The sequence below is a fragment of the Haliotis rubra genome, unplaced genomic scaffold, assembly GCF_003918875.1.
Source record: "Haliotis rubra isolate DU_JTF1 unplaced genomic scaffold, ASM391887v1 Scf395, whole genome shotgun sequence".
NCBI classification, from domain to species: Eukaryota; Metazoa; Mollusca; class Gastropoda; order Lepetellida; family Haliotidae; genus Haliotis; species Haliotis rubra.
The window spans coordinates 765,749-837,837 of NW_025767074.1; the positions used below are offsets into that span (position 1 = coordinate 765,749).

At 40.7% G+C, this 72,089-nt stretch overlaps 1 protein-coding gene across 1 annotated transcript; it reads right to left on the minus strand.

Moving 5' to 3' along the window:
- Positions 1 to 21,719: 21,719 nt before the first annotated feature.
- Positions 21,720 to 37,690, minus strand: LOC124286896 (insulin-like growth factor-binding protein 5). The gene is made up of 2 exons (XM_046723337.1): positions 37,193 to 37,690; positions 21,720 to 22,150 (listed from the first exon to the last, which is right to left on the minus strand). Exons 1-2 carry the CDS (start codon positions 37,575 to 37,577, stop codon positions 22,125 to 22,127), a joined length of 411 nt encoding a protein of 136 aa, XP_046579293.1. The 5' UTR covers positions 37,578 to 37,690; the 3' UTR covers positions 21,720 to 22,124.
- Between the last annotated feature and the right edge of the window lie 34,399 nt (positions 37,691 to 72,089).

Genomic DNA, 72,089 nt, shown 5'->3' on the forward strand with positions numbered 1-72,089 from the left:
AGGAACAAATCCACGTCAACAAAAGATGCTGGGTGAATGAAGACCAGCATGTCTGGGGTAATCGGGGAGCACTAGATCTACATGATGCAGTAACTGGGGTGTAATGAGGATCTGGATTAGAGCATCGTATCCCCGGATGCTTGGGAACAAATTACCCGTCACGTGATGTTCTTGTCATAGAGGATGTATGCTTTGCGGTAGCCTATAATCTGACTAGAAGACCCAAGGCTTACTTGTAGGGTCTGGACGCAGGTGATGTTGGGATTTATCAAGTATATGCATGTTGATATATAAGTCTGCTATGTAGGTGCTGTAGCCGTAATGACGTTCGCGTTGACGACGTTCCTCTTTACCGCAGTGGCCACGACATTCTGTCTTGTTTCTGTCGGTGTGGAGAGAAAGGTATTGGTATCTCTAAATCACGTGTTTATACCTAGTCGTGTACATTAGCTTAAATCTACAATTGCGAGTTAGCTTCTGCGTATGTGCACACGTGAAAGGTGACGGCAGGGTAACCTTGCGGTCAAAGAGCTCGCTCGTCAGGTCGATGACCCATTTTCGATTCCAGACATGGATGCAATGTGTAAAGCCCGTTCTCTCGTTCCATGTTGTGATACTAATTGCTGGAATATCGCTTGGCGGCGTAAAACCATACTCACTCATTTATTCGAACGTGAAAGTGGGGAGGGGGTTGACAACCATTATTGGCATGAGTATATGTGGACTTCTCAATGTTGGGAAACGAACCCAAACCTTCTCCTTGACTAAAAGACGCTTCACCAGTTTGTGTCATATTTCTTTTTAAAGTATGAATAATGACAAGAAAAGGTACGCATATATCCTACATATACATCCAAATAGCTGAAATAATACAAACGATATCATTTGGAAAACCACGGTCTCAAATTTATCATTTGAACGATATGACACAGGGGAGACTGGTAACCTAATATCGTTGAGCCATGAACACTATTCACATAACATGAACCTTAAGTGATTATAGATGCTAAATAAATCTATGCATAACAATGAGAAGTCGCCACTGCATCATGGACATTTGGTCCCCTGGGCAAATATATAATTACATACTGGGCCAAACAGAGCAAATTTATCAATCAAGTATATGTATGTATAATGGCAAATATAATAACCCCTGGCAAGAGGTTTTACAATTGGCTGGGTTAGGGTTAGGTTAATTAAAGGGGGTTTCGGAAGGAAATCTTTCCATTTTGAAGTGAACTAACCTGGGGTACAAAAGAAAGTACACACTTGATGTTTGTGGACTTTTTTCCATAAACACAACGCAAATATTATTTCAAAAAGTGTTTGGATTGTGACTTACAAAATGAATGTTGTTTTTCTTTTGTTTGTAGTTTTTCAGTGATGACCGAAACCAAGGTGTGTACTTTCTTTTGTTTTAGCTAGGCGTGTGAAAAACGATATGTGTAATTTAATACGTACAGATGTACATACATAGTTGCTTTCATGTATAACCAAGGCGACAAACATTACCTGCTCCTATCTGCCATACTACAAAATATATTTACAGCGTTCTCTCGCTAAAGTGCTGCGTTCTCTCGCTAAAGTGCTGTGTTCCCTCGCAATAGCGCTGCATTCTCTCGCTATAGTACTGCCTTCGTAATTCGTTCTCTCGCTATAGTGCTGCGTTCCCTCGCAATAGTGTGGCGTTCTCTCGCTAAAAGTTCTGCGTTCCCTCACAGTAGTACTGCGTTTTCTCGCTATAGTGCTGCGTTCCCTCGTAATAGTGCTGCGTTCCTTCGTAATTGTGTTGTGATTTCTCGCTATAGTGCTGCGTTCCCTCGCAATAGTGTTGTGATTTCTCGCTATAGTGCTGCGTTCCCTCGCAATAGTGTTGTGATTTCTCGCTAAAGTGCTGCGTTCCCTCGCAATAGTGCTGCATTCTCTCGCTATAGTGCTGCGTTCCCTCGCAATAGTGTGGCGTTCTCTCGCTATAGTGCTGCGTTCCCTCGCAATAGTGTGGCGTTCTCTCGCTAAAAGTTCTGCGTTCCCTCACAGTAGTACTGCGTTTTCTCGCTATAGTGCTGCGTTCCCTCGCAATAGTGTTGTGATTTCTCGCTATAGTGCTGCGTTCCCTCGCAATAGTGTTGTGATTTCTCGCTATAGTGCTGCGTTCCCTCGCAATAGTGGTGTGATTTCTCGCTATAGTGCTGCGTTCCCTCGCAATAGTGCTGCATTCTCTCGCTAAAATTTCTGCGTTCCCTCACAATAGTACTGCGTTCTCTCGCAATAGTGCTGCGTTCCCTCGCAATAGTGCTGCGTTTTCTCGCTATAGTGCTGCGTTTTCTCGCTATAGTGCTGCGTTCCCTCGCAATAGTGGTGTGATTTCTCGCAATAGTACTGCGTTCCCTCGCAATAGTGGTGTGATTTCTCGCAATAGTACTGCGTTCCCTCGCAATAGTGCTATGTTTTCTCGCTATAGTGCTGCGTTCCCTCGCAATAGTGTTGTGATTTCTCGCTATAACGCAGCGTTCCCTCGCTATAGCTTCAGCGTCCCCCCCTATATTTTCTCGTCCCCTTGTTACAGCACTCGTTATTTGACGTCGGGCTGCAGTGCAAATCATGCACAGGGGCTGCACCAAATACGAGAATATTACTTGCACCGTACCAGAACAATGACGGACGTGTAATATTAGTGACATCATTTAAAGCACTTTTTTATCTGCTGACGCGATCGAATTACTTATGATTAAAGTTTGAGACATATCTATATTCCGTGTCACGTGGGGCACTCTGATTACAAATGGACGATGTTAGCTATAATAATTGGTACACGACTCAGAAAATCGACGATCTTGTTGGAGCTGTCTAACATAACATGTCACAGACGTTTTGGATATCAATTTCCTCATTTGTTGAACATGTCGTTTCGGAGTTAATTCTTGTTCCTTCTTCAATGAAGGTGTCACGCAAGCAGTGTCAGGTTCGAGTTGATAGATTTTACTGAGTGGAATTTGAATGTCTTGAAGCAATTAAGTATGTTACATCGAACTGAAATATGTTACTGACTATGTCGTACACATGCACACACACAGTGCGAGAGAGTTTGTTTTATTTATTGTTTAACGTCACACTCAACAATATCGCTGCTATATGACGTCGGCCTGTAAATAATCGATTCTGGACCAGACAATCCAGTGATTGACATCATGTGCATCTATACGTAAGTGGGACCATTACATCAACCAAGTCAGCGAGCCTGACCACCCGATCCCATCAGTCGCCACTTACGACAGGCATGGGCTACTGAAGACCAATTCTAACCCGGATTTTCACGGGTACAGAGAAGAGTATGAATTACAAAGAAGAAAACTATTCATAATATAGCAGTAGGCTTATCTATTGTCACACGTATTCGTGATTGTACTATTTTAAACCAAAGTATATAATAGACTACACAACGTTTGAGACATCCAGATGAAGACTGAATGAGATGGATTGTCTGGAGTTGGCAATATACGAATAATATAACCTTCAAAATGACACATTCAGCTTCCATCCAAGTTACTATAATCATCAGTACACGCCTGGCAATCCCGTGCCCTGTCTTTCCCAATACCTCTGTCAAGGGCTGAGAGTCGCATTGCATTGCAACCAGCTGAAAAGAAACCTTGACGAGAGAGTCTGGTTTAACGCCTTTAGGAACAGTGTTTGTTTATAACGCGGCGAGTCAGCGTAATGAGGAAGGACGCCAGGTGCAGGTACCAGACATTTAGCACTTTGCTGAAACCCAGGAGAATGGCCGTTGTGATGACAATCCGTGGAACCATCTGTGATTCGATAGTTCTCTGGCTGGACAAAGATCGTAACTCAGCTCACCGATTTGCGGCACCTTAGATGGTTTAACCACCCACAAGAACAGGAAGTGTATGGTGTATGGTTCTCAATGTACAATACAGCAATTCTTTCCTGCCATTTACCCTAGCAGCTGAGGACAAGACGCCATTGTGCTGTCATTGTCTTCATATATTGTGTGTCCTATACTGAGCCTCTTTCACAGCGTAATATACAATGTGAAAATGTAGTTGCTCTATGACAAATAGTTTACCAGAGAATTTATACATGCCCATTGCATTGTCCGCGGATTTTGTTACATAAAACATGGAATTCCGTCATGAAACATTTTAATGAACAGTTTTTGTGGTGTTAATAAATTGTTTTGTTACAATATTCGTGAATGTCTCTTCCTGTATCAAGTACAGAAGCAAACCTGAATGAAAAAGAAATTTAAGTGGATGTCCACAAACACGTTTCCAAAACGTGTTCAATCACAATTGTTCATAAAACGTTTTATTTTCATGAAACAAATAAATGACGTTGTAGATGCCAATCCAGATTACAAATAGACCACAAAGCTGACATCAATGTAACCACACATCTATTCACAATCTAAATGATTGATAATACTGCCATAAATACTACAGTATTTCACATCATAAAATGTTCTTATAAACGTGTTATCTATATTTGCTGAATCTCATATACAGATCTAGTCACATTGACGTGTGCACAAGACGACGTTAAAGTGATGGGTTTAACGTCGTGCTTGAGAATATTTCGCTCATACGACGACGTGCATGCGTGTTTACGTGTATGTTCGGCTGCTTGTACTAGCCCAGACTGAAGCTGGGTTTTATAGTGCTAGCCCACTGAGATACCATGCCGCAGTGAAGCATGAATACCCCACTTAGACACATTATACTGACTCCGAGCCGACCAGTCCTTGTTGTACCCATTAATGCCGAGCGCCAGTTAGGGACCAACAAGTACCATATTTTAACGTCTTTTGATATGAGGCGGTTGGGGATCGAACCCGCGACCTTCCGCTGTGCGGGCAGACGCTCTAACCACTACACCACGGAGGCGGTCGATGACTCAATGGTAACGTACACACAGTCAGCAAGTGTAGGGACATCATGTACGTCTTGAGCTGGCACCAATGGCTTCGACAAACTGTATTTCAGATTACTTGTACTTTATGCTTTTTTATTGAATGTAATAGTATTTACGAAAATAGAACAAAACAACAGCATAGCATTCACCATACCGCCCTGACCTTGCGTGTAACCCTGCTGAACTTACAGACTGCTGCAATGTTGTAAGCAATGAGTGAGGGAGTTTAGGTTTACGTCGCGTTCAGCAATATTCCAGCAATATCGGGGCGGGGGACACCAGAAACGGGCTTCACACATTGTACCCATCTGGGGAATCGACGAGCGATTCGAGCGAACGCTTTAAGCCCTAGGCTACACCACCGCCCCGGGTTTTTTTTCCATGAAATGAGGAAATCCGAAGGAAGGAGCTAGACGTAGCTCTGACACGACTGAACACGGGTGGACGATAATACCGGTTAACCGCTACAGTACAGCCAGAAATTATTGAGAATTTAAAGATTGTAAAAAAAATTCACTCATTACTCACGTATTAAATGTGAAAATTAGCAGAACATAACTCCAGATTCAAAGACAGGTAAACAGTTAGTATTTTGTCAAGTCACCATGGGCAGCAATGCAAGCTTCAATGCGGCGGGGCATACTACTGATCAAAGAAGTTAGAAAGTCGTGGTCCATACTGTCTCAATATCGGACCACCTCTTCTTTCATTTCAGCAATATTTGACAGATTTTTCTTATTGACACTTTCCTTCATAGGTCCCCAAACATTTTCTATTGGATTTATGTCAGGGCTATAGCCTTGGCCAATCTAATAATGTCATATTTTGGGTCCGAAACCAGGCCTGTGAATGCTTTGAACGATGTTTTGGGTCATTGTCCTGATGGAAAATCCAAAAATTTCCATACAACACGTGAGCAGATGGAAGTAAATGTCCCTCGAGAATATCTGTGTACCGCTCACTGTTCATATTCCCTTCAAATACACAGAGGGGCGTTGCCCCTAACACAGATATGCCACCCCAAACGTTAAATTTCGGACTGTACTTTGGGCGCTGATACAAAGGTTTTTCAGTTTGTTTGGTCCAGAATTTCAATGTATTAGGAAACAGCCACACAGAACTTTCATCTGAGAAAATCACATTGTCCCAGTTAAAATTTCTTTGCTGTAAGCACCAGTTCAACCTTCGCTCCTTTTGTTCAGGTTTCATGATCGGTGATGGGATTCCTCGACTTTTCTGCCAACCCATTGCATGCAGCTCAGTTCTAATTGTCTCCTTACAGACAGCCACAGTTCCTCTATCAATCATATCCAGCCTTAAGTTTTCTAAACTCCTTCGTTTGTTGTTAGAAACAAGAATACCAAGCCGCCTCTTGTCACCGACAGTCAATTTTCTGGGCCTACCTGCGCCTCCCCGGTGCTCAATGCCATATCCATTTGCAATATGTTTCAAAACACGATAAACAGTGGACAAAGGGATGCCTGCTCTACTTGAAATCACTTTAGCTGATCTGATGTCCTTGTAATAATACTCTAAAATCAACTTCCTATTCTCTAAATCATCCATCCTGAGGATCACTGAAAATGTCGTCTGCTAGCAAGTAAACAAAGGGGGATAACTCTTCACAAACTAATGAAAAAGGATTAACGGAGTTGTCTCTCTTGAATGAAACCAAGCACTTGATAGCTGGTCAAGGTTGTTTATACTAGAAATCCAATTAAACATATTCCTAAAATTCTCAATAATTTCTGGTCATACTACATATTGCAATTTGAACTTCACAAAACGATATATTGCGGTACACTTTTCGGGAACCGGTTCACCCGATACGATCGGCAATTACCGTGACCATGATCGGTAATTTTCGCGATGTCGTCAAACATACTAATAACATTTGCATTTCCTTTATATTATTTTTACCTTAATAGTTTTCAGAATGTTTACTGGTCATATATTTGCATTTGTGCGACTTCTAAACCATATAAATAAAACAAAATAAAATTGGTACCGGCACTCGTTGTAGGGATAAACAAACCAAAATGGCTGTCGCCGCCACAGACGCTTTTTGTCGAGTTCCAAACTTTAAAGCAAAGTCTTTAATTTGGAAACATTTTCAATTGATCTGTTGTCAAATCACATTTGAGTCCTAATAGTGGCCAGTGGCATTGTTTCAAAAGAAAGGAAACAGTAATTTCATTACCTTAAACACTTTCACAATACATATTTCAATAGATTGCAATGCATTTTGCAATACGCCAACACATATCACAATATATCGCAATACGACAATTTTGGCAATACCCAACCCTACTGAACACTATTATTACTAATTATACTTAACTATGATTTGTCTGTTTCTTGTTTGAAATCACTTCAAGAACTTTATAGCTGTAACCAGATGGTCTGTAATACCAGCCAGTCCAGTGACTGACATCATGAGCATCGATGTGCGCAATTTTTACCACGGTAGATTTTAGATGTTCTGGTTTTCGAGGCACGGAAATAACAGTTTAACCGATGGTATACATGTTGGTCGTAGGTGTCCATCACGTTTGTTGACATTGGAAACAAAGCTATGGTATTCACTATGATGAGCTGGCTCTGACTCCACGTAGGGAAGCAACGCTGCCAGCAAATTGCAGCTCGCCAAGCACATACGCCATTTAAAAAAAAGTTTACAGATTTAACAGCTGAAAACCAGCAAATCGCGTGTGAAAGTATGAAAAAAAACCTTGACCACGTTGTCTTTTAATGAAGTTGACACATCTGGCTAAGTTAGCCTTTGCCCTCTTGAGCACAAGCCTTAAAACAAAATTAATAAAACACGAAACATTGTGAAATGAAAGTTATCTGACACGCCCATGGCTTCCGCATTGGTGCTTGGGGAAGGATAGAATTAAACATTGAAAATTGAATAATTGTAAAAGTTGTAATTTGTTTGGTAATGGAATATCGCACTAAATATCCCCCAGCACTGGCGGGTCTACAAGTAAAATATACTATTTGAATAGCCAGTCAATAACAGTATCATGATTGTATAACCGGTACACACCCACCTCAGATATAAAATGTATTCCTTCAGGAAACGCACTTTTACAAGGAAATATGTATACCATAATTAACAGGTTCTTGAGAGGTATATAGAAGTTTGTATTCAAGTATAACACAAAATTTTATTGATGTCAACATCTTCTTTATTGTATACAAAACGTTCCTCGGCTTTTCCTTGCCCCGTAGTCATTCATCTGACGAAGGGACAAGGAAAAGCCCAGAAACATCGTGTATACAATAAAGAAGTTGACATCCATAATATTTTGTCTTATACATACACTAACATTTGCTGTACGAAGCTGCCCGAAGGTGGTGGATATCCAGTTGTTTAAATGTTCGCTCGGCATGCCAAGTTCGGATTAGGATTTGATATCTACCTAAACACGATGGTGAAAATTCTTTGTGACACCAACCCTTTGTGCTGCTAAAAGCGTTGCAAAACCAAACTCGCTGAAAACGTCTGAATTCTGAATATATTCCAACTTCGAGAGAAAGACCACCTCACAAAAGCGATATACCTGTCCCTAATAATTATTACATTATTACTTATCTGTTAAAAAACATTCACAAGGCTACCATATACGGAAACTAGCAGTTAACCGATAGATATGAAAGGTTATAGCACAAAACATTATAACATAACTATTAAACAGCCATTCACACTGATCTCATATGCAGAACTAGCAGTCAGATATGCAGATATGAAAAGCTATGTCACAAAAACAAATTCCATTCATATTAATGCTTCACTCTACAGTAGAAGAAACCATTAGCTTAATAATATGTTCTGTCTTCGCTCAATAGGATCGAAGATATATAATCAAAGATCATCTGTCAAAAAAGGTATTCTTCTGACGCACGCTGTAGATTAAAACGTGAAGTCTTCCAGGTCGCGCATATGAAATCGATACTGAAAGAATGCAGGTGCTGTTCCGGCTCCTTGGCTGACTCTGTGCAGCTCATTTTGTCCACACAGACGCAACCCTCATCAGTCAGTCCATAAATCATGGCTCCAGATATGATGGTCGTGTAATTGAATAAGTGTAAGTAGAGGTTTTAGACGGTTTATGGATCTAATTGTATTAGGCTCATTCAATACTACTGACGCTCCTTCGATGAACCACCGTCTTGGTCCAGGTACATGGATTTGTTACTGGCTTATATGTGGCTAAGAGAGGTCTATTACTGTCCGACGGGTTGTGGGGTAGCCTAGTGGTTAAAGCGTTCGCTCGTCAGGCCGAAGACCCGGGTTCGATTTCCTACATGGGTACAATGTGTGAAGCCCATTTCTGGTGTCCCGCGCCATGATATTGTTGTAATATTTCTAAAAGCGGCGTAAAACTAAACTCACTCACTCACTATTACTGTACGATCGTGGGTTATATTAAACTGTCTGAAACTTGACACACTGTTCATATAAGTTAAAATTAACTTTACATTCTTTCGATCGATCTTACTGATCGTATTGTTATATATTTGTATCGTTTGCGAGCAGTTTATATTTTGGATCGTTTTGTTCATTTCCCCCTCTCACGAGAAACATGGGTTGCCGTAGACCAATTCTAACCAGGATCTTCACGGTTTGGTAGTAGTCAAGTCAAGGCAAAGAGGTTTATTTACGTTATAGTATGTAGGGTGAAACGCCAAGTAATACATTGATTTCCTGAACAGATTTCCAACAAATTGTATTGATGTTCAGTCAACTAGGCACACATGACTCACCTACACAGATTGGAACCTGGCGACCTTTGAACATTCTATGATTTAGGGGTTTGCTCTTGTTCGAATGAAACTTACAGTGACAATTGTAATACGTCACTCGAGACCTGGATCGAATCCAACAAATATTAGATGCCATTAAGAAGGCATTGCAGCGATTGTGCTAATTTAGTAGATTAAATATTTATATTTTCCTTTTGACAGGAATACGAGTGCCATTTCCCTTATAAGATAAGTGAGGTTGGTAGAGATCAGGACTATGGACACAAGTGCAATCGATATGCCAGAGTCGGTATATGTGACCCTTTATGAAATCAATATCCGTCAATCAAAGGAGTGAAATAGACATCGTTACGACGTCGAGTACACGGCACAATGACGTGATATTCGAACTACTCGAGCAGTGTTTGGACATTACAGCCGGTAAACGTCAACCTTCTATCATGGGGCAGTGTAACGGACGTTGCCACGTGGTTATTCTATCAGATTAATTTACTTTCATCATGTCGAGAGAGGTCGATAATTTTAGCATTGCAACGTTTTCACGGTAATGCTGGCTCATTGTGTACAACAGATGACTTGGCATGTTCAAATATCCGCCGGCTTACGGCTTTTGTCGGGACACGTAAACGTTGAGCAGTAAACGTTCACAAGCACGCTATTTAATTGTTTCCACACCCAATTCGTGACGTTGTAGGCGCGACATGCTATAACATTGAGCGGTTTTAGAAACTAGTCTTAATTCCATTCCGAACACGCGGAAACGCTTGAGGTTGACACTAGCGTCGATAATTAACTGATAGTGTGACGCTGCATTATCTGTAGTGTGATTATTAGTGGTGTAGCTATAATCATTGTATTGTGTGTGTTTATATAGTCATTATCATTATCGTATACACATATTTACTGGACCCGTGAAGATCCGGGGTAGAATAGGTCTTCACTCACTCACTCACTCACATATTTACTGCATTTATCCACATGCCACAATCTAAATGTCCTATTTGTTTCCCGACCAGTGGATTCGTATGCTTTCCTATTAACCTCCTCAGCTCCCCGGGGATCATACAACCCAGTTGGGGCGGTGGGGTAGCCTAGTGGTTAAAGCGTTCGCTCATCACGGTAAAGGCCTGGGTTCGATTCCCCACATGGTACAATGTGAGAAACCTATTTCTGGTGTCCCCCGCCATTATATTGCTGAAATATTGCTAAAAGCGGCGTAAAACCAAACTCACTCACTCACTACAACCCAGTTGCCGAGAGACGTCATAGGGCTTTAAAATGTACCTCGGGTACACATTCTCTGCTTCGTGAACGTTTGTACTCCCTTACCCAGGCTGCCACCACGAAGTTTGGCGCTCGTGTTTCTGGATATTGTTTCGGGAAGGTGTTATTGTTGTAGTAAACACTGTATTTTACCTCAGATTTAGTAGGTTAGATCGCCATATCTTATGCCTTGTTTTGTAAGTACGTTATTAGCTCAGATTATTCTATACAAATCTCGAAATAAGTCTCGTTTCCTGCTGACTGGGTTCCGTCCTATTGCGCAACGTAGTACAATAACCAGTCCAGAATTTTGAGACGAACTCATTTACCTGGATATGTAAATATTAATCAGTATTATTCGATACATCTAATCACTTGTATATTGCAACACTACGCTCCTTCTAATCCTTGCAAACACGTCGTGCAGCGTGCTCTGGAAATCTGGAAATCGTGGAAACCTCAAAACGAGGCTCGGCCGCTAGAAAAGTTTGGCGGTCTTGTACGGACTTGATATTATATCAGTTATACTGTACGTTACAAAAATACAAGTCATAAGCGCAAAGAACACACAACAGGTGTAACTAGTGAGCCAGATGAATTGTGGAGCCAGATGAATTGTGAATCATTTTACGACCTCATCATGTCTGCGATGTCTTTGTCAACGTCATGCTGCCTAAACCTCGCCATAAAATATAGACATACGATTTTTCTCAAGTTTAAAATTAAAATTCATTTGTAAAGACCATTTTCTTTTGAAACAAGTAATTGGAATTTAGTGTAACCATAGTTGTTTGTAGTGTCTCTTTTCACTTTCTCACACGAAATAATTCGGATCGGCTGAAAAGTAGGCATTGTCTGAATAGGTTCATGAGACTCATGTTTTGGTTTGAATGTCTTTATATTTTTACTTGAAATATATGCTATAAAATATCAGCATATTGTACCTCTTTTACCGACAGTATATTTGAGGGTTAGCAACATGTGTGATCTCATAAACATTATGTTTAATCGTTTGATTTTTCAACTTTGTACACCACTATCCCACACGACAAACGTGTTACATGCGGTGTCTCCTCAGACAGTTGCCTTTTCGAAAAATGCTTCTGTTCGCCCAGCAGTGACGGCAGCCCAGGGTGTATGATTCCAAGGAAGCTGACAGGGAAAACAATATAGTGCTTTGAGAGAATGTTTTTGCGCTTCATGAAATACGTGTACTTTAAACTTTACTGTGAAGACTATGGTTGGTTGGTTGGTTGGTTGGTTGGTTGGTTGGTTGGTTGGTTGGTTGGTTGGTTGTTTAACGCCGCACTCAACAATATTCGAGGTATATGACGGCGGTCCGTAAATAATCGAGTCTGGACCAGACAATCCAGTGATCAACAGCATGAGCATCGACTTAAGAAATTGGGATGTGATAACATGTGTCAGTCAAGTCAGCGAATCTGATACCTGATGCACGTATAGAAACAAGTAAATTTGGCCAAGGCGTTTAACCAGAGCATCAATGATCTGATATCATATTCCACCAGCAATTTGGAAATTACTTGATTATGATTACTCAGTGAGAGGTATCAAATCTCAATAACTACTTCTGATTAAAAAAGCGATTTGACGGTCGCATCACTGCTGAAGCTACTGCAATATAAGTTACTTCGCGTTTGGTTCCAAAATTCAAAATAGCGCGGTAAGATCTACAGGTAACCTAGGTTTTTATTAATAGTTGACTATAGTGGAGAGTGATTGTAACGTATACCCTGGAGATTATCGAGGATGGACCCCACGGGGTACAATACTTAAATGTTGGTATTTAGGCACATTTTATGTACGCTTCAATCTGAGAGCGAACGCTGCACCTGTCAGAGAGCCTGAGTGTATGATTAAGTTTAGTTTTACGCCGCTTTTAGCAATATTCCAGCAATATCACGGCAGGGGAAACCAGAAATGGGTTTCACACATTGTACCCATGTCGGGAATCGAACTCGGGTCTTCGGCGTGACGAGCGAAGGCTTTAACCACAAGGCTATCCAAAGCGTGCTCGATAGGGTACAGGTCCGGAGCAACAACTTGTCAGGGGAGTACCGGAATGTTCTGCTGTCTCAGGAAATCTGCCACGGCTACGAGCGACATGTGGACGGTCATTTTTATCTTGCTGAAGCGTGAAGTTACGTCTCTGCCCTTTAATGAAAGCCGTCCACATGAGGCCCCATGATCTCATCCCTGTATCGCAGACCTGTCAGACTGCCTTTGAAAATGACAAGCTGACACCGACCATTAGATGTGATGACTCCCATTACCCCAACCCCGCCGCCACCAAACTGTCGACGTTTATCAACGTCAGCCTCACCTTCTGTACACCCTTGCCCTGCCATCTCAGCTGTCCAGATGAAATCTCGACTCGTCAGAGAAGAATACCAATTTTGTGCTGTCTGCACCAAGCAAGCGTGCTTGTCAGGTGTCAAAAAGCATGCAAAAAGTGAGTTAGTTCATTGTACACGTGCTTTGCTACATGTATTTTTAGGGTTATTTTTAAATAACGTTTATTTTATGCAATTCTATGTTCTGCACAGTTACTTTTGTCCGTTAGTATGTACTGTTTATATGAGGTTTTAAGATTAGGTCAGTTTGGTAATAGTCTTTAAATGTATTCATGATGAAGATTGTTGAACGAGGCAACAAAGGTGCCCTGACGGAGTGGGACGTTGCTCATGACATTAATCACTCGTTTGTCTGGTCCAGCCTTGGTTGTTTTCAGGCCGGCGTCATATTGGCGGAATATTGCCTTGAGCGGCGTAAAATAATAACCATCTAGTCGGGGCGGCAGGGTGGCCTAGTGGTTAAAACGTTCGCTCGTCACGCCGAAGGCCCGGGTTCGATTACCCACTTGGGTACAATGTGTGAGCCCATTTTTGGCGTCCCCCGCCGTGATATAGTTGGAATATATTGCTAAAAGCGGCGTAAAACTTAAATCACTCATAAATTAGTACACATTTATTCAACGCGTACATCTCATCATGTGAACGCATCAAAGCAGTATTTCTGAAACGGACATAAAATCTTCACGAAAATGTTTCTTAATTCCAAACATTCCCCCATTTTAGAATGAGTGATTTTTATTTCACAATTTCGCAGCGAACATCGACTAACCATTTAAACCAATGCACTGACACAAAATTATCGAAGACGGTACACATTTCTGACTTTGGCCAAAACCAGACAAGGAGTAGAAGGAAAACAATGGTTAGGATATCATTACATTACATTAATAATAACGATATTTATATAGCCCTTGTTCAACATAACTGAGGGGCATGCTCAAAGCGCATCATAACATATATACATGTATACAGGGTCATTAAAGACAGTTACTGGTAGCGTCGGAAGAGGTATGTTTTAGTCCAGATTAAAACACAGACAAAAGATTATAGTGCGTGTGAGATGGATTCAGCTACTGTAAACAATTATCTGTGGCATTGTCGTACAAGTAAATAAAGGAAAGATAACCTTTGAACTCGTTATTAGTCAATTGGCCGTTCTCCAATAGGCCTTTAATCATAATATTAATAAATAGTACATTATATTGCGATATCCGTACAGACAGCATGCTCTTTCATTATTACTCCGGTAAATCCGAGCTGCCAAAGCTCAAAGAAGGTCATAGTCACATGTCTCAAAGGAGAATACGAACGAAAACAAACTTTTGATATATTGTAAAGGATATTCTAAAAGTCACATTCCGTGATTGATATTGAACAAAAAGTTTGTAAAATAGCAATAAAAACACAAAAACGTACTCGTATTTCCGCCTAATACGGAAACACCCGACAGTTAATGAGCAGAGGGGGTATCACGTGACATGACGTCAAATGTGCCTGTTGCTGATGGCTTCCTCTTTGATTTTACCTCACAACTTAACAGTGTCCGTGGATTCTGAAGCAGTAAAAGATGTTCCTGATGTCATTTCTGAAATGGATGTTAGACCGTATCAATACGATCCGATTTTACATCTTGCAAGACAATCTTCCAGTGAAGATGAAGAAGAAGAATCAAGCGAAACGGAGGCACCGCTTGAGGTCAAAATAAATTTTAAAATAGACCATATCATTAACAAGATTACTATTTGTCAGCAAACTGTCATTCAGTTCCAGCCAGCAAACTCACCCCTATAAATAAATTATATGACCAGTCACTAAGAATTATTTTTTTATAAATGTGATCACAGTACATTTTGTGTCAAATGGGTGATTGTAGGGTGTCTGGGATTTAAAAACAAAATAATTATGCTTCAGACGAGGGAAAATAAAAATTACGTGCTTCAAAAATTACACTGGAATTTTGTTGAAAAAATTAGGATCCTAGTTCTCATTAATAAAGTATCAAGTCAGAGATAATATTCGCGACGCAGATAAGTTATTCCCCGATAAAACTGGTTAATTATAAAATACAAGTCAGGACAACGTATGTTTGGTTATGGAAATAGCTATTGTACTCGGTCATAGCCTTAGAATGACATCTTGTCAGCCAATGAGAATACAGAACAACTTTCACGGCACACACTACAGATAAATAGCGAGTCTGATGCCGACGTGCGTAATTGGACAAAATGGAAAACAATGAAAGCAACAAGTACTTCATGATTTGACGTTGTATTCGGCAATGTTTCGAGTAGACTGCATCATTTAGGGCTCCAAACCGAAAAGAACGTTATAGCGAAACATTTTCAAGCTCATGTGAAATCTCTTACTGATTTTAATAATATATATCTCATGTGTACCAGTCGAACTGCCCCAGCTACAAAATGCTCCAGCAAATTTGGTCATTCATTCTTATTTGTTCAAATTTATTTATAATGATTGAATATATGCCGTAAATGCATGGTTTTTGTCAACTTATTATGATATTATGTTCTTCATATAAAAGTTATTAGGAAGTAATATTTCTGATAAATGTTTCATTAGTAAACTCATTACTATGTATATACTTATATATGAAGAACATAATATCAAAGTTGACAAAACTATGCATTTATGGCCTATATCTATTCATTTTAAATAAATTGGGGCATTTTGACTACCCCACCGGGGCAATTTGACCAAATTTGCTGGGTCATTTTGTAGCGGGGGCAATTCGACTGGCAATCGTACTTGATTTAATTTATGTTAAAAATACCACTGACAGTCAGCTGTAACAGGGAATGATGGAGTATAAATGAATCTCGTGGGTACTTTTTCCTTCTTCAGCCTAGCTTGGGGATTTCCATACCCCATGCGTGCATGTCTCTTTCATATGCGTCCGACTCGGAATGATCGGCGCATTTCTTCTGCCGAAATCTGTCATTTCACTTGGAAAACGGAAGAAATGGTGGTTCTTTCCCATGTTCGATGATGCCGTGCATCCCCAGGCAACGCAATACACCATCGTACCATTTAAAAAACCCGATAGAAACAACACGATTTGTACTACTGTAGCGCTTGGTCTTTGGCAATATTGCGGACTCCAGGCACATTTGACGTCACAAGCGGAAAGGTCACGTGGGTTTCAGCGAAATATGCATAATGGCCGAAGCTGAGATTTACAGAAACTGTTTTCGCGATTAAAACATAATTATACATAATTTTTAATTGAAAATTTGGGAATACGTTTCTGATGACTTTATCTTTCACCCAGCAAATTATTGCAATTCACTCGTATTCTCCTTTAACCCACCGGGTACCCACTTTTTGCTGGGTGAACAGAGGTAAATTTGCCTAAGGTTACCAATGTATCACATGTGCTTCGTTGGGGAGCAGGAATGAAGTCCTAGAAACTCTCAGCTGCCAAGCTGCCAAACACGGTCACCCATCCAAGGACTCTCCGTGCCCAACGTTGCTAAATGCGCAGGATCACATACCACCTTTAAAATAGGTGTAACCCCAAACTGAGGTATAACAAGCAACAACCTATATCTTGTTGTAGATGTGTGTCTATTCTTCAAGAAAAGTGTGGTTGTGGTGAAATAGGTATGTAATACATATAATGCTCTGTTTCCATGGTTTTTCTGACGGGGGTTCACTTAACCATCCACAACGAAAGTGCTTGATGGGGTACAAATCTCAAATTCTTTTTAAAATGGTGTCTAATGTTCATAATTTCCATTAGTTCTAATCATTTACGCTTTTGAAGATCTAGATGTACATAATGAGTTACTTAATGCATCAGTTAATGCAGAAAACATAAATTATCAGTTTTCCATTTGCAAAAAAAACCAGAAATTATTACACTTTTCGTGAAAATGTGTGTTTGGGTGAATTTTCACGTATTGCTAATGCAAAATAGAGATTACCATGAGCCATTTATACATATTTCATGCGATCACTTTTCCTAAAGGGTAGATAATCCAAATATAGGTTGTTAAAAGGTATACCTCCGGCTTAGTCTATATGTAACATCACTCAGATGAATTTCTGAGGAAAGTTGACGCGTCATAACAACCGACATGTAAATGACTGTATCTAGTTTGATGTGCGCACATTGTATTACATTTCGCAGCGGTTTTATGTTCGCAGAGACCCGTGAAGATCCGGATTAGACTTGGTCTTCAGCTACCCAAGAGGTGTTCAGGCTCGCTGACTTTGTTGACACATGTCATCGTATTCCAATTGCGTAGAACGATACTCAAGCTGATGATCACTGGATTGTCTGGTCCAGATTCGATTAGTAACAGACCGCTGGCATATAGTGGAATATTGCTGAGTGCAGCGTTAAACAACAACCAGTCAGACTTAGTTATTTACAGACTGCATTAACCTGGAAAATTATCGCGTGCAGCGTTAAACACAAAACAAACAAACTATTTTTCAAGCAAAACGTCATGTAAGATGAATACGCCATCAAGCAAGAAAGGAAGCAAAGGCTCGCAGAGTCAAGTAATGCCATGCTGTGACATGTTATCTTCTAAAAGAAACTAGGGGCTGTGGGGTAGTCTAGAGGTTAAAGCGTTCGCACGTCACGCCGAAGGTCTGGGTTCGATTCCCCACATGGGTCAAAAGAGTGAGACCCCGCTGTGATATTGCTGGAACATTGCGGCGTAAAACCACTCACTCACTCACCTTAAAAGAAACTAGCATATTCGTATATATTTTTTTAATAAGAATGTTTCATCCATATGTTTTAAATGTCATTGAACAATAGATAGAAGTATTAGGGACCCTGGATTGTCCTTTTGTCAGTACACTAAATCGTACATTTACCTGACACAGTGACTTACAAATATTTGCTAATGCTTCAATACGGTGCTAGGTCCAGTATCAGCCTCCGACAATCGTTAAATACCTTAAATTCATCCCAGCGGATATACTAAAACAGATTTACCGTTGAGATTGTTTTAAGATGCTGGTATTACTAAGATAGATGGTATTTGAATTTAATACCAGCCCGTAATTATCTCATTATCTCATGTTCTCTTCTGACTGGCGTCTTCTATTACTAGCTCCAGCTGACGTGGTACAATTGATGGTGTTTGTTGAAGCAGTGTCAGATCCAATTTCCCTCATTGTTTCTAAATACCATCATACATCCTGGCATCAGATGGCTGGTTTACTGTAATCACTGATAACGATTGGCCCTCCTTGATGTGATTAGTTTTACACCCCCATTGGGAGTTCGAGACAGAACAGTACTTTCAAATGCAATGCTTACAGAACTGTAATGCTGGTTGGTGGTGTTGTCAAGATGGTTGCTCATGGTAACATCCTCTGGTTTGCGACAGAAGAGTACTTACAAGTGCAATGCTTAAAGAACTGTGATGATGGTTGGTGGTGACAATGTTGGACATGTTTGACTGAGACGGTCAACATTGTTGCTCATGGTATCAACCTCTGGTTTGCTAATTCAGATTGAATTATTTCATAGGTCACCGTCATGTATTGGTATATGACTGACTGTGGAGTCCATGGATCGTTGTTTACTTGTCATACATGGTGTGGCAGGAACTTGTATCCTGTTAAAGGCTACGATCTCTGTCCAACGGTGGTTTGGATTGTTGTTCATGATCTTAACCACTGGTTTACAGAATTCCGGGGGGATTATTTAAGCAAGCATAGCATATATAAATACTGCTGCTAGTGGCGTAAAATAACAGCTGTACCTATTGTTGTGTGAGAGGTTGTACAGGAGAGAACGCTGTACCTATTGCTGTGTGAGAGGTTGTATAGGAGGGAACGATGTACCTAGTTTTATGTGAGAGGTTGTACAGGACTAACGCTGTACCTATTGCTGTGTGTGAGGTTCTAAAGTAAAGAACGATGTACCTATGGTTGTGTTGTGAGATTGTACAGGAGAGAACGATGTTCTGTGAAAGTTTGTATAGGAGGGAACGATGTAGTTACCGTTGTGTCAGAGGTTGAAGATGAGGGAACGGTGCACCTATTTTTGTGTGAGACGTTGTACAGGAGGGGACGCGCTACCCATTGTTGTGTCTGAGGTTGTAGAGGAAGGAACGATGTAGTTACTGTTGTGTGAGAGATTATACAGGAGCAAACGCTGTAACTATTATTGTGAGAGGATGCATTCAAGGGTGTGTGAGGTTGTACTGGAGTGAACGCTTTACTTATTGGTGTGTGTGAGGTTGTACTGGAGTGAACGCTTTACCTATTGGTGTGTGGGAGGTTGTACAGGAGTGAACGATGTACTTATTGTTGTTTAAGTGTTGTACAGGAGGGAACGGTGTACCTATTGTTGTGTGAGAGGCTGTATAAGAGGGAACGCTATACCAATTGTGTGAGGTTGTATAGGAGGGAACGATGGAGATATATGGTGTAAGATGTTGGACAGAAGGGAACTATGTACATTTTGTTGTTTGAGAGGTTGGACAGGAGGGAACGATGTCCCTATTGGGTGTAAGAGGTTGAAGAAGAGGGAACAATGTACAGATTGTTGTGTGAGAGATTGTACAATAGGGAACGATGTACCTAATGTTATGTGAGAGGTTGTAGAGGAGGGAACGATGTACCTAATGTTATGTGAGAGGTTGTAGAGGAGGGAACGATGTACCTATTCTTGTGTCAAAGGTTGTACAGGAGAGAAGGCGCTACGTATTGTTGTGTGAGAGGTTGTTTAGGAAAGAACGATGTATCGATTGTTGTGTGATAGGTTGTACATGAGGGAGCGATGCAGTTAGTGTTGTGTGAGAGGTTGTAGAGGAGGGAACGATGTACCTTTTGTTGTGTGGGAGGTTGTGTAGAAGGGACCGATGTATCTATTGTTGTGTGAGGGTTTGTATAGGAGGGAACGATGTACCTATTGTTGTGTGAGGGGTTGTATAAGAGGGAGGGCTATACCAATTGTGTGAGGTTGTATAGGAGGGAACGATGGAGATATATGGTGTAAGATGTTGGACAGGAGGGAACGATGTCCCTATTGTGTGTAAGAGGTTGTAGAAGAGACAACAATGTACCTATTCTTATGTGAGAGATTATACAATAGGGAACGATGTATCTATTTTTCTTTGTGAGGTTGAAGAAGAGGGAACAATGTACAGATTGTTGTGTTAGAGATTGTACAATAGGGAACGATGTACCTATTTTTCTGTGTGAGGTTGTAGAGGAGGGAACGGTGTACCTATTCTTGTATGGGAGGTTGTGTAGAAGGGACCTATGTACCTAATGTTATGTGAGAGGTTGTAGAGGAGAGAACGATGTACCTATTCTTGTGTGAGAGGTTGTACAGGAGAGAAGGCGTTACCTACTGTTGTGTGAGAGGTTGTATAGGAAGGAACGATGTATCGATTGTTGTGTGATAGGTTGTACAGGAGGGAGCGATGCAGTTGTTAGTGTTGTGTGAGAGGTTGTAGAGGAGGGAACGATGTACCTTTTGTTGTGTGGGAGGTTGTGTAGAAGGGACCGATGTACCTATTGTTGTTTGAGGGTTTGTATAGGAGGGAACGATGTACCTATTGTTGCGTTAGGGGTTGTATAGGAGGGAACGGTGTACCTATTGCTGTGTGAGAGGTTGTATAGGAAGTAACGATGTACCTATTGTTGTGTGAGAGGTTGTATAGGAAGTAACGGTGTACCTATTGCTGTGTGAGAGGTTGTATAGGAGGGAACGGTGTACCTATTGTTGTGTGAGGGGTTGTATAGGAAGTAACGATGTACCTATTGTTGTGTGAGAGGTTGTATAGGAAGTAACGGTGTACCTATTGCTGTGTGAGAGGTTGTATAAGAGGGAACGGTGTACCTATTGTTGTGTGAGGGGTTGTATAGGAAGTAACGATGTACCTATTGTTGTGTGAGAGGTTGTATAGGAAGTAACGGTGTACCTATTGCTGTGTGAGAGGTTGTATAGGAGGGAACGGTGTACCTATTGTTGTGTGAGGGGTTGTATAGGAAGTAACGATGTACCTATTGTTGTGTGAGAGGTTGTATAGGAAGTAACGGTGTACCTATTGCTGTGTGAGAGGTTGTATAGGAGGGAACGGTGTACCTATTGTTGTGTGAGGGGTTGTAGAGGAGGGAACGGTATACCTAGTGTTGTGTAAGAGGTTGTACAGGGGGGAACGATGAACCTATTGTCGTGTGAGAAGTTGTATAGGATTGAAAGATGTACCTGTTGTCGTGTGAGAAGTTGTATAGGTCTGAACGATGTAACTATTGTTGACTGTATCGTACTGGTTCCGTCATCTCCATCACACATGTCTCCCTAGCCTGACCTATAACTACCTGATTAACAGCACGATGAGGACCACGAGAACACGAATAAATGCATATATCGCAGTATTAAATGAATAAGTTTAATACTTTTAAGAACATTTACAACAGAAAGGAGATTTATCTTGGGAACAAACATGACGAACAATTGATAATCAGTGGATATCACATGTTAGGACACTTGATGTTTTTGTAAGACGATATCCTTTGTATGATGCACTGCTGTTCAAGCCAGGTAAGTATCTCAACATCGCACATGGTCAGGCGTCCGACTGCCCCCTGTTTCACACGAAGCCCTTGTTCTGATCCTTTGAGATGTCCGAGCCGACTGGTCTTCTGTTAGGACAATAAGGGTCCTCATCCCATTCGTAATTCCTACTAGCTTAGCGGCTTACTTCGAAAAGTCACTTTTCCACATGTCTGTTCCCCTGGGTGTTGAAGATGATGGGAAATCGATGATACGTGGGTGAGGCTTCAGTATTTTTCGTTCAGTTTCTTTTCTGCAAATGAGAGCAAAATGATTATTGAAAAATATTGTTTAAAGGTCACATGCAACCAAAAAATCAAACATAATTAAAACACAATTATCATTTATTCATGACATATAATATACATTGCTGGTTATGAGAAAACATATAAACAAAATTATAAGCGTACAATCGCAAATCAAAAGTGCAATATTTTGTCCTTGGGTTTACTTCCCTAGAAACGAAGCAGCCGGCATACCGAACCCAGTCAGAGCGGGTGGGTGTGCACTCAAGTGTAACGGCTGGTTCATTTGCAGATGCCCTCACGGCTCATTGTGTGTGTATATATAGAGATGTTGGGTTTCGTAAATACATGCTCATTTTTTGTGTATAACATTTTGCAATCAACAGACATCATAACATGTCATGTGTACAAGTATCACACCTGCCTGTCTGTGTAATTACATAATGTGTCAGAGACCGAACTCGGGCCATAAATCAATGCGTTTTGATTATGTTGTATAGGACTGTTAAGTTCAAATTGCATGTGGTCAGTGATTGTATTTGTGTATTGAATATTGTCATTAGCAGACGGGCAGGCAGACACATAGGTGCCAATAAAACAGACTTTGAGTTTTGTCTGTGACAACGACATATCTATGTCACAGTTAGAAATTCTGTCGACTCTAAATAATGACATTGCTTTTAAGTATCGAACTGAGAAAGTGACTCGGTAAGAAGAACGCGTGGTGAAATAGACAAATGAACATATATAAACAGTTAAATCGGTAATCTACTGTAATAACATATAAAAAGCTCGGGCCTGTGAAATATCAACAAAACATTAGAAAAATAGCTCACACCAAAGCCTTCACCGAATATTCACCGGACAACCGGCTTGTTTTATAGTGCTAGCCCACTGAGATACCATGCCGCAGTGAGGCATGAATACCCCACTTAGACACATTATACTGACTCCGAGCCGACCAGTCCTTGTTGTACCCATTAATGCCGAGCGTCAGGCAGCAACCAACAAGTACCATATTTTAACGTCTTTCGGTATGACGCGGTCGGGGATCGAACCCGCGACCTTCCGCTCTCGGGGCGGACGCTCTAACCACTACACCACGGAGGCGGTCTGCATATAAGGACACACAATAATTGTGCATGCAAGTGTGTAAATATATATACTGTAATATACTGTGATTTATATATATATACTTAGAGAAACAAATAAAGGACCACAGGAAAATTCAAGCGTTCCTGTATTATTTTCCAGTTTTCATCACCACAGCGCTATTAAAAGCTTGTGATGAAAACTAGAAAATATTAAAGGAACACTTGAATTTACCTGTGTTCTTTTATTTGTTTCTCTACGTATGCATACAAGATATATGCATACGCTACATACACGTTTAATATACTTCCATATATAACAATTAGATATGGTTGTCATGTTATTTATTTATCTTTCTAACTATCTATCTATCTGTTTATTTATCTTGTCTGCTAATTGCGTGCATTAAGCACAATCTAAGAGCTTACATCACCAACAACTTTCACCCTTTTGATTCAGGATATTCTGGAGAATTTGCAAAGGAGAATGTGTGAGTGAAAGTGGGCGTGCGTGTGTCTCTGGGTGTGAAGCGAAGGGATGTCCACGCGATTTGCCCGGTCACGCGCACATACTTTAGACATGTCGACGTGGAGCAAAGGTGCGATGATGTTTCCTAACTGGGCATGCAATATGATTTACCTTCACAGTCGGTGCTAATTAACACCTTCGGATAGTCGTGTGTCGCTCTCCTGGTACATATGTTTGATCAATGCGTTAATCAACATGTTGATCAATGAGTTATTCAACGTTGATAGAAATAGCACTGGACAAATTAATGTGTGAACAATATTTGTCACCACTCATGGCTTCATGCCACTGAATTGTATGAGCAGTTCTCTGCAAGATCACGTGACCACTGCCTGAACACGTGCACGTTGCGAATGCAGCGTTAACTACAAAGAAACAAAATAATTTCATGATTTGTTGTTGTTTGGTTTGGTTGTTGTTTAACGCCGCACTCAGCAATATCCCAGCTATATGGCGGTGGCAATAATTTCATGAAGAGTGAGTGAGTTGGTTTTAATGCTGCTTGTTTTAACCCTATTTTATTCAGAAGAAAAGGATTGGGTACAAGTCATACTGAGAACACCCTCTCCGTAGAATTTGCATAAATATTATTTACTTTCTTTATACAAGATGGACAGACAAGAACAGAAAAATAGGGAACAGTGGAACAATTGCATTAATTAAGAAAATAATTTTCATTGACATATATATGTTTGAACAATTTTATATATGTTTTGATTTATGCGAACAGTCAAATCTGCATTGCCATGTAATAGTAACTCATAATTCATATTAATATTGGTAACACTGCGTAAATTAGACATCATGGCAGCTCTCTGCAGAGTATATAATTGACAATCAAATAGGTAATGATAAGAATTTTCACAAACATTTGCACAAGAACAACTTGTGTTATCTCTTATACCAGCACGGAATAGATCATAATTCAATTGACTACCCACGTAACGTCATTTCTAATATCATCGTTACAAAACTACGTTACATGTGTAACCTTTTAACGCTGCTTTTGACAGTATCCCCGTTACAACCATACACGTGAGTGAGTTAGTCTAGTTTTACGCCGCTTTTAGCAATATTCAAGCAATATCACGGCGGGGGACACCAGAAATGGGCTTCACACATTGTACCCATGTGGAGAATCAAACCCGGATCTTTGGCGTGACGGGCGAACGCTTTAGCCACTAGGCTACCCTACTGCCACCACCCACCCACAAGTAAATGAAGTGGTTAGAGACAATTCAGAGCAAACACAACAGAAGTGAGTGTTTATCTCAGCACGACCCACGCATCAGCTTTCCAATTGTAAAGAAGACGATATTTTTTTGACGGAGACAAATAAATATATTGGTGCTTGAGGGGAATTGAAAATGGAGTGCAAAGGCAGGTGTAGATATTCATTTGTAGTCGGTAGTGAACACAAAGGTCGTGTTTGCGCGTCTCTGGGTTGACACGGACACAGAAGCTCGTGTGTCCCGACAGTAAGCCATATATTGCACCACAGAATATTGCTGTGCCAGGGGCGATACAACTCAAAAGCCATCTGGGGGTTTTTTGGTTGTTGTTTTTTTTAGTTCTTTTTTCTATTTTTTGTACCAGAAATCTTAGATTTCAGATAGAAACTGAACGATGGCTGAACCTCCCACGCAGAATGTGAGTGAGTGAGTGAGTTTAAGTTTACGCCACACTCAGCAATATTCAAGCAATATGTCGGCGGTCTGTAACTAATAGAGTCTGGGCCAGACAATCCAGTGATCAACAGAATGAGCATCGTTCTACGCAGTTGGGATACGATGACAAGTGGCAATCAAGTCAGCGAGCCTGACCACCCGATCCCGTTAGTCGCTTCTTACGACAAGCAACAGTGAAAAAGCATCCATGCATGTGTATTGTCCTCCACTTTCCATGGATAGAGCGACTTGCACGTGCAAATCATTGACATAAAGTGGCAGGTAGATTTCCGTATTGCCAATTTGAGTAAGAATGTGTCATTTGTAACAGAATGTATCTGACGTTAAAAACGTAATAGTGACATTTCTACAGTCTGATGTCTTTTTCCATACTGTTAAGAAAGTTTGTAAAACATTCAGTTGTATATATTTCAAACCAAAACGAAGATTTTACAACTTGTGAGATATAGTGTTACCAATAGTTTGACCCTTCATTAATGACGCCGAGTATATGTAAAACATTTGTTCAGTACTTCTGATTTTACATCAGGGAAAATAGGGCATTTCTTTAAATGTGTATAATAGTTTCGAATCGGAAATGGATTTATATTCCTACCCTGCTTTTCTAAAAACATATTAAAAACAGTCGGTTTGTAGAGTAGACGTTTTGACTTATGTTTGACTATCAGTAGGATCTCGCACAAGAAAAGCGGACGAGTCTATTGTTATTTGAGAATGTACTCCCCGCTCAATCACATCCAGATGATAAAATCACAGAAGTGGTGATTATCACAGATTTGCCCGGCTGTATCTCGGGGACTACAGGAATCGTTACAGATTTGCCCGGTTGTATATCGGGGACTACAGGAATCGTTACAGATTTCCCTAGCTGTATATCGGGGACTACAGGAATCGTTACAGATTTGCCCGGTTGTATATCGGGGACTACAGGAATCGTTACGGATTTCCCCAGCTGTATATCGGGGACTACAGGAATCGTTACAGATTTGCCCGGCTGTATATCGGTGACTACAGGAATCGTTACAGATTCGCCTGTTCTAGCGCATGTGAGTACGGGGATCATTACATATTTACCCGTCCGTATATCGAGGACTACGGGGATCATTGTAGAGGATGAAATATACGGTAATCCTGCACTTACATATGCACGTGTCTAGGATAGCTCAAGACTTACCAAAGGGACGAGTAAACGCATATAGAAGGGAGCTACTGAAGTTAAACTTCTTGGCCAAATTACTTTGTTTTGATGTTGCCATCCCAGACAGACATTCTGATTCATATACATACAGAACACATCCACAATTGATGCCCATGTCGACATGTTTTACCCAAATATTTTACAAAGATATTTTCAATGAGAAAGTCACGCATTTCACATATTGTTGACTCTCTGAATCTTTAGACATAGATCTAGATATGAAACAGTTGGGGCGGTCTCACTTCTCCCCTTAATTTCAAGTTCAGGTGAGTAAATCAGTGGAAGGGAATTGGCTATTTGATGGCTATTGAGCGATATTATATTATCATATACCTGGAAGCTTAAGTTAAACCTCTCGGCAGAATTACTTTGTTTTGATTTTGCCAACCCAGACAGACATCCTGATTCATATGCATATAGAAACACATCCGCAAGGAGGGTAGCACAAATGGTGCCCTTGGGGATGCCCTACTTCTTGACGAAATGTTTTTCCTCCACAGTTTACACAGATGTTATCAATGCGAGAGTCAAGCATTCCACATATTGTTTTCAAATGACATTTGCTTTCCTTTTTGACACATTTCCTGTGCCTCTAGAGATATATATGTAGGTATATCTGTGTTCACCACGTTTATTTACAATGATTCAAGGAATGACGTTTTTTCTTAAGTTTGTCATGTGGGATATAGTGGTAAAACGCTGAAAAATCAAACGTTTTGACAGAATGGAACTCGGTCCATTTCTGAAATTGTAAAAATGTGAGCAAATCCTTTTTCAGAAGTTTTTGAGAATCCACAAGACATAAATCCCGCTTGTCTCAAATATTTACTGTGAATTACGTGTTTGAAACTATAAAGACCGTTACTTATATGTATTTGCGACAACAAAAAGCATCACGAATGAAAGTTCTCATTGAACTGTTCCGTCAACAACGTGAGTTAAATGTGGGATGAAAGGAGAAATTCTTGCTGACAATGCTTTTGTTCTGCCATGGCAGCACGTTCCGTCTTTTAAGTCCACCCACGCCACGGAACCAGAAAGTACTTCAAACAACGCGTTATGAGGAGATAATGTGGGCTAGGTCTTCCCAGAACAAACGCAGATGGGGAGAAAATTGCCTCGGTTTGATCCCAAATTAGAAATGTTCTTTGCATGTGAAAAGTGAAAGAATTATAGCCTTTTCACCCTGATAATCTCATTGTTATTTCAACCTTTGTCTACCGGATAAGAAGTAAAGTACCGGCGAAAAAGTATCTATTCGTATTTCAAGAGTAAATTCACTTTATTAAAGTCAGCCTTCTCAATTTGGAAAACCTCCTATGTGTAAGAGGCGTCAGGCTTGAGAGCGGACGGTTCCATTCCCGTGTTGAATCAGAAGACGTTGAAAGATGCGTGTTGATACCATATCTGGAGTTATTACGGTTATAAAACAAGGACTGGTCGGCTCGGAATCATGGTATATATCCGATCGGGGTATCTCAGTGGGCTTGCACAATAAACCCGGCACACGCGTTAATGTTCCCAACTTCATAGGGGTCACCATAGGCCCCCACTGCGGGTCAGAAAATCGATAACCTAGGCCCCGGTTTAGTATCAAAAGCTTTTGATACTTGTGAGACCTTGAAGATACGATATATCGATTGATGTGTCCGTAATTGTCCGGCTTTCGATCATGTCACCGTATGTCTGTGATGAACCTTTATATATTATATAGTAAGGGGTGTGGATACTAAACCGGGGCTTAGTTTATCGATTTTCTGACCCACAGTGAGGGCCTATGGGGGTCACGTGCTGCGAAGGCTACGAATGCGCCAGGCACAAAGGAGTAGTAATTTTATAATTGCAGTTTGTCCACTGCCGTTTTCAGAAGTGATCTCAAAGACTGAAATATTTTTTCTTCACATGGGAAGATACAGACTTTCAGAAAATACACGATTGAAGGTTATTGGCGTCCTGACAGATAGGCACAGATAGGCAGACAGGAACGTATGGCGTGCTGCTGGCTCTGACAAAACCGCAACTTCAGGACATAGCGTAGGGCTCATTGGTCTGATAATGTTGCTCTTTTCTACACGTTACCGCCGGCTATAGTCGCGTGTGGAGACCTCGTAACGAGGCATATCACCAGGAGATGAACCATGCAACTGGACCATTTGGTAGTGGTTTAGTGATGCTTTTCTTAAGACTGCGAGTTGGATCTAATTATAGTACCTGAGACACTCAATGATCAGCGTTACCAACAGGAAGCACTGGATACCTCCGTCGTGCCAAATTTTGAAAAACATCCCATTAAGTCCGATATTCGTGGACAACTTCAGACGTCGCCCTTGCCGAGTCGTCATCGTAATTTTGGAGAACAACGCCATCGTAATGGTATCATGGTCCACCAGGAGCCCTGCTAGGGACCCCATCGAACATCCTTGGGACTATATTGGATGTCAAGCTCGAGCTGGAGATCCTCATGTTCAAAATCTGCAGTTTTTAACGCAGCCAATCAAAGGATTCCGATGCTGAGAACAAGACGATTGATACCCAGTATTAGGAGGAGACTAACAGGTGTTATCCGTGCCAGGGGTGGCAGCACCAGGTACTGATGTGGCCTCCATTGGTGGTTCATACAATCACAAGAATCATTATTTGAGAACTGTTTGATAAGCAGATTAGTGGCGTAGTCATGGTGACCATACCATCCGTCATTGATGATGTTCGCGTGTTTTTGGATTGACAACACTTGAAGTAAAGTGTTACTAAAGTTCAACTTTAGTTTTGCATTTGTCTAAGACTATCACTGATGTAGGAAACTGTCGCTTGAACCACCATGAGTCTAAGATTATCACATTTGGATGCTGCAAGTCCTTTGGGCAGCAGATTAGTTGTTGGTTGGTTGGTTGTTTAACGCCACACTCAGCAATATTTCAGCTATATGGCGGCGGTCTGTAAATAATCGAGTCGGGACCAGACAATCCAGTGATCCACAACATGCGCATCGATCTACGCAATTTGGATACGGTGACAGCGAGTCTGACTTCCTGATCCCGTTAGTCGCTTCTTACCACAAGCATGGGTTGCTGAAAACAATTCTGACCAGGATCTTCACGGTTACCAAATACCTACAAACGCGAAACTAAACATACCAATTCATTCGATATCTTGTAAGTTTGTTAGAACGGAGTTACCAGCTTTCTACTGACGCTAAACTAAGTATACCTAACACATTGTAAGTTTGCTAGAACGAAGTTACCGACTTTCTATTCACGCCGAACTAAGTATACCGATTGAAACGACACGTTGTAAGTTGGCTAGAACGGTGTTACCGACTTTCTACTCACGCCAAACTAAATATACCGATTGATACGACATTGTAAGTTTGCTAGAACGGAGTTACCGACTTTCTACTGACGCCAAACTAAATATACCGATTGATACGACACATTGTAAGTTTGCTAGAACGGAGTTACCGACTTTCTACTCACGCCAAACAAAATATACCGATTGATTGGACACATTGTAAGTTTGCTATGATGCAGTTTCCTACTCTCTGTTAACACGCGAAACTCACTATCTATAGCATATCATTCTGGATTCTTTATTGAATTTATTCAAGTTGCAAACCTCCGTAAATATATAACGTTTGGGTTTTGAAAACGGTTTGATTTGGGTGTACATTCTAAACACAATTGGTCATAGCCAAATCTTCATTTCTCACTCTTAAAACATCTTTACAAAACAATTAAAAGCAATTAACCGTTATATCTCCAGGCAACAAGCAAACATTCTCCATACTAGCATCAGTGACTGGAATAAGTTGAAACTGCACGAATTCGAAGCTATAGAAGTCGAAATAAAGAAGAGAGACATTGATAGTGATCAAGACATCGACCATGGTACTCCATGGTGCTTTAATCATCTTATCAACCACGTATGGATTGTCTTCATTGTAGGCGTTACCAATAGTCAATTTCTTGTTATTAGCTCGATTACACCTTCACTGCACTTAATTGGTTTCTCTCCTGCCGATCTCGTTGGCTTCGTCGATAGATTCTCTCCTGTATTCCCATCTTGGGTAAACGTCTGTGTGTGTAAATATGTGTGTGTGCGTGCGTGCACGTGCGTGCATGTGTGTGTGTTCGTGCGTTCGTTCGTGCGTTCGTTCGCGCGTGCGTGCGTGCGTGCGTGCGTGCGTGCGTGCGTGTGTGTGTGTGTGTGTGTGTGTGTGTGTGTGTGTGTGTGTGTGTGTGTGTCTGGCCGTGTGTGTCTGGCCGTGTATGTTCGTGTGTATACACTAAACGCCAAAAGAAACGTTACCCTCCTACCATTATGAATTACTGAAAAAGTATCAAAGATATGTTAGAAGGCATTAGTTTACAAGAAAGCTGTCTTATTTTCTACCATGCCGAAATAAACCAATAGCAGTGATTTAGATGTCCAAAAGAAATGTTGAATAAAAATTCTGCTTTGAGGCAAAGATAAACCATTTAGAGTCACCATTTTTCAACTACTAGTATTATAACAAAAAACAACTGTGGTAGAGTGTGTAAAATTGTAAAATAATCATTCGTATGATTTCAGTCTTTTAAAACATTTTCTGCTGATTTGCATTAGTGAAAACAAGTCTTTGATATTGTTAAAAAGTGCTTAGGAACATCTAAAATGATCTTTGTAAACATTTTTGCTTGCAAAGTCACATTTTTCCATTTTCTGTTTGCACATAACAATATCATTGGCCAAAACGTAGCAATATTCAAGCAATATTTGCATTCATTTCATATGTAGAATGATTCTGTAGGGTATAAAGAGAGACTAGAATGCATGATATGATACACAAGTACAAGAAATATGCCACGATTAACAGCTAAAGAGAGAGAAAGAGCCATTGGGAAGGTGCAGATGGGGTCGACAAACAATGCTGTTGCCAACGCCCTCGGATGCAACCGTATCACGGTTATAAGACTTAGTCGGGGCTTCAGACAGACTGAGGTCCCCGTAGACAGACCAAGAGGTGGACGTCCACGCTTCACAACGCCAGCTGAAGATAGGTACCTCCGTCATAAAGGAAGGAGGGTAACGTTTCTTTCGGCGTTTAGTGTATGTGCATGTGCTATGTTTTCAACATAATTACAAAACGAAAGTCCATAGTTTATAAAACTTTTTACATTTACTCAGGCAATATTCCAGCAATATCACGGTTGGGGACACCAGAAATGGGCTTCACACATTGTACCCATGTGGGCAATCGAACCTGGGTCTTCGGCGTGACGAGCGAACGCTTTAACCACTGGGCTACCCCACCGCCCCAAGAACAAATGAAAATTCTATACGTATTTACGTGTCATGAATACATCTGGACCACCTTCAACACTAAAGACACTGTAGTTATAGCGGACTTTGAGATGATTTATTTGTGTCCTTCATATTACTGAATAATTGCAAATTATGTCAGAATAACAATGAAATATGATGGACAAGTGTTGTTGTTTTTTCCAAATATTTGAATATAAATCAGTGTTCGCGTTAACGCAGAAACCTGCGTTTTTCACGCCCCAAAAAATCATAAAAACACGCAAAAAATATTGTGCGTGCGTGTTTTGCACGCACAGATTCTGACCTACTTAATTTTAAAAAGTGTCTTGAAACAGGAATTAAAACAAATCTATTAGGCTGCTCATACACGACAATATAAATCGAAGCTTGGAAATTCTCATTGTTAATAATAGAACGTATCCTACCACCATATGGCGCCTTGAATCGCGTCGTTGTAACATGGGCTATGATTGGGTAACACATTGTTTGATCTTTATCGTCTGCAACTTACAAGTGAGGTGGCGTCCATGTTTGTCTCAACTAGTTGATCTGATGCTGATACATGCACTAAGAAAGACACAGCTCTCATGATCAGTGCGGGCAGGATAATCGGCAATATTTCAGCCATATCGTGATTTTAACAAATTACAAATTCATAATCATAATAAGTGCAATTAAATTATATAAAAAAATGTCGACGAAGGACAGTAAAATAAAAAGATTATCACAGATAAAGAATTAAAACTAGCATGTACCTTTAAAATTATATTTTATAAACAATACAATATATAAGAACGGGCCAGACATCACCAGCAACTGAGGGTAGGTCCCCATACTAGGGACCATCGGGACTTACAGTGCCTTTGCTACCTTCGTTTGATTTACACGATCCCTTCAGCTGGCGATTGTAGGAAATTTAGACATAATTTAAAATAACACAAATACCACATTTATAAATTATGGTAAGTACAAATCTACCTTGAATGTTTTGGGAGTTACGTACCCCCACAGGAGGACTATAATTTTACAATACTACAACCACCTGTGAGGATACAACCATTAACACCTTTACAAGAGGGTGTAGGTCATATCAGCGAAATACTCTTGTTAGGCATAGTGTCTTAGCGGACCACAAATTTGCAATCATTTCAGAAACAATATCAAAAACATTGCAACATCACGTCCAAAATAGTGACGTTGTGCACAGTCTATAGCATGGCCAGGGAAGAAATGCCGGCGAGAAAGTTTTCCTTTATTATGAAACTACAAGGAATTAATAACGTTCCTGCTCTTCAGCGTGGCAAACACTACACACATCATGATCGTTCATTATATTCAAACACTGGAACGTAAGTTAAAGTTTGTAAATATAATAACTTGTTATGATAATGATGTTATTATAATGAAAATTTCACACGCAAAAGATTTGGACTACATATCTATAATTTTATTTCTGCACGCACAAGCACAAAACCTACCGCGAACACTGATAAAATTTGTCACAAAGAAGGAATAGTTTTTTAATATTTAAGCTCTTTTTATACTGCTATTTCGACACCAGTGCGCATGTGCAATTACACCACTTGGATGCTAATTGACGGCATTTCCCCCACGGGATATATTATTGACATTTGTGTGAAATATTACACCACTATACGATAATGTGGGGGCAGTAGAATAATGCTTAGTGTTTGAACATATATAATTTTGATAGTGACAAATACTCCCATTCCAACTGTAAAGAAGCCTGAGTGAGATGAGAGATTCAGACCTGAAACTGGGTTAATCTAGACTTGCTTCATGAAGGGCTTTAGCATTGCAGGAAGGGTAAAAGGGGAAATAATGTGGTTCAGGGACTGTGAGTCACACTAGTGGACCAGCTGTTTTCCATTAATTCGGGGTGGTGGGGTAACATGGTGGTTGCAGCGTTCGCTCATCGCGCCTAAGACCCGGGTTCGAATCCCGACATGTTTGAAGCCCATTTCCGTTTTCCCTTGTCGTGATGCTGTTAGAAAATTGCTAAATGCGGCGTAAAACCATACTCACTCACGCCTTTCATTCAGATTTCTCTTAATACGTACGCCATAAAGAGTCATTGTTTCTAAAGATCTATAAGGTACATACTAGACAATTGGGGGAGTTACACCCATGACGATCTCACACTTTAGGCTGATATTTATTAAAACCAAATTTTGGAATTGAGAAATTAAGGTTAATCTAGCGACTGGTATGTTTTTCATTCATGTTGTAGAGGGCAATAGCTGTATAGCAATGATTTAGTGCGAAGCAACTCCAGAAAGTACCCAGTCTCGAGCTCGAATACCTACCGGAACAGGTTTCTCGGGTCATGACCCTTGAAGATCCTGGTTAGAATTGATCTTCAGTAACCCATGCTTGTCGTAAGAGGCGACTAGCGGGATCGTGTGGTCAAGTTCGCTGGCTTGGTTGACACATGTCATCGTATCCCAGTTGCGTAGATCGATGCTCATGGTCCATAGTCTGGTCCAGACTCGATTATTTACAGACAGCCGCCATATAGCTGGAACAGTGCTGAGTGCGGCGTAAAACTAAACTTACTCACTCCTCGAGATATTGTGGGAAAATGTGTGACGACAGTTTCCGGAGTGGACAACTGATCAGTGAAGTATGGAATTCTAGAAGGGACATTGTCGCATTGTCGTATTGTCACGTTGTCGCCTTCACAAACACAAGCCAAAAGTGGCAAAATCAACCAAACTGAGACAGTGCGACAATGAGACAACGCGACATTTTGGCCATTTGAATAATATTTTTATCCATCCAAATGCGACATAGCTACATTTAGACAGTTTTAAAGGTCAAAATATGTCGCGTTGTCGCATTGTCGCCCCATCTAAGACGTGTAAAGAAAGCGTTAAAATGCGCGACAACGCGATAATGCGACATAATTAATTTGTCGCACTTCGGTTATTTTGGCCACTTTTTGCTTGTTTTTTGTTTTGTTTGTTTGTTTGTTTGTTAGTTTGGGGGGGTGGGGGTGGGTTGTTGTTGTTTTTTGTGAGGGCGGCAACGTGACAATGCGACAACGCGACAATGTCCGTTCTGGTATTCTATAGTGAAGACACTAAACTACTGGCGGAAATAGAAAAAATGTTTTGAGGCTGTTACTCTCTATCCCTAAACTTTACACAACTGCAAATGGCATATGTCGAAATAACCCACATCGGCCAAACTGGGCGTTCAGTGGGATGCGTAATAGGATATCCAGAAAAGCATGTAAAATCGGGCAAAACTTACGAATAGATGCTGAAAACCATAGAGTAGACTATTATAGAATTGCAATTAGGTCGCTGAGCCAGGTATGACGACGGACCGTCATAAGGTTTATGTTGAGATATGTAAAAGAGTGTATGATAACCATAAAAAACTTAAATCAGCTATCGTATTAAATGTCTCAAAATATATAGGTGGCATGACCACCCAAAGGTCGACAGGACTGGATATTATTTGTAAATTGTTACTTCCCCAGTTTAATTCCCCTAAAGGATTATCTTATCTTAGCTGATATCTCTAGCCCGATCCCAACCATCGTCTGCGACACCCGTCCTGGTTTTGCTTTTGAGACGACCCCTCCTACCTCCTTTTTGATAATGCGTGAGACTATGGTAGCTACACCCTTAACAGTTTCAGTATTAAAGTTATTATTTTTCACCTCAGCTATCTTTTATAATGGAGCTAAGGCTAATATCAAAATGGGCATTAAAAAGTGTCCTTTGTAATACAATATCCTCGCATACTAATTGCATAAAACCATGATCTGTTCAAAATAAGTCGCTTTGGACTTGCTCATTTCTGCACTAATCTCCCCTCAGTAAAGTCCTTTTTCTACGTTTTCTATCTCCCTACCACTGAGACTGTACTTAGGCCGAACTTAGTTTAACAGGTATTTCACACTTACACATATTAACTACATATATTGTAGATACAAATGTGAAAAAAACCAGCTTTTTTTCTATTCCCCACAGCACTTCCATGGTGTTGTTATCAAGAATCTGTTCTTGCGATAATCTCGGGGATGTAATCCCGGCAGAGTGATAGACTAGTGTGCCATCGACATAAACCATTATTGACAGGACATGGCTTGATCGGAAAGCAATCGGAAAGCATGCAGAGTCAAATGCTGACGTACAAAAGAAAGTGGATATTACATTCAGTATCCCGCAGTGTAACAAGGCCACTAAGTAGTAAGCGAAATGTAATCAACACCGGTGGACCTTGTCATTAGTATCACGTTTGTCCTTCGTTGACACTTCACACATTTAACAACGCTTGGTATTTGTTGGTTGGGGGTGTTGTGTTTGTTGTTTTGTTGGTACAGGTGTTGTTTGGTTTTGGTTTGTTTTAAGTTGGTTTGTTTTTTGGTGTTTGGTTTGGTTCGGTTTGTAACGAGTTTTTGTTTTGTTTATAAATTTTGTTTGTTTCTTGAAGGTTTTTTTTGTTCGAGTATTTAAGAATCCCCATGGAAACAGAAATTATTGTTCCAGAGTGAATGAGTGCTACAGTTCTATGTCTCTACACATGCATTGTTCATTCTCACAGATTGCCGATCAGGAAATCGTTAACTTTTCCCATGAGAAGAAATGGTTCAAGGATGCTACGGTGGTGTAGCCTAAAGGATACGGCCTAACTCGTCACGTCGATGGTAGGGGTTTGCTTTCCCAAGGTAGTGCTATGTGCGAAGTCCATTGCTGAAGTCACGCAATTTTACTGCTAGAATGTTGCTGAATGCGACGTAAAAGAAAATTCAGTCAGTCGAATTAGTGTTCAATGCGGTTCGAGTGAGTGAGTGAGTGAGTTTAGTTTTACGCCGCACTCAGCATATTCCAGCTATATGGCGGCGGTCTTTAACCAGACAATCCCGTGATGAACAGCATGAGCATCGATCTGCGCAATTGGGAACCGATGACATGTCAACCAAGTCAGCGAGCCTGACCACCAGATCACGTTAGTCGCCTCTTACGACAAGCATAGTCGCCTTTTGTGGCAAGCATGGGTTGCTGAAGACCTTTTCTACCCCGGATCTTCACGGGTCCAATGCGGTTCGAATTCAATAGAGCCACTTAGAATTATTCAGTACCCCACCATTTCCCAAGGACAGAGAAGTCTCATTTTTTCATGCATCTTCACTTGTTCTAAGCTGGGTTATTTGGAAACAAATTAATATTATTTCGTTTTCTGTGTTCAAGAAGATTTACGTTACTTACCATAGATATAGGAGTATGTTTCCACACCAATGCACACAGCTCTACCTTGCAGCAAGGCGCTCAGAGGATTAGGATCCGAAATGGCAGGGCGGCATTTGAGGCCCTGGGCACAACGCCCCACCGTCACGCCACACGACTGTCCCGCCCGCCGGGCACACACAGGACAGCAGCCACAGATCCCAGGCTCCAGGACAAGTTCGCAGGGTTGCATTGGGAGGGAGCAAAGGTTAGTGTCACACGGAGGGCACTGAAACATGTGTTGCATCGTTTTGCGGTCCAGCACCACGGCATCCGACATCGACCACGGCGCTACCAAAACCGCCAAGCTCAGAACCACATACCGCAGAGGGGACATCGTTGTGAACGAAGACGACACCCGCACCATTGGTGCCGCTACGTATCAAAGACGGTATACAGGCGTGTGTCAAAATGTGAAGTGCACACGAGTCCCGAAGTTTGACTTCAAATCATCACACTGTAAGCTATAGCCACGTTCTACAGTTGTGTAGGCACTTGTTGAGTGATCAACCTGTGCTGTGACGGCCATTATATTTGGTTGGCTCATATCGGCGACAACGTAAGTGGCTCTGAGCCATGTGTCAATCAGCACGGCCCCGCCCCAGCATCTCGCTCCTCGCTCACACTCTCTACCTTCAATTCCCTACCCCCGCTTTCCATATTTGAGGCGCGTGGGTGAGCGCTCTTAACGTGGGCAGGATTAAGATCAGTAGTTGGCGTCAATAATGACACTAGTACTGTTACTACAAAGCATACGGTTGAATCAAGCATTGCATTGAACCTTGATCGTGGGATGCAGCTGCTTGTTTAAACATGCTTGTTTTGGGCTTGTTTTTGTTATTTGTGTGGGGTTTTGGGGGGTTTTCTTGGGGGGTGCTGTTTTGTTTGCTTCCGTTTTGTTTTTGTTTGTTTTATTTGTTTTCTTTTTGTTTTTGTTTGTTGGGTTGTTGTTGTGTTCGCTCGTCACGCCGAAGATCCGGGTTCGATTCCTCACATAGGTAATGTGTGAAACCCATTTCTTGTGTCCCCCGCCATGATGTTGCTGGAATATTGCTAAAAGCGGCGTAAAAACATACTCACTCACTCTTGGGTTATCGCAGTATATCAACTACGTAATAGCGTGTCAGCCTGGCTTGACTGTTTGCTTTTATTTCATGGGTTTCGATGTCACGTTCACTTAACCTATTCCATCCAGTTCCACGTGTGTTAGTCCTATGTGTTAGAAAATAACACGGTGTCTCAGAGCATGGGAATGACTCCCTTGAGCAACGATCACGGTGTCTTAGAGCATGGTAATGGCTCCCTTGAGCAACGAACACGGTGTCTCAGAGCATGGGAATGGTTCCCTTGAGTAACGAACACGGTGTCTCAGAGCATGGGAATGGTTCCCTTGAGCAACGAACACGGTGTCTCAGAGCATGGGAATGGCTCCCTTGAGCAACGAACACGTTGTCTCAGAGCATGGGAATGGCTCCCTTGAGCAACGTGAGGCTCCCCATGGATATGGCCTCAACCTAGGAGCCTATTTCGCTGAATAACTGAAATACCTGTCTGAACTGAACTGAACTGAACTTGCATCACTGTCATTACTGTGATTACTTTCATACCGTCGTCTATGACATTCGAACAACGTATACATTATACATTTGTAATAAAGGTACAAAAAACGATGGCGTTCAGAGTACACTCAGTATTGCAGCAAAACAAGTCCATACAATTATAAAATACAGGTTAACATGTCATCGAAATGTTTGCATAAAAATCTTACTAAAGGCACTTAATTTTTAAACAATCAAATCTTTTTAGTGGGTAGTATTAAGACGAAATTAGGAAAATTGGGATTTTTACGGTAATATAACGGTATACCAATATTTCTCGGATCTGTTTCTTAAACCAATGACAGATAAAAACATATAATGAAACTCGTCACCGATATCTCGTGTGTCAGATAATGGGCGTAATCGATTTGCTAATGGTGCTTTGTTCTATCTACCTTTTTTGGAAATCGATGATTTGAAGTTCGATAATGGCATATTGTATTCTGTATCTATTATTCACGCATCCGTCCTTGCAACACTGACTTAGTGGGTATTCTATAGCTCTATATTTCATGAAGAAAGAGTTAAATTAAAACGGAGGATACCATACAATACGGTTATTGTCCTACCAGTACGAGACATATGCCCCCAGTTAACTAGCACATATTATTATTACGATTTTAAAATAAAAACACATGAGATTAGACACTGGTGAAGAGGAACGTGTTATAAGTTCGTACGTGTAAGTGACGTCTGTGTATATTTAAAGCGAATGTGAGAAGTCTGTTAATTATCCTTTGCAATGTTTATTGCGCCCGGGCAGCGTCATTCGATTTACGGTGTGGAAAATACGAGTATGTTTTATACATTCTAACAACGTCTGCAACCCAGGGCACATGCACATTGTCTTTAAACTGTGTCAGGGACCCGAGATAAGGTGGGAGTGGGTGTGTGTGTGGATGTGTGGGTGTGCGCGTGCGTGCGTGCGTGCGTGCGTGCGTGTGTGTGTGTTTGTGTGAACATTTAACGTCACAGGTCCACCCCTGTGCCCACTCTGTGTGTGAAGACGGGGTCTCGCAATTGTTTACTTGGGTTTTTTTTCAATCAAATATACTCTCTCAAAAAAGAAACGCATATCAGAATTTTAACTACAATTTACTCTTTATTTTACACATAGTATGAAAATAAATAGCAAATAGAATTCAAAGATATTGCACATAGGAAATGTCACAGTATCACTGTTTGATGAGGGCTCGAGAAAGGTCAGTTAGTGGAACACATATAGACGTCGTGAGGCACTGAAGTCAGTACCTCATGTGGCCACCATTGTCTCGGCATGGAATGAATTAGTCTCTGGATCTGATGTTGCTGCATCGAAGTCCATTCTGCCTGTAGTGTATGTGTGAGTTGCTGAAGAGTCTCGTCCTGTGGGTTATGCTGTCGCACCCGTCTATCTACGGCATCCCAAAATATACTCTTAAAAAACAAAAACTTGACAAATTTGAAATTTAGGAAAATATTTGACACAAACCAATCCATGCTAAATCCCAGCATGTGGGGGAATGGCTGCCGACGACAAAACATTTGAAATAAACAAAAACGTAACGTTACACTCACGTCTGTAGTGAATCGCTAAAACGCACCTGAAATGAAATGCACGAGCATCATGGAATTCTGTATCACCCTGAGCTGAAGCCTATGACTGTAGGCTTTAAAAAGCCACATCAATGGTACTCCACATGCATTGCTTTAAGCAACAAACTTTCGCCATACCACCTTTTGTACCAACTCCTGTCAGACTCCAGTAATCATGGGTAAGACTCCCTGATTCGTCCCTAAACGAGTCATGTCAGACTCCAGTAATCATGGGTAAGACTCCCTGATTCGTCCCTAAACGAGTCATGTCAGACTCCAGTGATCATGGGTAAGACTCCCTGATTCGTCCCTAAACGAGTCATGTCAGACTCCAGTGATCATGGGTAAGACTCCCTGATTCGTCCCTAAACGAGTCATGTCAGACTCCAGTGATCATGGGTAAGACTCCCTGATTCGTCCCTAAACGAGTCATGTCAGACTCCAGTGATCATGGGTAAGACTCCCTGATTCGTCCCTAAACGAGTCATGTCAGACTCCAGTGATCATGGGTAAGACTCCGTTTCGTCCCTATTACGAGTCATGTCAGACTCCAGCAATCATGGCTAAGACTCCCTGATTCGTCCCTATAACGAGTCATGTCAGACTCCAGTAATCATGGATAAGACTCCGTTTCGTCCCTATTACGAGTCATGTCAGACTCCAGTGATCATGGGTAAGACTCCCTGAATCGTCCCTGTAACGATGTTTCGAGTAGCCGTGCTCGTGTGTCTAAGTCAATACCACCTAGGTTTTTTCCCACATGATATGCGACCACATAAAGAAATTCTGTTGAAAGCGGTGTAAAACAAAACCCGCTAACTCACTCTTTTCTGTTTTTGAAATACATGTACTGTATAGACAGAGATTTACACAAAGCCTTCTACACAGATTAGAAGCAGATTACTCCCGATGCAATTCGACACCATTGTTCCCGAGTGACAACTATATATTATTTATATGACGATATTTTTTTTTTCATTCGGCTATCATCATTATGTGATTAAGATTTTTTTCAGTGTGTGTATTAACTTTCATATTTTAGCATCGTATTCTACAGGAGTTGTCTTTGTTTTGACATTTGTATACTCATGCCAATAATGGCTGTCACCCCCTTCAATGTGTTTAATTGGAGAGGGGTGTGGTGCGGGGTGTGAGGTGTGTGGGGGTTGGGGTGGGGAGGGGATGACAACCATAATTGGCATGAGTATATTTTCATGAATGTTGGTTCTAAATGAATTAGTAGACTATCATAGAATACAAATTATGCTTTTGATGCCGATAAATGCCAAACGTATCATTTGTCACTTAGAATGTAATGTTTATACCCGATGCCCGTGCCCAGGTGTATAAAACAATGTAGGCCACGCATAACGTTTAGCCGACGTTGCATTTTCTCCCAGAACCCAAAGAGGAGAAGGGAATCAAACACTTGGTGTGTTTTTACAAACAATCAAACCCCAGTTTTACTGAAAGGAATTCCATGCTCCCTTGACTCCATGCTCCTGACCACTCCAAAACAGATATCAAACAAAAGCAAGCACACTCCGATAAATGTTCGATTCAACGAATCTTTAAATCAGAGTAATGTCCCTTTGAACATTATAGCCGAAGCTCCTCACAGCGACAGCCTATTGCAACTACCAGTTCCACAACGTGTGTCTTGTGTTCGTCGAAATGCACGGAGGTGAACTGGCAACTGTTTAACTGTTTAGTATATTTACATTCAAGGGTTGTTTTTGAATTGGGAATTTCATGTCATTTCAACCAGCATGTAAATGATCTAGAGATCTAGAGACTGCATGGAAAAAGATCTATGTTCATCTTCGATAGTAATATATTCTGTTTTAACAAATAAATTAGACACGTCACAATGTATTTCTGGAGACCCAAAAGTCCAAAAACGTTGTGGCCAGTTTCTGACAAAAGATTTGACAAAATTCAACTTGCAGTTATCATGAATATATGCAAAGGATGAAAAAATGTTTTAAAAAATTAGACTACCTCGCCCATACGCCGGCCCATGGGCAAGAATGTTTACTTTTGCTCAAAATATATGTTTTTCATGTTTGGTGGTTGTAAATGAATGAAAGTATGTTCATTACTATCATGACACAGAATTTAAATCATTTTGACTTAATTCGACTAATTTAGAGCGTTAATTAAAACATCTCGCCCATATGCGAAAACGTTTATCCCATATGCATTTACTTTTGCTCAAAATACACGACTGGATACATTTAATAATATCAAGTCAAATGTCAATAAAACAAAATCATTCCGATGGACATTATTCTCATAAATGTCACAAAAGTAAGGGGGTGAGGGTACATTTCGCGATTCTTTTAACGGCCGCTTGAGCACTGGCAACGAGAATATCTCTAGGGCCAAGCGCTGAGGGGGAGCTTAAATGTAGTCGCCATCACGACAGGTGGGGGTGTCCGAATTCATGAGTCAGGGCTGACTTTCGCCTGTTTCATTAAGTTTGTCACGGAGCAGACCTCCAAAGATCAGAATGTTATTAAAAAAAAGAACAAGTGTTGATTGAAAACGTAGTAAATGTTCACAGTTTTATAACTATATACCAGATAACTGTATAACAAGGCGACAATATGAAATGTGCCAAAACCCAAAATACCCTGAAAACGATCAGTGATAGATATGAAAAAGATTACATGTACACGCTTTTTAGCTAGGTACATGTGTAACTGTAATATACAGAGCTAATTTGCTCAAGTATGACTCAGGGGTATATACATTTCTGTGAAAGTCATTTGACTAAAACTTGATATTTGAGTCATTATATTATAAAGCAATACAATTTTTCATGTCATTAATCATTTCTTGTCTTTAATCTTATTTTCCCATTAATACATAAAGTGAGGGGCTTTTGGTCATTTTTCGAGAGACTTTTGTTCGAAGGGCTTTTGTACCAAGACGCAAGGGGCTTTGTCTAAAACAAAATTTTGACAAGATTTTGACCTTATATTTGTGTATTTTGACCTTATATTTGTGTATTTTGACCTTATATTTGTGTAACACCTGATATCAGTTGATACCTTTATTACAAGTATCACCAGTGGTGGCAACACTCGGAGTACCTACAACATGCAAATTGGTGTTGCATGTCATCGGTGCAGATAGATGCTCATGCTGTTGATCACTGGATTGTCTGGTCCAGACTTGATTATTTACAGACCGCCGCCATATAGCCGGAATGTTACATAAAACTAAACTCACTCATTCGGAAGGTGTCGAGTAAATATAGCAATAAGTGGTTCACCTCTCTGAGTGGCATTTTGAAGTTGGTGTGATGAACAATGGGGATAATTTAATGGATAAACAATTTCTTTGTTATAATATAATTATGCAACGTTGAGCAAGTGTTATTTTTTGTTTAATCTGCAATGTGTTAACATTACCCATATGCAAACAACCGTCACACATCAACCAAGAATATGGTGTAAACAACATCAACGTTATCATCCTGTACGTCAACTGTATGACCATAACTGTACTCATGGATATAAATTCTTCACATACTGACTGACTGAGTTTGGTTTTACGCCGCTTTTAGAAATATTCCAGCAACATCACGGCGGGGGACACCAGAAATGGGCTTCACACATTGTGCCCATGTGGGGATTCGAACCCGGGTGTTCGGCGTGACGAGCGAACGCTTTAACCACTAGGCTACCCCGTCGCCCCTCTTCACATACAGTACAGTACATCACTTGTCAGCGTCTACCGAAACGTGGCATATGTTTTATATCCATAGAACTATCCCCCTTGTTAACCAGTGTTTCTCATTTAGCGTTTCTCATGTCTACGTGAGTGAGTCTAGTTTTACGCCGCCTTAAGCAATATTCCAGCAATATCACACAGGGGACACCAGAAATGGGCTTCACACATTGTACCCATGAGGGGAATCGAACCCGGGTCTTCAGCGTGACGAGTGGATTCTTCAACCACTAGACTACCATATCGCCCCTGAATGGGTTATAAAATTGGTTGATGTTGTGAATGTGTTACATGTTATGCAATAGATTCGAGGTAGTGCAGTAAGTTCAGTCGCCAAAAAAATCCATCAAAGGATTAACCTATAATGCGTTGATTGATTAACCACTGTGTTCTTGGACGATGGATTTGTCAAAAGTTTGTCTAAATGTAGCTTCACTAAAACAGGTCGGAAGACACCCACATCTTGGCGCCTGTATGAAAGCAACATACTTTGTTCAAAGGATTAGCCGATAATATGTTGATTGATTGTTCTCTGTTGTCTAATTTGGAGTTTTTAAAGCACTGTGAATATCATGAACATATATGTCACATGTTCTGTCAGGGACTGATTTAAACAGCTGAAACAAGGAGTCAGTTGAGAGTAGGGCTGGCTATCGATGTTCCATGTTCATTTATTCACCAAAATCATTCACAGTGGTACACAATACATTCATACCTGGGTGATGATATAATAATGCTACATCGAGGCAGTATCATGAAAACTACTGGAATCTGTACCAGGGCTCCAGATAAGGGCCGTATCGGTACGGATAAAAAATCTGCACGATACGGTAGGAAATAAGTTAGAAAACGTAGCAGATACGCACCACAGCAATGGTGTACGGTCTTAGAATCATTTACAGGCGTATTTATCTGAAAAGAGTATTGTTTTATTGTTTATTTACCTGTTTACACAAGAGTAGCAATATTGTGGTGCATATATGAAACGAAACACAAGATTACTAGTACTCTAAATGTACACTTAAGGTTTTCCAGTACTACTATATTGAACAAATAAGGAGTAGATACTCCTAATGTTGAAAAATTATCTGGAGCCCTGCTGTACTTTACTAAGAAAGTGTAATCCCAGTCTAGACTACCAGTTGTCCGACTTCCATTTTTGTGGAAGCCGCGGTGGCTGAGCGGTGTAGGCGTCTGCCTTTGTGTGCTGGCGATTAAGTGCCTGACTCTGAGGGTGTGGGTTTGAATCCCGGATGGGAATCAACCACAAAAAAGTACTAGGATCTGTACTTTACTAAGAAAGTGTAATCCCAAATATAACATATGTTACAGTAACATGAAAGATTTTCAGAGATACATTTAATATATTTACTTCGCTTATCAATAAGTGTGTGATTTCTTGCCGTAAAACGACTATGAAAATAAAAATAATTAGGTCTTGTACAACAATACTTTGGTAATAAACTTAGTTCTATCTTCTAATACAGAATTACACTGAAAAATATAGTGGTACTAGTAATAGTATCGATACAGTTAATAGAGATCGATAATCGTGAATTAAATATCGATCAATTATCGATAAATATCGTAACTTTGAGAAGAATGTCTGAAAGACATGAACACATTTCACATCACTGGTGAGTGTTGACATGTTTTTACATGGGTTATTAACAAACATAATTTAGAAGCAGACCAGAATAAAGTCCTAAATTTATATATTTTGTGAGAAAATCTTTATTCCATCAAAAAGTTAACGTGCGATATTATCGATAACATAATTTTCACATCGATAATCATTAATAATTTTCCCTATCGACGATATTTCCGATTATCGATCATTTTAACGAGCACTAGTTATAAATATCCAGAAACACTTAAAATATTTTTAAAATTATATTTTAAAATATTTTATATATTATACTTTATACAGCTTTAGATGTTTTAGCCCATATATGTCACGAACAAGGTCACTCCCAACATTATACACATCTTTTGTGTTGTAATTAAGATATTTGCCTCTTGTTTTCATTCATTTGCTGCACCAGGAACGCTTGAAGCCACCGCAGTTACGGTGTGCGGACAAAAACCCAAACGCTCCAAATGAATAATGAAGATTGTTTATTATTCAAATATTTTATTTAGCCGACATCACATACATTATGAACACCAATGAGCATCACAGCGCTAAGTACATCACAGCACTAAGTACATCACAGCACTAAGTACATCACAGCACTTAGTACATCATAATTTGTATACGCATAACCGTCGTAGCGTAACTTGACACCACCCATATTATTCTTCAATAATTCTCCATGCTGGAATGCTACTGCTTGTTTGATTTATCGAGCATATGTTTATACCAGTTGTGATATGACGGTGAGTTGAAATACTTAATAATGTGTACATATATAAATACTAAGTTGATTAATAAAACATTTTAAACTCTTCAAGTCAGTTAATCCTCAACAATAATGAAGCTTCACCCTTGATAATGTTTACAAACGAAATACTAAGTTAATTAATGAAGCCTGTCACTGATAATCACTATTACTTATTCAATCAAAACATGTCACTTAAGTCAATTACTCAATAGTTAAAACATGTTTGGGGGTTTTGTCCAGAGGTCACCATTTGGGGTTTTGTCCTTATGGGTCTTTGTCCTAAGGGTTTTTTGTCCTAGGGGGCTTTTGTCCTACAATCGCAGTTACTGATCACACTGTTCCATGCGTAATCAATATCCATCATAATAATCAATTATTTCGAAAGTACTATTACTTCATCACACATATTCAGTAAAAGCTGAAATACACGTAACTCGATATTGGGATATATTATTTCAGATAAAATAACACTTTCATTTGATTAATTTTTCAAAATCTAAAAGGTTATCACAGGTAGCCAGAAATCTTTATGTCTGTGTATAAAACTATGCTTAGCAGAAAATGAAATACAATTCAAATGGTAAATCATCATGTCCAGCGAGAATTTATCTCAGATTCCTACATTTATTTTTTTTTATTTTTTTCCGTATTTTTATTCATTTCAGATAGGTATACAAAGACATGGAGTACACAACTCCATGTTAGGGCTGGATACATTTTGGCAACAAAGAGTAACAAATTTTCAAAGTAAGAAAATATAGTTACTAGTATACAAAGTCAGGGAGTGCACAACTCCAGCAACAAACTCCATGGGTTACAGGCATGTTCTAGCTAGTTATACATCAGCAACAAAGATTTAGCAATTTCAAAGTATGAAAACATAGGTACACAATGTCAGGGAGTGCACAACTCCAGCAACAGACTCCATGGGTTACAGGCATGTTCTAGCTAGTTATACATCAGCAACAAAGATTTAGCAATTTCAAAGTATGAAAACATAGGTACACAATGTCAGGGAGTGCACAACTCCAGCAACAGACTCCATGGGTTACAGGCATGTTCTAGCTAGTTATACATCAGCAACAAAGATTTAGCAATTTCAAAGTATGAAAACATAGGTACACAATGTCAGGGAGTGCACAACTCCAGCAACAGACTCCATGGGTTACAGGCATGTTCTAGCTAGTTATACATCAGCAACAAGATTTACTAATTTCGAAGTATGAAAACATAGGTACACAAAGTCAGGGAGTGCACCACTCCAGCAGCAAACTTCATTGGTTACAGGCATGTTCTAGCTAGTTATACATCAGCAACAAAGATTTAGCAATTTCGAAGTATGAAAACATAGGTACACAATGTCAGGGAGTGCACAACTCCAGCAACAGACTCCACGGGTTACAGGCATGTTCTAGCTAGTTATACATCAGCAACAAGATTTACTAATTTCGAAGTATGAAAACATAGGTACACAATGTCAGGGAGTGCACCACTCCAGCAACAGACTCCATGGGTTACAGGCATGTTCTAGCTAGTTATACATCAGCAACAAGATTTACTAATTTCGAAGTATGAAAACATAGGTACACAATGTCAGGGAGTGAACCACTCCAGCAACAGACTCCATGGGTTACAGGCATGTTCTAGCTAGTTATACATCAGCAACAAGATTTACTAATTTCGAAGTATGAAAACATAGGTACACAATGTCAGGGAGTGCACCACTCCAGCAACAGACTCCACGGGTTACAGGCATGTTCTAGCTAGTTATACATCAACAACAAGATTTACTAATTTCGAAGTATGAAAACATAGGTACACAATGTCAGGAGTGCACAACTCCAGCAACAGACTCCATGGGTTACAGGCATGTTCTAGCTAGTTATACATCAACAACAAGATTTACTAATTTCGAAGTATGAAAACATAGGTACACAATGTCAGTGAGTGAACCACTCCAGCAACAGACTCCATGGGTTACAGGCATGTTCTAGCTAGTTATACATCAACAACAAGATTTACTAATTTCGAAGTATGAAAACATAGGTACACAATGTCAGGGAGTGCACCACTCCAGCAACAGACTCCATGGGTTACAGGCATGTTCTAGCTAGTTATACATCAGCAACAAGATTTACTAATTTCGAAGTATGAAAACATAGGTACACAATGTCAGTGAGATTACCACTCCAGCAACAGACTCCACGGGTTACAGGCATGTTCTAGCTAGTTATACATCAACAACAAGATTTACTAACTTCGAAGTATGAAAACATAGGTACACAATGTCAGTGAGTGCACCACTCCAGCAACAGACTCCACGGGTTACAGGCATGTTCTAGCTAGTTACACATCAGCAACAAGATTTACTAACTTCGAAGTATGAAAACATAGGTACACAATGTCAGTGAGTGCACCACTCCAGCAACAGACTCCATGGGTTACAGGCATGTTCTAGCTAGTTATACATCAGCAACAAGATTTACTAACTTCGAAGTATGAAAACATAGGTACACAATGTCAGGGAGTGAACCACTCCAGCAACAGACTCCACGGGTTACAGGCATGTTCTAGCTAGTTATACATGAGCAACAAGATTTACTAACTTCGAAGTATGAAAACATAGGTACACAATGTCAGTGAGTGCACCACTCCAGCAACAGGCTCCACGGGTTACAGGCATGTTCTAGCTAGTTATACATCAACAACAAGATTTACTAACTTCGAAGTATGAAAACATAGGTACACAATGTCAGGGAGTGAACCACTCCAGCAACAGACTCCACTGGTTACAGGCATGTTCTAGCTAGTTATACATCAGCAACAAGATTTACTAATTTCGAAGTATGAAAACATAGGTACACAATGTCAGGGAGTGAACCACTCCAGCAACAGACTCCATGGGTTACAGGCATGTTCTAGCTAGTAATACATCAGCAACAAGATTTACTAACTTCGAAGTATGAAAACATAGGTACACAATGTCAGGGAGTGAACCACTCCAGCAACAGACTCCACGGGTTACAGGCATGTTCTAGCTAGTTATACATCAACAACAAGATTTACTAATTTCGAAGTATGAAAACATAGGTACACAATGTCAGTGAGTGAACCACTCCAGCAACAGACTCCATGGGTTACAGGCATGTTCTAGCTAGTAATACATGAGCAACAAGATTTACTAACTTCGAAGTATGAAAACATAGGTACACAATGTCAGGGAGAGAACCACTCCAGCAACAGACTCCATGGGTTGCTAGCTAGTTATACATCAGCAACAAGATTTACTAATTTCGAAGTATGAAAACATAGGTACACAATGTCAGGGAGTGCACAACTCCAGCAACAGACTCCACGGGTTACAGGCATGTTCTAGCTAGTTATACATCAGCAACAGGATTTAGCAATTTCGAAGTATGAAAACATAGGTACACAATGTCAGGGAGTGCACCACTCCAGCAACAGACTCCATGGGTTACAGGCATGTTCTAGCTAGTTATACATCAACAACAAGATTTACTAATTTCGAAGTATGAAAACATAGGTACACAAAGTCAGGGAGTGCACCGCTCCAGCAACAGACTCCACGGGTTACAGGCATGTTCTAGCTAGTTATACATCAGCAACAAAGTTACTAATTTCGAAGTATGAAAACATAGGTACACAATGTCAGTGAGTGAACCACTCCAGCAACAGACTCTCTGGGTTACAGGCATGTAAAAGCTGGTTATACATAAGCAACAAAGAGTTCAAATTTTCAAAGTGTGATAATATAGGTATACAAAATCAGGGAGTACACTACTCCAGTTGCAAACTCCATAGGTAAGGCACTTGGAGCTGGTTATACATTGGCAACAACAAGTTACAAATTTTCAGAGTGTGAAAGTATAGGTACATAAGTCGGGGAGTACATGACTGCAGCGACAAGCTCATGGGTTACCTGCATGTTGAGTAATTAATATTCTTATCATTGTTCTTCTTCTTCTTCTTCTTCTTATTCTTCTTATTATTATTATATAGCTGGAATGGTGCTGAGTGCGGCGTAAAACTAAACTCACTCACCCACTCACTGTTTTACAGGAAACCTGTGAAAGGATACTGTGTATTTCTTTACAATGGACAATACTGATGATGATGGATAGTTTCACAGTTTAAGTCTTGTATGCAATTATCAACAAAAAATCATATGTCAGTTTGTCCGTACGTTGTTGTATATTCTTTGTTATAATAGACAGCTTCTCATCTTTTAATCCTAATAGATGTCGCTTCGGGCACCACGGCGAGAATAGCGCTGAACAGCAGTAAAACTTGTTGAAAAGCTAGCTCATGAGTATATTGGTATTACTTGAATGAAAAACGATCCCTATTTAGATGTTTTTAAGTTAAGAGGGGAATAAACACCGATGACTTGTACCTTAAGTAAATTTGACCTGAACCAGATAATCACAGGACTGATTGTAGTCCTAGGATACGAGTGAGTGAGTGAGTTTAATTTTAGCCTCTTTTAACAATATCAAGGCGGGGGACACCAGGCATGTTGCTTGCTTTTATTTTTTCGTTTACCGCCACACTCAACAGTATTAAGTCAATGTATGGCTGTAAATAAAAGCAATTCAAGAAATGGGTTTCACACACTGTATCGAACCCGGGTCTTAGGCGTGACGAGCGAACGCTTTAACCTCTAGGCTAACACACACACACACCATGAAGCACACACACCCCCCTCTCTCGCTCTACCCCTCCTCCTCCCCAGTCCTCAAGAATCGGCAAGGTAAATAAAATGGCTGCGCAGACTCAAGTTAAACAAATGTCTATTATTTTTAGTAATATAGTAATTATTGAGCACAAGTCGGGCGATATCAGGTTTTATGAAACCAAGAAAGTAATCTCGGCAGCTGGACACTGCCAGTATCAGTTTCTTGGGTCAAAAAAACACATTTCCCTCATGAGAATTCAATCATCTATACATAGTATATCTTGAGCTCCATTTGTCACGAATATTTGCTCTCCAGTGGCGAAGGATATAAACGAGTTCTCTGAACTGGCACATATTTTTAGCATACGTAGGTGGTACTAACAGACACATGTAGAGAATATGATTTCATCTACGTCGAAGAGACCTCCTCATGCGGAGAATATACTGCCATTTCCATATAATTTATGTTATGCGTGCGTTACTGAAACTGTGATTGTGTGTGATGCAGTTATGTCCCTTGACTTGATGTTTTGGTGTTTATGAGTGAGTGAGTTTTGTTTGACGCCGCTTTTAGCAATATTCCAGCAATTGATGTTTATGAATTTCGCCTTCGCCGTTTGGCATGTCGGCAGACATATCCCGCCTCGGGATGCATGAGGGGGGTGACCGTCCTTGGGACGCATGAAAGAGGTTGTCCCTCCTTGGGACGCATGAGAAAGAGTGTCCCTCCTTGGGACGCATGAGAGAGGTCTCTCCTTGGGATTCATTCATTCATTCATTCATTCATTCGTTTATTCATTGTGGACCTGTCCCCCCGTGTCATGCATGATCTGGTGGGTCTCTCCGGCTGATTCATATGGCCAGGCAATTTCTATTGGTGTTATGCTCATTGAGCTAGGTTAGGTACGACCCCTAGTTGGATATAATTTATACAAATCTTTCTAAGATACTTACAGCTGTGTTGACGATGTTTACGTTTCTGTATTCCTTTCAAAGCTGATACTTGACCCAGATGAAAATAAACGACAACACATTGCAAAACATAGAGATAAGTCAGATATATATGATATAGTCAGATATTTAAATGTTTTGCAACGTGTTGTCGTTTATTTTCATATTCGTAAAAAGTATATCCCACTAGGGTCGTAACTTCACAACACTTAAGGGGGTGGTGGGGGTGGTAGCCTAGTGGTCAAAGCGTTCGCTCGTCACGCCGAAGACCCGGGTTCGATTCCCCACATGGGTGCAATGTGTGAAGCCCATTCTGGTGTCCCCCGCCGTGATATTGCTGGAATATTGCTAAAAGCGACGAAACAACATACTCACTCACAACATATAATTACGGTCTCAGTAACGATGGGCATGGTCATGATATATATGGAGGTGAAAGTATTTCTAAGTAGATGAAAGTATTTTCGTCGTAAATGAAAATATCGTGTACACTGCAGCGAAAATTATGGAATCCTTGAAGAGACATTGTCGCGTTGTCGCCCTCTAAAAAAACAAGCAAAATGAGGCAAAATTAACCAAAGCGCGACAACGCGACAATGTCCCATCCAGGATTCCATAGAAAATACTATCTACCAAGATGTTAAAGTGTTGTACCCTGTGGCAGTAACACGATTCCATACAAACGCTTAAGACCTTCTGAACTTTAACCTTTCCTCCCACACCAAGCTGAAATGGCGTGATAACTGAAATACTATTCAAAGAGCATTAAGCCGACCTCCAAATGAATAATGACACCAAAGTTATTAATAGTGAGAAATACCCTTGTATTAACACCGCGGCAGGAATAGGTCCCTACTCAGCCATGCAGTTACTGCGCTTCGCTTATCATAGCAATAGCCCCATCACAGTCATCTCGCCATAACTACTTCCTCTGGCTGAATAATTAGACGCGAATCAAATGGCGAACTTATCCGCTCCTGAGCTGTTGACAGCACTTTGATGTCCAATAACTCCTTAGTATTAGAGATGAAGGAATTAGATTCATTACAAGTGGCTCAGTTAGCTGATATTGGTGAATGTTTGCTATGTGAGTTAATACAGGAGCGGTCACTTAATGAAAGCCTAACGTAACGGTCAGCACCATCACTTGAAGCACAGGCATTAGTATTGCATGTCTAATCATGTGGGCAGCTTATTTGTCTGGTGTGGGCTGCTCACGTGGTCAAATATCGAAGGCAGTCTTTTTCTGACGGTTTGCCTACACTTGTTTATGAAAAAAAGCATAGCTACCAAAGTAAACAGAGAACGTATGTCTGTTCTTAAGCATTGGTTCGTGGGAGACGTGTCGGTTTCCAAGTTGGAACAATACAAGCTGCACGTGAAAACTATTTTTTTGTGGAACAAATAACCAAAAATAAATGTTACACAATCAGCATTTGTATTGCAAACTTAACTTGGTTTACAAATCGATACCAATTACTGCAAACGTCTTACGGCCAATATAAAATAGGTTGTACCACAGATTCAGTGTTAGTATGAAATAAATGGCAGTTTTGGTTAGGTTTGGTTTGTTGTTTAACGCCGCACTCAGTAATATTTCAGCTATATGGTGGCGGTCTGTAAATAATCGAGTCTGGACAAGACAATCCTGTGATCAACAGCACACGCATCGATCTACACAATTGGGATACAACGACAGTAGCGTACCTGCCATTTGGCACTTTAGGCACTTGCCTACACCTAGTTATTTCGGCATTTTTTTACATGTGGTATGTTACGGATATGTTATTTTTCGAGAGCAGTCACGACAGGTACATGCATTTAGACAATCAACTCATATAACAGTGCTAGAATCATTATAATTTTCCCAAGGTTTTATCAGTTTCAAAATATATTCTATTAGTTGACTATTACCTTATACTTTTTTTCATCTTCAACTTCTCCGTCACTATGAAAGGTGGATAACTCTTATGCTACTTTGATGCCAACATGGCGTCTAGCACATCAAAAACAACTGACAAGTATTTCAAGATTTCATCCGTGAAAGATGATACTAATGACCTTGCTCCTCAGCCAGAGGAAAAGAAAGTATCCGTTCCAGATTCCCATTCGTCACCATATTTAGATCCGGTCAATTATGGAAATGGTTTGGCTGATCAGGGAAAAAAAGATTTCCTTACATCGAAATGGCAAGATTGTCACTTGTTCAAATTATGTTTATATATAAAGTAATCAGGAGCTAGCATCCTAGCGTTCAATATGTATTCACATTACATGCAACAGTTGGCTTCAGCCGTTATAACTAGCACTTGTCTACAGATCTACAGACTCGCATGTCCAGTTGTGCCTACACTTCATTTCTTTCCTGGGTACGCCCCTGAATGACATGTGTCTGCCAAGTCAGCGAGTCTGACCACCCGATCCCGTTTGTCGCCTCTTACGACAAGCATGGGTAACTGAAGTCTGGATATATTCCCTTCCATCAATCTTCCAGCTCACTCTTGATTCCCAGTCTAAATATAATACAAGTACACGATTGTCCCGTCATGAAACCTCAACATACAATGCACTGAAATTACACCGCCATGTAACAGTAGATTGAGCGTGGTTTGGGAATGCTCTGTGCTTCGGGAGTGCTCTGTGTTTGAGAAGTGTTTCATGGTTCAGGAGTGTTCTATGTCTTAGAAGTGGTTTATGGTTTGGGAGTGTTCTATGTCTTAGAAGTAGTTTACGTCTGGGGAGTGTTCTATGGCTTAGAAGTAGTTTATGGTTTAGGAGAGTTCTCTGACTTAGAAGTGGTTTATGTTTTGGGGAGTGGTCTGTTGTTCATAGAAACAGCTATTAAAGAAAACAATTAATCCAGTGTATCCACAAGAACTACGATAACAAACCTCAAACGAATGGAAGGTATTTTGTAATTTGTTTAAGCTTACTGAAATTAAATTAAATATTTTATTCAATCACAATATCTCCCTACTTCAAGATCTGACAAAGGTCAACTTAGTACCTGGAATGGTGTGATATATTAGCCACACCGTTAAAACGTTTGATCTTTACGCCATCAGCTTGGGGTTTACTCGACAGGTTGATACAATGTGTGAAGCTCATTTCTGGAATAATGTTAATTTAATATGTACAATGTATATCAAATTTATGCATTTTCATTTTTGGACTTATTTTATCATGATTATTTTAAGAATACCCTGTTATTCTTTTTCTTTCTCTTTTGGTGTTTCATCGAGGAGTCTGTTGTTGTTATCAGCGTGTCTTATCTACAATCTACCTAAATGTCTATCTCCCATATTAAGTCTATCATGTGTGCACCATTAATGTACTTATAATGTATTTATAGTGTCTCGTAAGCCCATGTATGGCTGGACGCACTTCCTTTAAACTGTTTTATGAGATTCTGTATTTTACTGTAAATGTTGTGCGTGTGACACTTTAATAAACATTTTACAACTACTACTACTACTACTACTACTACTACTACTACTACTACTACTACTACTACTACTACTACTACTACTACTTTTCTGGTGACCGCCTCCGTGGTGTAGTGGTTAGAGCGTCCACCCGGAGAGCGGAAGATCGCGGGTTCGATCCCCGACCGCGTCATACCAAAAGACGTTAAAATATGGTACTTGTTGGTCCCTGCCTGGCGCTCCGCATTAATGGGTACAACAAGGACTGGTCGGCTAAGAGTCAGTTTAATGTGTCTGAGTGGGGTATTCATGCTTCACTGCGGCATGGTATCTCAGTGGGCTAGCACTATAAAACAAGCTTAAGTCTGGGCTAGTACAAGCAGCCTCACATACACATACACACGCATGCACGTCGTCATATGAGCGAAATATTCTCAAGCACGACGTTAAACCCAATTTCACCTCACCTCACCTCACTTTCTGGTGTTTTTCGTAATAAATGTTTCGGATATTTGGAGAGCTGGTATTGATCTGTAGGATCGGATACGAACACGAAGGATTGTAAACCTCTGTTCCACAGCTGAGCAACGATATCGATGTTACTGACTACCGATCAGTTTTAAGTCTACTTTATCATTTGCTTGTCGGCTGTTATTGTTCCTAGTATTATCATACAGCCCACGGATCTAGCTGCTAGCATGTAACGGTTTATATATTCACCGACCAGTTGATATGTCATTCTCTTCCCACGGAGGTTACTTGTCATATCTTCCTACGAACCTCTGTTCTAATACGGCCCTTTCATGGTGCGAGTGTTCAGGATTCATAATTGGTAGCAATCAGATTTAGTTGTGCAATCAGCGACGTTGTTTCAAAAGTGATAATTCGCAAGGCCTTGTTAATTTCCGTATGCTTCGGGAAAACTAGAACCTCTTCCCCTGCAAACGTTTCTTCTAGACAGAACTCAGTCATGTAATGGCGGATCAATGGCATCTCCATCGCCCTCGTTGACAACGGACCAGCTAGCCATTAAATGTCATATTTGCCACATCAACAAAACTCCCTGCTGATGGGGGACATTTGTGACCCCACATTTTTTTGTATTAGTCAAGCTGGATGTAAGTCGACGTAACACGTGTTCTGATTGGATAAAAAGAAGGGAGATAATTCGTGTTGCGACTTTTTGCCGCTAGGGGATTTTACGAGAACCGGGAAATATGGCCGTATTAGAACAGAGGTTCGTAGGAAGATATGACAAGTAACCTCTGTGGGAAGAGAATGTTGATATGTATGATTCCCAATTTTCATCCTCAACTCCTTGGGGAGTATCCAACCCAAGGTAGAAGGTTCACAGCCAAATCACAAATCGGGTACACATTCCCTGCTTGGTAGTCAGAAGTGACAGGAGACTACTTGCCAGGGTGGGGTATCACAAGTTGTGTGTCTGGGTATGGACGTGGTCGGGTTCCCATTGTCTGGTTGGGGGCGTTGGGGTAACTTAATGGTTAAAGACCCGGGTTCGATTCCACACATGGGTACAATGTTTGAAGCCCATTTCTGGTCTCCCCCGACGTGATATTGCTGCAATAATGCTAAAAGCGGCGTAAAACTAAGCTCACACACTACCGTCAGATGAGAGGCGGTAGAGCCGAATTCGGCACAACGTTTACAGAAGTGATATTTCCATCTCTCATGGCCATGTGGTCAAAGCGTTCGCACTTCATGACAAATGCCCGGGTTTGATTCCCCACATGGGTGCAATGTGTGAAGCTCATTTCTAGTATCCCCCTCAGTGAATGTTGCTAACACCATACTCGCGTCACCTTTCTCATATAAACTAAAGAGAAATACATAATCTCATGATGTGGGGGCGGTAGGTAGCCCAGTGCTGAAAGCGTTCGCTCCTCTGCCGAAAACCCGGGTTCGAGTCCCACATAGGTACAATGTGTGAAGCCCATTTCTTGTGTTCCCCGCCGTGATATTGCTAAAAGCAACGCAAAACTATAAACTCACTCATTCACTCGATTCCCCAACATGTGTACATTGAATGAAAGCCCATTCCTGGTGTTTTCATGAACCAATGAACATGTCTCTCCTCCGACATGGTATTATATTTATAAAACTCTTTTATGGACTTTTCCTACAGTTAGTAATATGGTAAAATGGTTGGTTGGTTGGTTCTTTCAAAACGCCGCACTCGGCAATATTTCAGCTATATGGCGGCGGTCTGTAAATTATCGAGTCTGGACCAGACAATCCAATGTTCAACAGCATGAACATCAATTTAAGCAATTGGGCTACAGTGATATCGAGCCTGACCACCCGATTCCCCTCTTTTGACAAGCATGGGTTACTGAAGATCAATTCTAACCCGGATCTTCATGGGTGGCTTAGCAAACGTACAGTGATATAACCATGGCCATACACTTGGATGGAATTTAGTTAATTATAAATGGACTTTTTTATTATTAATTCATATCATACAATAAACCAGGCGCTATGGGATTGACCAAAGTCCCACGAAACAACGTTTCACAAGATGTAACAGTAAGGATTGTTAACGATATTTATGGCCTTTCCTGAAAGGTTGGTAGATGAATACACGGTGCCACGGTAGAAACTGGTCAGAGGTGACATATGTTATAGTGGGGATTACACTTTCTCAGTAAAGTACATATTCGACACATATATATTTTACGACGTTGAACAATTGGCGTGATACGCCCATACATCACCATGCAATTGTGATGACACCAGCTGAGTTCAGTTTCAATAACGAGGGACAGCTGCCGCTAGTTAGTGCTGACTGAATAGTAAATACATTCACAAGTAGTGTATTTCCTGTTTGTCAGAGGGAAAGACTGGAGCCCTGGAGCATTAGATTACACGATGACCCTGGCGAAGACAATACGTCGTATGACAATTGCTCCTCAGGGAAGGAGCGTGTATCCATGGCACTAGACCGCCGTCCCGTGCTTTCTCTCGATATTGCATTTAATATCTCACTGCAGCGCTTCCAACTCCAAGAGAGAAAAAAGCTTGAGATGCTTGGGTGCAAGGTCGTCCTCCTCGGCCTGGTCCTGAAACTTCTACGAAGCCAGCGCATAATTGCAAATTTCTTCCTCAGAAAAGTAACTCAAAACGATGTATTCTTATTGTCAAGCTTCAAGTTGTCATCAACAATATTCCACTGGCCTCTGAAGTCGTCTCGTTATTGTATGGACTGCCGAAGGAAAGAAAATATGTGCCCATGTTTTGAACGTCTTAAGCTTGCATTTTTACTGTGGATGTTTTCAGTCTACATTTGTAATATACTAGTTAATATCTAATTTGTTCAAGTATAAACATAATTTAAGCCCATCAGTATATATTCAGTTATACAACTCAAGCAGAATTTCTGCGTTTCGACGTCAGTTGAATCGCGTTACTGTCGTAACTGCATTCGGGCGTCAGTGAACCCTACCACAGCTACCTACTAATGTCCGTTCCAGTGTCAGGGAGATGGTAGCGCAGGCTCTCCTCTCGCTTGGTCCGTTGCAGGATGCTAAGTCTTGGAGTGAGGGGTCGGACGACCATGACTCCTAACTAACCGCATTACATTCGTGTACTGGCACACATACATTCAAAGATAAACGCAACACCAAGTTTATACTCACACAGGTTTTCTCTGTCTCAGTCCATCTCTCTTACTACAACTTCAACACAAGACTGGGTATCCATGTATCGCACAGGTGAACTGGGTGGCGTGGACTGGCATCCGAGAATGTTGAGCTCGCACTATTACTACTCACACAGCTCTCCTAGCGTTCGTTAAACATGTTTTCTTAAGTGGTTCGAACTTAGCCTGGTCAAGGTCACATGTTCCAACATATATATTCTGTATTCCTCCAAAGGAGAGTCACTACAAGAAGGAAAATGTGTTCATAGTAACTGTTATTTACAAGTTAAGGTGAGGATGCAAGTTTAGTGGTAATCTCCAATGTAGTTAAGAGCCTTTCTGGAATGAATACAGGTTTGTAATGACAGTCGGAGTGTAGAGGTGTAGATCACACGTTTCTGGGGTGACAGGAGGTCTGCAGGACAACAGGCATGCCACCAACTCTATGTTTGATTTGGCGTGTAGTGCTACACGTACTTCTGGCGGGCCGGCGTCAATGAGGGAGCACCACAGGCTGTCTCTCTGGCACTGGTAGCTGGGACAGTGACAGATCACATGAGTCAGGAAATCATTATAATGCTGTCCACAGTTTGGGCAATCACCACACACAGCTCCTGGACGCCAAATCGCACACATGTTGACAACAAAGTTTGCAGCAGGTTCAGCCATGGGTCGGACTTCGCCACATGCCATGCCATGTGGGTAGAGATCTTGGATTTTATCCACATAAAGTGATGAAGGTCAGGGTCAGAGGAGATTCTGACGGAGGAGGTTTTGACGGCATTTTTCCACTTCGATTGACTTGGGAAAGTCCTTGCTTTCAGGAAAGAGTTCAGATAATTTGGTTAATTTATACTTTATACTCACACAGCTCTCCTAGCGTTCGTTAAACGTGTTTTTTTAAGTGGTCACATGTTCCAACATATCGTTTTGGTTCGTTAAAACTGTATGTGACCTTGAACTCATGTGTGTCGTGATTGCAAGAATACCGGGAAGCACCGTTCGGTTACTAACCTCTTTCCACTGATTTGTTATTTGTTTTAATGTAAGCTAAATCTGTTCTATCTTTCACGAAGAATATGTTCGGTCTCTACCTTCCGTAGCCTACGGCCAAATCCCCTTCTTTCTATTAATGTCCTGGTAACTCGAGACTTTCTGTCTCCATACCGAGCCTAACCGTTATCACTCATGAGCAAACTGCAAATCTAACTACGGAACTGATATAATTCTCGAATGATTTAGGGATGCATTTTTACCTTATAACATCCTCCGCCTGTGGACAAGAGCTGCCCACAGCTCGGATAAGTTAAACACAAGATCTGGTCAGATATGTTTATAGGATATCAAACGAGCTTCCCCTTTCATATCACGTTTATGTCCCTCGTGAAATCATTTTGCTCGGGACATAAACTGGATATGAAAGGGGAACGAGTTTCGTATCCTATCTATTACACTCGTTCTAAAAAATGAAAATATCGTTAAAATAAAGCAATATTTTGCTTTGCTATATAGAACCGCACAACGCGAATTAATACATCAAATTGGTGATTGGAATGTCAATCGCTTCACTCCGGGAAAATGTATGTTGCGTTGAGGCAATGTAGTTCCTTTAACTAGTCAAGAAAATAAACAAATTAAGACAGAATCAAGTCGGAATCAGGATTTGGTGTCAAATGCAATAATGTAATTCATCAAAACACTTGTAAAGTGTAAACATTTTGAACTTAACTACGTGACCTAAATCTCGCCTGAACGTCAGTCGGCCAACACTGTCGGGCTTGTCGTCATGTTGAGAACTGTTCACAAACAAGCAGATAAAAAGAAGCATAAGGAGCGGCACACACGACAGCAGAAGCCGAATGAATGTGAATAACGGAAATGTATGTCTCAAATAGTTGTGGTTAATATTCTTCATCGGAGGACGAGTCACTGTAAAGAAATTATCCATCTTTCGTAAAATACCTTTTATTACACAGCTCAGTTTCTATTCCAACCCTGCGATTCAGATCTTGTAATCACAATCTACCTGTTGAAACTGGAAGGTGGACTAATACACAAAGAGAACTCAGAACTTGCCAACTTTGTAAAAAGCCCAGCGATTGCTGATGAATTTCACTATATTTTTAGATGTAAGGCATTTACTGTCGAACGAGACCTTTAAATTCCCCGTAAATTCAATACGTTTCCAAATTTGTGTACTTTTCAATCATTATTTACGTTGAAAAAAAATCTTAAAAAAGCTTTCCAGATTTATATCTATCACCAACTCAACACTAAAGAAACTTCACCGAATATAACCAAAATTAACCTTCACCTTGTTTTTGTAAGCATAATTTATATGTACTGTTTTCTCTTGTACCACCGATGGTGGTTGAATGAGAATAAAGGAATTGAATTGAATTGTAAATAATACGGCGACGCTTGACGGGGGATGCCAGTGACGCCTGCTCATCTCGGCTTGGAATTCCCACATGTCGAAATTCGATGTTTATGTTGAAGACTCCACCGTAAATTGGGCCTATGAAGATGATTTCAAGCCTATTGTGTTCTGACTCGGAGAAGTGTTTTTAACCCCTACATGAGAAACCACGGGAGGCATGGCAGTGGCAGTGATCGAGATACAAGAACGCCACTCATCTTTTGATGTTGTGTGTTAGAAACTCCCTGTGCAGTCCTGACAACATACACGCTGAAGGTATTCAATGGGACAAAATGTACACAACTCTTCCAACCAGTTGTCTGTCAATTTTGACCAAATCACTAACTTTCACGGGCGACGCCATATTTGTTTACACTCACGATAGGCCTAGCAGACGTAATTGCAACTTTGTTTACTTATTTAGATTGTTTTATTTTTGTTTTTATGTACAGAAAATTGAGTTATTAAAGGGTTGAAAACCTATGCTTGTAACCACACTAAAATAAATTTTATTTAATTTCATAGAAGTGTTCTCGTTTTACATGCTCTCAGAAGGTGTAAAAGTCATGAATGAAATGAGTGATGAAAGTAGTACCGGTAATGTCACGTATTAGCCAATCAAATCACAGATGTGTCATAACATGCACTTTGTTATGAAATCCCTTTACGAACTACCACGTGGGTAATGATACAAGTTATAACACTAGATACACAAGGGAAGCAAAACATAGGATCAGTAATTTTTGACAGGAAATGATAACAAATTTCAAACTTTTGAAAATATTCGGGAAAACTGTGGATACTGAATATGAAAGACTATCATGCCAAAGAATAAGTTACTCCGGGTAACCACAAAGAATATATGTATGAAGCCAATTTCTGGTATCCCCGCCGTGATATTGCTGGAATATTGCTAACAGCCGAGTAAAACTAAACTCACTCACTCACAAATCATATACATCACATACATATATGTTGAGATAACAAGTCACTAGATTACACTAAAGTCAATATTAAATGTTAAAATATCACTGATATGGTCACATATGGCACCACCATTCACAAAAAGTTCACATGTCTCTGGTCCCATCGAATAAACTGGCTATGGTATACTGGAAAAGTCTTGTTCCGATTGGTTCTGTATTTGCACTGAAAGCTATTCATGTTGTGCGAGGCCACAACAAAGTGAGTGTCTGAACACACGGCCTTGTCGTATCGCACAGCATGGTCCTTGGCTTGGGCATCAAGCGAAGGATGAAATGTTCAGCTCACTGCGAGAGTGGTCACTGGATTTACTCCGAAGATGTACCCTGATTCTTTCGCAACTTCTTGTAGGCGTGTGTGTGTGTGTGTGTGTGTGTGTGTGTGTGTGTGTGTGTGTGTGTGTGTGTGTGTGTGTGTGTGTGTGTGTGTGTGTGTGTGTGTGTGTGTGTGTGTGTGTGTGTGTGTGTGTGTGTGTGTGTGTTGACATCGTAGATGTCTGCTGTGTGGAACGCCAATGATGACCCTTCGTGGGAGGCGTGATGCTCAGCGCCTCAAACCTGTACGACATCGTCGGTAACAGCAATTGTTTAGCCAGATGATCGATGTGGCGAGGACCAGACGACAGCGGGGGAGGAGCCTATCTGTTCTCCCGTCCGAACGGGGTCCGGCCATTAATCCACAGCACTTGAAACGAGTGTTATACCACAACGAATACAGTTACTGGTATAATATGAATTTGACACGACATTACAGTCCGTTTTGCGTTCAAATGGTCAAGGGGCAGTGGGGAAGCCTAAATAATGAATGATAAATAACTCGATATAAGAATAAGTGCACAAAACATAAATAAGACACATGGTTCTGAAACCTCTGTACCCAACAGGATCTGAAATCTGACGTTTTATGATCGATCACGGGAAAAGTTGTTTAAGAAACTATCATGTAATATTGTTCTATTTTCACGCTTCAGACCCGAGGGGTGACAAACGGCTGGTGGAACAGCGCCGGCACGTTCTTCACGTGCAACTCAGCACAGTGAGGTTTGGCTGCCAGCATGCGACACTCAGCCGATGTTAAACAGTTGATTGTGAAGGTGTATAATTCTTTTAAACTTGGAGCAGAGAGGGGAAAGCCATTCTAAGCCATTAATAAATATCTAAAGAAAGCCTCTAAAGCTCTCGGTATACCCTCTAAGACACTGAAAAATGTTGTAAGTCGCCGTGACACGACAGGTGTGGAGCATATCAAATAGATAAATTAGACAGCTTTGAAAAAAATCAGATCAGACTATGAATTGCGAAACTACATTCTGAAAATATTATTGTTCCCCTAGAACATTGCAGAAACATCTTGAAACAGCAGTGCTCACATGACATAAAAGTAACTAAACATAAGCTTTGGCAACTTTTACACACATTTGGCTACAGGTACGAAAATATAACTGACGCGAATAGAGCTGTATTATGTGAACGGCCAGACATAGTTCGTCTGTGGAATCATTATCTGCGTACTATCAAGCAGAAACGTGAGTAGGGATGTTAGCCTGTCTTTCTGGACGAGACATCCAGGGACAAAACAAAGCGTTTGTGAGCAGCCTAGCTGGAACCCGGCGCTATATAAATAGATTACAATATAATACATGGGTGAACCACACAGCCAGTTGTTAAAGGGCACCAGTGAGGATAGCTAAGACACAGGGAGAAAGTTACCTGTTGGAAAGGGCGAGAGAGATTTATTGTTCTCCATGCTGGATCGGCCAGTCAGGGGTTTCTGGTTTTCAGAGCTAAGGCCAAGGACAACAGGGACTACTACAAGGAAATGAATGTTTATGTCTTTCTGGAGTGAGTGAAAGATACGTTAGTCCAAGCTTTGTGTGGAGAAAGCACTTATTGTCATGGACAATGCCCCTTATCACAGCGTGCCAGAGCCGGACAGTAAAGCACCAACTTCCAATAGCCGAAAATGTGTCATTTCAACCAAAGGTAACCGAGCCACAGCTGTATGAAATAATCAAAGCATCCAGTGTATAAAGTGGACATTTATATTAGAAGTAAGAATCACGTCGTATGACGACTCCAACATTATCACTGTGATCTTAATCCTATCTAGTTGATATGGGGCATTATCTTACCTCACACATAAATGTCGCTTTCTGATTGGCTGAGCGCTCTTGTATTATTTTCACTGTACCCCGCTTATAAGCGAATAACATTTCAATGTACCCGGCTGTCAATGGCAACTCCTTTGGTACTTCGTGGTAGTAATTCTTTATCTCGAATAACATTGAATCACGTATGATGTACGGAAATTACCGATATTTTGCGAATGCAAATCGATGGAAGGGAGATAACTCTAAATCTGTTTTTCTTGTCAGCAAAATCTAGCGATGGCAACAAGTACAAAAAGATTTGTACCCGTGCTTCAAACAATTCAAAATTAAAATAAAGGTGTTCGGTAAGATAAATACATTGTTCACTGGTCCCTCGGGGCCCATGGGTTGATGTGCCCTCGATGTTTAAACAAACATCGAGGGTACATCAACCCATGACCCCCTCGTGACCAGTGAACAACATATATTGTCAAAGGTGACGTTGCACGTCAAAATACAACGTTCAGACTATGAGACGTTGAAACACTTGTACGTGAATCGCTCAATCGGGTTACAGTCGCCATCTGGAAGCGATGTGTGGCCAAAGTGGAGGACGAGGTACATCCCGTCTACTGCCCACGTTAAAAACACAAGAGGCAGCCATGACGGTAGCCTTTATCCCTAGTTGTATACGGTCTAGTGTACCCTCTGTGTTACAGGGTACACTCCAACATGGTAATCGGAAAAAAAGCACAAGGAAAAAAAGAATCGGAAAAAAAGAATCAAATTTTGCTAGGAAAAAAAGAAACAGGAAAAAAAGAATCAGTTCCTAGCAGTTAAGACTAGACTTCTTTGAGCACTTCCACCAGACCTTGTTCTTTCTTGTACAGTTTCTGGTGTACATGTACCCATTCCAGCAAAGCTTCTTGCCACCCTTCTTTCTCTCTATCACCTCCATAATGTCTTACCTCAAACTGACATGCTTTACTCTTATATAGATCTATTGGTACCACTATCAAAACTAATGTAACCATATACCAATTATACATGATTGGAAGCCAGTTAATCCCTTAACAATATACTGACTGTAAGCTTTTTTATAAGCTGATTCTTTTTTTCCTGGTTCTTTTTTTCCGTTTCTTTTTTTCCTGATTCTATTTTTTTTAAATCCTCCAACACAGAGGGTACATCAGACCGTTTGTCCCTCTTGATGCGGCTGTCACTTTTCAAATTCTAAGCCATTATACAAATAGGTAATGCGCCCAACTGATAAGTGTTTATAACACTGACAAATGACTGGTCGTTAAAAGGCTGTTGATCTCTATCACAGTATGGAATATGACGTGTAGAAATTAACATCAGGGACAAAGGAAATGTCTCATTTGTCTACACGTGCCGGATGGCACCGACTGAGAGGATAGAGTAGCTTTCACATCATGTGGAGGATGCTGCCTGCGATATGGATTATGTCAGAGGCAACGGGAAAGCTGCTCCACACTGTTGGAGGACAATAAATCACGCTTTTAACCAACTGATATAAATCTTTCCAAAAAGATATACAGATCATGTTAGGTGTGAATCTGAAAATGTGGAAAATAAAAAAAATACGTACATGTAGTGAGAAAGGAATTCCTGTTGATGAAAATTGGTCAGAGGATTTTTAGGTCTCAGGGGCAAAGCTAGAATTGTGAGACCATAATCTCACGACAAACAGGATTGATGGAAGGGAATATATCCAATGTTCAGTAACCCAATCTTGTCGTAAGAGGCGACTAACGGGATCGGGTGGTCATTCTCGCTGACTTGGTTGACACATGTCATCGTATCCAATCTGCGTAGATCGATGCTGATGCTGTTGTACACTGGATTATCTGGTCCAGACTCGATTATTTACAGAACGCCGCCATTTTGCTGGAATATTGTTGAGTGTGGCGTAAGACTAAACTCACTCACTCACACCAACTTCTGTAACCCATCCGAAAATCACAGTTTGTCACGTGACCCTACAAAGTCCTTCACGGCAGTAATAACGTGCTCATTTGTCTCAAATTTGCGACCTCGGAGCTCTGATTTCAGCTGAGGAAAGATGAAGAAATCAGTGGGGACTTGATCTGGAGAACAGGCTGTGTGAACTGGAGCATTGTCTTGAAGCAGCCAGACTCCTCTGCGAAGCTTTCCTCTGCGTGTTTCTTTGATGTTACCACTCATCAGTTCGCAATCTCATACTACAACCTATGCAGTTCATCTGCCTGATACGCACCATTTATGTTCGCACCCTTCTGTAAATATTCTAAACTCTGTCAAAAAAAGAAACGCAACCCCTGTATTTTAGAGATTTTGATCTGAAGTTTTAAGACGACACAGCATTTTTATTATTTAAGACAGAAGTCTGAAATTTGGCAGAATAATAACCAAGATGGGCATGTTTAAAATTGTCATTTCAAAAGTCATCTCACAGACACCAGTTTGTCACCAGGGGGGCGTCTTTCTCAGTATCTCGTATGAGCACCACGAGCTGCAATCACTGCACGGCATCTCCTTGGACAAGAACGGATAAGACGCCGGATTCTTTCCTGGGGAATGGCTCTCCACTCCTCCTGCAGTGCAACGCCGAGCTGTTGCAGCGTCTGTGGCGGCGGCTGACGTTGACGTACGCGTCGACCCAGAGTATCCCACAGGTGTTCAATAGGGTTGAGGTCTGGTGATTTAGAGGGCTATGGCAAGACATTGACGTTGGAATTCTGCAGAAAGTTCATTGTTGCACGTGCAGTATGAGGCCGGGCGTTGTCTGGTTGAAAAATCTGTGTCTGTTGGTCAATAATCGGGAGAAGGTGAGGCTGTAATACGTGGTTGATGTAACGTTGGGCTGTCAGGTTCCCTTCAACGATCACCAAGTCTGATTTCTGGTTGTATGAGATGGATCCCCAAACCATAACGCTTTCTCCGCCAAATATGTCCCCCTGTCGGACGCAGATGGGCGCAAAACGTTCATGACGTCTCCTATACACACGTTTTCTTCCGTCGTGATGTTGCAAAAGAAAACGGGATTCATCAAGTCGCCGTGACACGACAGGTGTGGAGCATATCAAATAGATAAATTACACAGCTTTGAAAAAAATCAGATCAGACTATGAATTGCGAAACTACATTCTGAAAATATTATTGTTCCCCTAGAACATTGCAGAAACATCTTGAAACAGCAGTGCTCACATGACATAAAAGTAACTAAACATAAGCTTTGGCAACTTTTACACACATTTGGCTACAGGTACGAAAATATAACTGACGCGAATAGAGCTGTATTATGTGAACGGCCAGACATAGTTCGTCTGTGGAATCATTATCTGCGTACTATCAAGCAGAAACGTGAGTAGGGATGTTAGCCTGTCTTTCTGGACGAGACATCCAGGGACAAAACAAAGCGTTTGTGAGCAGCCTAGCTGGAACCCGGCGCTATATAAATAGATTACAATATAATACATGGGTGAACCACACAGCCAGTTGTTAAAGGGTACCAGTGAGGATAGCTAAGACACAGGGAGAAAGTTACCTGTTGGAAAGGGCGAGAGAGATTTATTGTTCTCCATGCTGGATCGGCCAGTCAGGGGTTTCTGGTTTTCAGAGCTAAGGCCAAGGACAACAGGGACTACTACAAGGAAATGAATGTTTATGTCTTTCTGGAGTGAGTGAAAGATACGTTAGTCCAAGCTTTGTGTGGAGAAAGCACTTATTGTCATGGACAATGCCCCTTATCACAGCGTGCCAGAGCCGGACAGTAAAGCACCAACTTCCAATAGCCGAAAATGTGTCATTTCAACCAAAGGTAACCAAGCCGCAGCTGTATGAAATAATCAAAGCATCCAGTGTATAAAGTGGACATTTATATTAGAAGTAAGAATCACGTCGTATGACGACTCCAACATTATCACTGTGATCTTAATCCTATCTAGTTGATATGGGGCATTATCTTACCTCACACATAAATGTCGCTTTCTGATTGGCTGAGCGCTCTTGTATTATTTTCACTGTACCCCGCTTATAAGCGAATAACATTTCAATGTACCCGGCTGTCAATGGCAACTCCTTTGGTACTTCATGGTAGTAATTCTTTATCTCGAATAACATTGAATCACGTATGATGTACGGAAATTACCGATATTTTGCGAATGCAAATCGATGGAAGGGAGATAACTCTAAATCTGTTTTTCTTGTCAGCAAAATCTAGCGATGGCAACAAGTACAAAAAGATTTGTACCCGTGCTTCAAACAATTCAAAATTAAAATAAAGGTGTTCGGTAAGATAAATACATTGTTCACTGGTCCCTCGGGGCTCATGGGTACATCAACCCATGACCCCCTCGTGACCAGTGAACAACATATATTGTCAAAGGTGACGTTGCACGTCAAAATACAACGTTCAGACTATGAGACGTTGAAACACTTGTACGTGGATCGCTCAATCGGGTTAAAGTCGCCATCTGGAAGCGATGTGTGGCCAAAGTGGAGGACGAGGTACATCCCGTCTACTGCCCACGTTAAAAACACAAGAGGCCGCCATGACGGTAACCTTTATCCCTAGTTGTATACGGTCTAGTGTACCCTCTGTGTTACAGGGTACACTCCAACATGGTAATCGGAAAAAAAGCACAAGGAAAAAAAGAATCGGAAAAAAGAATCAAATTTTGCTAGGAAAAAAAGAAACAGGAAAAAAAGAATCAGTTCCCAGCAGTTAAGACTAGACTTCTTTGAGCACTTCCACCAGACCTTGTTCTTTCTTGTACAGTTTCTGGTGTACATGTACCCATTCCAGCAAAGCTTCTTGCCACCCTTCTTTCTCTCTATCACCTCCATAATGTCTTACCTCAAACTGACATGCTTTACTCTTATATAGATCTATTGGTACCACTATCAAAACTAATGTAACCATATACCAATTATACATGATTGGAAGCCAGTTAATCCCTTAACAATATACTGACTGTAAGCTTTTTTATAAGCTGATTCTTTTTCCTGGTTCTTTTTTTCCGTTTCTTTTTTTCCTGATTCTATTTTTTTAAAATCCTCCAACACAGAGGGTACATCAGACCGTTTGTCCCTCTTGATGCGGCTGTCACTTTTCAAATTCTAAGCCATTATACAAATAGGTAATGCGCCCAACTGACAAGTGTTTATAACACTGACAAATGACTGGTCGTTAAAAGGCTGTTGATCTCTATCACAGTATGGAATATGACGTGTAGAAATTAACATCAGGGACAAAGGAAATGTCTCATTTGTCTACACGTGCCGGATGGCACCGACTGAGAGGATAGAGTAGCTTTCACATCATGTGGAGGATGCTGCCTGCGATATGGATTATGTCAGAGGCAACGGGAAAGCTGCTCCACACTGTTGGAGGACAATAAATCACGCTTTTAACCAACTGATATAAATCTTTCCAAAAAGATATACAGATCCTGTTAGGTGTGAATCTGAAAATGTGGAAAATAAAAAAAATACGTACATGTAGTGAGAAAGGAATTCCTGTTGATGAAAATTGGTCAGAGGATTTTTAGGTCTCAGGGGCAAAGCTAGAATTGTGAGACCATAATCTCACGACAAACAGGATTGATGGAAGGGAATATATCCAATGTTCAGTAACCCAATCTTGTCGTAAGAGGCGACTAACGGGATCGGGTGGTCATTCTCGCTGACTTGGTTGACACATGTCATCGTATCCAATCTGCGTAGATCGATGCTGATGCTGTTGTACACTGGATTATCTGGTCCAGACTCGATTATTTACAGAACGCCGCCATTTTGCTGGAATATTGTTGAGTGTGGCGTAAGACTAAACTCACTCACTCACACCAACTTCTGTAACCCATCCGAAAATCACAGTTTGTCACGTGACCCTACAAAGTCCTCTACGGCAGTAATAACGTGCTCATTTGTCTCAAATTTGCGACCTCGGAGCTCTGATTTCAGCTGAGGAAAGATGAAGAAATCAGTGGGGACTTGATCTGGAGAACAGGCTGTGTGAACTGGAGCATTGTCTTGAAGCAGCCAGACTCCTCTGCGAAGCTTTCCTCTGCGTGTTTCTTTGATGTTACCACTCATCAGTTCGCAATCTCATACTACAACCTATGCAGTTCATCTGCCTGATACGCACCATTTATGTTCGCACCCTTCTGTAAATATTCTATTATAATTATGCCCTCTGAGTCCCAGAAACCGGAGGCCTTGACATCGCCAGTGGAGGCAGTTCTTTTGAACATTATCGGCGTCGGTGAGGACACGTGCTTCCACTGCATACTTTGACTTTTAGTCTCTGGATCAAAATGATGAACCCAGATTTCATCCTGCGTTAACAGATGAGCCAAAACAGCACGGAGATCTGCCCGATAGTCATCAAAAATTGTTGACTAACCATGACTCTTTTCCGTCTTTGTTCCTCTGATAACATTCTGTGTCGAACGAGCTGACACCTTACTCATGTGCAAATATTGATAAAGAATTCGCTCTACTGACGTTTTACTAATGCCATGTGCAGAAGATAACTGTCTAATAGTCACACGCTTGTCCTGCATTATTGTATAGAGAACAGCATTGACTTTACCATCGGTGTTGACTTGACAGGGGCGACCAGAGCGTGGTTCATCTTCAGTGCTTTGCCTACTCCTTGTGAATGAATCACTGACATACAGTAACGATAATTACAAACTGCATTGAAGTGCATATTCTATTGAAGCAAACAGCACTGACCATGTAATTCATGTTATACTATTGCCTTTATCATTATGTTCGCAATACTTTGTTGCAATACGTCAGTTAGACATTCCACAATAAAGTTCTGTATCATTTTCTTTATCTGTAAACCACTGCCATACAGTCATACACAGTGGGGACGGTGAGCCTGAAAGTGTGGTGTAAAAGCAACTGAGAACATGACAAGTTCAGTTTTCTCAAAAAGCACCCACTTTGGTGCAAGAGAATAAAAACATACATGTATTACATAAACAGTCAAGAATGGTGATATCAGTAGCATAGGTCATTTTAACATTTCAAAAACAATATAAAAATATTTCGACAGATTCTTAAATAATTCTGACATTTTTCTTGTGCAGATTAAAATATAATTCATAAAGACGACGTCCTGTACATCTAAATAAATAGTGTACTTCATCTGCAATGACTGGAGAATAGCACATGTCGAGGACATGTTCTCTCCTCACGCCATCTGCCTGATTCTACTGGAACATCATCGTTACTTGTTCAAAACCGGGAGATATAATGATTTTTCGAAATAGAAATTGTTCGAAAGACGGGATTTCTTTAATTAGTTCATAACTAATTCCTTTAGAGCTATTAATAACGGAGCTT

What these genes read in the sequence shown, in the direction of transcription:
- LOC124286896 (XM_046723337.1), bottom strand. Translation starts at nt 37,577, where the DNA reads ATGGTGCGGGTGTCGTCTTCGTTCACAACGATGTCCCCTCTGCGGTAT. An exon ending in AACATACTCCTATATCTATG is followed by an intron (nt 22,151 to 37,192) that starts GTAAGTAACGTA and finishes TCTCATTTGCAG; the next exon opens with AAAAGAAACTGAACGAAAAA.